Below are 72,089 nucleotides of genomic sequence, written 5' to 3'. Positions count from 1 at the left end.
ATACTCGTATGACATTTGATACAACGTTTGCCGGGTCAGCTTGTCTAGAATATATATTCTAACTAATAATATGGCATATATTATATTCTTACTGCTAATGTGGTATATATTTTATATTTCTACTTTTAATTTGGTACATATTTATTACTCCTGAAAAGATCAATGTGATTTGATTAGATCATTTATAGGTCTAGATAGACTTTGACAGCTGAGTCGATAACGTGTCGTGTCGTGACGTCGATAAAATTAGACTTTAGAACTAACCTCCATTTTGAGCAAACCACGCACACTAACACAAAGTGTCATACAAATCGCGAGTGTCAACGTAGCTTAACACGCACACTGAACTAATATTCCTGGCTTGTTTTTATCGGTTGTCTAACAGCAACAGACTCTATCTAGACGTATAAATTATCTATACCTCTCTGTTGACTAAATCTCAAAAATTATGAATAAGTAAATTATGGCATCTCCTACTCAGACAGCAATGAAAAATATTAATTGTTGAAAGAGTAACGATGTATTATTATATGAATGAATAAGCCTTTATTGCAAACAATGTAAGATTCGTACAATATATATATTCAATAATATTCTAATCTAAGTAATATTCTAATCTAAGTAATAATAATCAAAATAATATTCTAATCTAAGTAAAAATCTAATATAAGTGATATTCTTAATCTTCTACATCGTTCGCTTGTCTTCCGACGTAGGTTTCCTCCAGAAATTTCCATTGTGATCTGTCCAGAGCAGATCGTCTCCACGTTGCTCGAGCCACTTTTTTAAAATCATCTTCCCATCTAATGGATTGTCTTCCTTGATTCCTTTTCCCTTGTCTTATTATATGTATTACTATTATATCTAAGTACGTATAAAGCCGGGATTTATAGGTGAACTGTTGCCGTATTACACGATTAGTAATTAATGCTCTCTAATTGAATTATTTACAAATGGATTGCTGAAGTGTTGCTTGTTATCTGTAGGAGTATCATACGATGTATGCGTAGAACTTAAAAGGTTTAAAAAAATGTATTGTATGGATGGGTCTCTTCTGCTCTCCAAGTAGATACCATACTATTTAAGAACAATAGCTTTTTTATTACGGCAACTATAAGGTTCTTGTGTGCGTGGCATCTTGACACTCAATGGCATCTTTCAAATTTTGTAACAGACGCTTCGTGTTACTTACTGATGATAATATTATGTGACTTCCTTATTTCTTGTTGTATTAATTATTATAAAGCTTACTAAAGCGCTTATCGCGTACTAACGCGATCGGGCATTTTAGTTTTGATTACTAGCAAAGTTTAATCTAACATGTGGTACGTGCGTCACACATTGTTCGCGACTGGTTCGAGTACGACCAGTTGGGCGTAGTATTAGTTGCCGCAATCCTTAATCTAAGATTGTATTGTTATTTAGTTCATAATCCATGTTGAGTTAGCCCTTAAGTGAGGTATACAACTTGTATAATTATATTTAAGAGTGTGCTTTATAATAAGGATTATTATTGTATGCAACGTTGCCTTCCTATTTAATAAATAAACTTAGTTACTCAGTTTGTTCGAACATATCTACTTGTGTAAAACCCTCCTTTACCTACACGAGATCGATTTGAAGATTTGTACAAATTTGGTATTCATATCTATCTATTTATCCAACGAATTGAAATTTTTCAAATATTTCAGATGTAATCAGGTTTCAGAAACTTTATTTATCTCAATAAGTACTACAATTTCACTTACTGAGTCCATACTATTCTAGTAACAAAAACAAAAAAGGAGGATGCGTAGATGAAGTAAAGCGCCATATGGCGATAGCAAGAACTGCGATGGACAAATTGAAAAAAATATGGAAGAACAGAAACATAACAAAAGCCAAGAAAATCCGGCTCGTCCAAGCACTTGTTTTTCCCATATTTTGGTATGCTGTAGAGACGTGGACGTTGCGACAAGCCGAGAAAAAGAAAATTGATGCTCTGGAGATGTGGTGCTCGAGGAGAATGCTAGGAGTTTCATGGCCCGAGTTTCGCACCAACGTCTCCATTCTCCAAGAACTTGACATAAAACAACGCCTTTCGGTGTTAATACAGAATCGCATTCTTAATTTCTTCGGACACGTCTCCCGGCGCGAGAGTGAGTGCATTGAGCGCCTTGTCGTTCAGGGAAAAGTGGAGGGTAGCAGAGGGCGGGGACGGCCACCCATGCGTTGGACCAAATATAATCCGCTGTGCGTCCATTGAATGAATGCACAAGACTGTCGGCCAGCAGGGAAAAGTCTCGTGGGGCGCATCACATCTGCCCCAAAAGATTCCACTTCGTTATGACCACGACCGCTCTGTCAAGAGTGTAACGACGAAGAAGAACGAAAACAATTATGCAACCATATCTCTAAATCTGACATATTATCATAATATCGTTATGATGTTTTTCTCTACTTTCAATAGATGGCGCTCTTTCGACGCCATACAAATCGTTGTTAACTTTTACGCGATCGAATAGGTAAAAAATCTCACACTCGACACCCTGCTATATTATTATATTTTTTACTGATAATCTAGCTCATATAACTAATATATAATAGTCATTAAAGGTGAAATGAAATGCAACATTAATAATTCTCCTCTCGCGACACGAACCACTAAGATAATTTATCCTTTAACGGTGTTGGCAATGAACAGTCACAAAAAACCGCAAGGTGTGTAGGTATATTCTTACTTCTATTTGCCAGATCAACTTTCAAGATACGAATACCAGTGGAAGGCTCCTTTGTACAGGATGCCGGCTCGTATGGGTAGTAAAACGGCGCCTATTTCTGCCGTGAAGCAGTAATGTGTAAGCATTACTGTGTTTCGGTCTGAAACTCCGTAGCTAGTGAAATTACTGGGCAAATGAAACTAAACATCTTATGTCTCAAGGTGACGAGCGCAGTTATAGTGCTACTCAGAATTTTTTGGTTTTTCATGAATCCTGATTGGCACTGCATTGTTATGGGCGTATCAGTTACCATCAGCTGAACGTGTTGCTCGTCTCGTCCCTTATTTTCATAAAAAAAAGAATACTTTGATTGCTACTAGTATGTAAAGTCACTAGAAACAATAAAAATATTTATATAAGTACTTTGTTTGCTTGCTGAGAGGTATTCTTCACGCAATATTATTTATATATATATATATTACATTGCTTTATGCGACGACCCATATAGCTCAGGAGTTAGAAACACGGCCTACTGAACTTGAGGCCCCGGTAGGGGCAAACATAAATATATATTGAATATGGTTTATGTATATTTAAACCAGCATAATATTGTATTAAATATATCGTTGTCTTGCAACCCATAACACAGGCTATGCCTAGTTTTGGGCAAGTTAATTTGTGTAAGAGTTTGTCAATCTAATATATTAAATTCTAGTATCATCGTGTTAAACATTGAACTCCTCCGAAACGATTCTCACGAAATTTTGAGTGCATATTGGGTAGGTCTGAGAATCGGACAACATCTATTTTTCATCCCCCTAAATGTTAAGGGTGGTCCACACGAAATTCTTTTTTTTAATTTATTTGACATTTTTTTTTAAATTTGTATGATTATGAGTCAGCATTAAAAAATATATACAACTTCAAACTTTCACCCACCTACGATCAACAGTTACTTTTGTGTGTGTGCTTAAGACTTCTTTTGTACACACAACAAGTGATTCTTTTTGGCGTAATAAAACAAAAGTCCTTAAAAAAATATTCTTCGAGCTATTTTACGTTTGCAGAAAAAACAATATTGTGATAAAGAAGGTATGACAATATTATTATAGCGCATAATTTAGTTAAATAGTTTGTAATTAAATATCATAAATGAATTTTGTACAGTTAGAGAGATAATATTTTTTTTATTTTAAAACTTGTATGAAAATGAAAATTACAAATTGAATTTATTTAATTCTCGTTCATTGGTTGTGGTTCAGTAGACATATGAGTTACAAGAGGCTTGGTAGCCGAAGTATGATACAAATAGTTAAGCTGACCAGCTAATGTCAGGGTATCAAATTTGCGTGACGGTGATGACCGTAAGAATTCATTCTGATAATTCTTCCCCAACGCGCAAAAAGAAGTATTAATTCAAAAAATCCCTAAGTTATCTCTGATAAGCCATAAAAGTTGCAAAATACAATACAAAAGGTAAAGTGTTTTTTCTTTATCAAGTATGTACATAAATCAATATTCATAATTGGAGCCCCCTTTTAAAGCCTTGTGTTAGAATAATCCGCTCTTCCATAGCTTATTAATTCAATTCAAATTCAAATATTTTTATTCAAAATAGGATGTGACATCACTTATTGAAAATCAAAAACTACCGCGGCGCTACCTGGGCGCAACAAGTTCAGCGTGCTTTTTTTCATCAAAAAATATGTTTACAAAGGATTTTTGTACAATAAAACTTATTATTTAATAGCCTAAGGGCGGTCGCTCGATTCCCAACCTGCAGTATCATTAAGAAAGTCATTTAAGTAATAGTAACCTTTACCACACAAACGTGTGAACATTTTCTGGGATCTTGCTATAAAAGCATATACATCGCTCCACAAAAGACTTACTAGCTCGACTTAACCGACATAATATAACATTATATACAGACAATCAAACATGTTCTAATTCTATTAGTTGCGTAAGTAGGATATGATCTCATTGATGGCTCGTAAAACGTAACAAGGCGGGTAGTGAGAGCGAAGTGAGGAAAGTGCTGCGTCGCCCGCTGTTTGGTAACTGGAGCGCTGTCCTGCATGCTGATGTCCTGCTGTCCGAGCACAGGGTTGGACTCTGGTATTACTAAACACATTGTCACTCGACATATTCTCTATATCGTCCAACGTGCCGCATTCCAAACCTTTATAAAACATCATTTCCAGGATTAGATATTTTCTATCTAACCAAAAATAAATTCATCCAAAATGTTAAATATATAATATCAAACAATTACGACAGTCAAAATAACTAATGTTGTGATTACATTTCCGTCTATAAAATTCTCATCATAATACACAAATGCCCTATATAAGATATACACATACCACACATACCCCACATAACCACACATACCGCACATACCCACACATACCCCACATACCCACACATACCCCACATACCCACACATACCCCACACACACACACGTAAGTAAACTGAATGTTAAACGTACTCACTTTGTTTTTCTTGTTTCAGTTTATCTTTAGGAAGCTATTTAAGAACTTTGTCTTGCCTAAATAATGTAAAATCTCTGTTGGCCCAAGTTTTGTTGTACAATACTTTAGCAAATAAGTGATGTTATGTGCTGTAGATTTTAAGAAATAAATAAATAAATATTACTATACACTAAACAAGAAGAAGCCTGTAAACTATGCAACCAAGGAAGCAGCCAATACCTTATTGAAACACAGAGTTTCGTTGCCAAGGTTTCGCAACAATATAAAATAAATATATTATAACAAATATATAATATGTATTCTTGGTTTATTTAGTGCTCTATATCTTGACTTGGTTGCTTGATTAAATTTTATTCATCTTATTACAATAAAAAAAAATAAGTTGCCATGAACCATGTAGGATAAATTTTGCATCGAATGGTGGTAGTTTCATGTCGATACGATCAGTGGCTTAGGCGTGATTCAGCCTCAAACAAAGACCATTTTTATTATATATATACAGATTTCACATATATTTTAGCATGCGGTATTCACCAAGGTAATGTATTTAGTCGATAATAAAACCTTAGTGACTTAGCATATTTATAAATGTAATATTTTAATTACCACAGGTGAATCTAAATAAATAAACACAGAAGAATCATTCCCACAATTTGGCCACGTAAACAATCAATGGCAATCAGGCAATCGGAATTTGCTAACGGATTGGCGTGTGCTGTGCTACTACAATATTATAACAGCACTTTAACTTCATACTAAAGCGCCGAAACGACGCACGCACACATACACACTATTTACACGGCCGCCATTTTGCGAAGACAAAAGCACTGAGTGCCACGCCGTACGCTGCTGAGATTGTTCACTGTCTGAGTTAAATTAGCTTCGCCAAGCCGTCCGCATCGTAAATCTTTATGTATGAATAGTCAAGGAATTTGATTCGCGTACCGCCGCCTTAATTGCTGATGACAATGGAAAACACAAAGTACTATCATTCTTTGGAACCCTAGCATGACGTTTGTGCGGAAGTGCTAAACGAATATAACTTTTAAGATATTTCAAGCAATAAGTCAGCGAAAGGGTACGTGAAGCAAAATCCTTGACAGTACCAACCCTAGCGGTCCGCCCAGGCGTTGGTGGAAATTTCAAGTAGACCGCTGAGTTACACTACTGTTCTATTGTGGTGCTAGTCCGCCTCTGTGGTGTATCGGTATCACAACAGTTTCCCCGATTACGTTTCCTGATCGATTGATATGCGCTCGCGCACACCTGTTACACGGATGACGACAACATATTGGACGTGATTCCCATACCTCATGTGATACTCACGAAAGTCGACTATCGTCCATTCATTTAGAGTGTAAATTACATTAACAACGATTTACGATACGTTAAGGAGCGGTGAAAAGACGCAACTATCGGTTTGGGTGGCTTAAGTGAAAATAGCACGTGGAGTCAATACTAATAGGTGGAGGAGGAGGTTATAAGTAGAGGAGGCAGTACGGCCCGGTGAGCCGTTGTCGGAGTGAAGTACACCGAGCATCATGAGGATCCTGCGAGTGAGTAGCCAGTGTGGATGTGCAGTGATAGTGTAGTGATGAGTGCGGCCGTGGTTTAGGCCCGGTATCCATCGGTATTTTAATAACCAATCAGATTTCGTTATTTCCACATCTCCACTCCACTTAGCTTCGGTGGAAATGGACCAAGCGGGGAGGAGAGGAGATGTCTCATTTGTCTATAGAATGTTGTGCCACGTTGAGCTATCAAGCGGCGCAGCGGAACGGAGATGCGTATTGGCGGGCGGATCCCTGCTGCCTTCTCCACGCGTCTCGCACACCCGACAGCACAGCTCACATGTCCCTTCATTCTGGTGCCAATAACCTGAGAGCTTCGCGGTTTATCTCCTCTCGTCTCCTCTCCTCTCCGCTTTGGTGGATGGTATACTATGATATAGGGGTTCCTGCTTCCGCAATTAAACCACTAGTTTGGGTACATTTTGCGTGCAGTATTGGCCAGTGACTCCAACCAGCCCAGTCCTTCCAGGAGTTAAGAACATTCCTGGAGGTGCCTCGTATTAATTAAGGTTTTTGCCCGTTGGTTGGCCACCGTCACATTCAAGGATTACGTGAGTGACCGTTTCGTCCTCGGCTAGATAGCCTCTGCACTTAGGACTGTCTGTTACGCCAACTGTGAAAAGGTGCTTGTTCAGTGATTTGTGACCTGTAAGGGTGCCCCCCATTATACGGATGTCATATCTGTTAAGGCTGATAAGTGTGTGTGTGTGAGTTTGGGTGATAGTGCAGGTATCGCTTATTTCGAATGTCTACAGTTTGAGATATTCATCCGTCGGGTGATGTGTAGGTTGTTGGTGAGAGAGCGAATCATTTGGTGGATACTGGTGTCAGACCGGCTTCTTGCCTGTCTGATTTATGTCTCTCATAATTTCACTCCAGGTCTTATGCTTCTTCAATCATATTCCACCGATTTGTCTGCCTTGCTCTATGTGTGCGGTTTATCCAGCTCTAGCGCTTGCGTTCAATTGGTTAATGGGGACTTCATTGCAACTACCCAAAAGAAGTCGTTGGAAATTTTGTAAATACCGAGCATTTTGTGGAGCTTATCGATGGTCTGGACTTGATCCCTCCATCTCTGGCCTAAAAACCCTCACCTGCATATCATAATTAATCTATATTGTGGTGGAAAGAGTGTGCTGGAGACACTAGCTTAGCTTCAATTGAGCATAACGGTAGAAGCTGAAGGTGAAATTGAAATGGGTGACACATTATTATGTCGTTATTTGTGGCGGGGTCGTAGAGCGGGTGGTTCCCTTCCCTAAAATGTATTTACTATGAAAACTTCTTAAGCCAAGTGCGATTTTTTGTAGGGAAAAAATATGGAACCGCGTCACCAGTATATTACGTATACCCATATACAGGATGTAATCGTTTAGTGTGACCAGGTTATTATTCGGTAACTATTACAGATATCAAAAATCATTAAAATGATATCAAAGCTCCGTTGACTAATCATTTAAATAAATAACTTTTTTAAATCAAACGATAAGTATCAACAATTTTAATATTTCGCGTCACTATTAATAAGTCTTATTTACGGTTAGCAAATATTTATTTCGATATACAAGGACAATTTAAATATTAAAAAAAAAATATATAAAATATCATTAAATAATTACTTCGATACTAATAAGTATTGAAAAATTTTATAATTTAACAAAACAAAACTGCGGTATCTTAGTTGGAGCGCAGCGGAGACCACTCCTTGATCCAATGGCATAAACGCCATTGTTTTGAACATTAACTTCTGTCGGCAGTACTTATGCATTTGTTTATTTTTCCACTTAGGTAAAAGGCATAATAGGCATTTATTTTCTCAAAATTTATTCCTTTAGAATTCTTGTTGATGTCATTTCTAATAACTACTAGATACTACTACCGCTTCGGAAACAAACTCATGACGTTTAAGTATTTTCGTTGCATCACTTTATTTTATAATTTTATTTTACTTTTCAATCAAAATCACTTTATTTCATTTCATTTCATTAATATTGGCAATGAGTGTCATGCGACGTCTTCTCGTCAAAGTTCAACCATTTCCGAAGTAAATGGAAAAATGTATAACTTTTATTATACGTGTAATTTATTTGACCCAAATGAATAGTGTAATTTTTGGGTCGATTTTATTTTGGTGTACAAAATGTGTGATGTAATGTTATTTATATTGTATAATAATATTGACACACTTTTACACAGTATACTTTGCCAAAAAACTAAGCATCGCCTGTACTATGGATACAAACAAACGATATATTTAATACAATATACTTACTTTAACATACATATAAATACTTATAAACATCCATGACTTGGAAAGAAACATCCATGCGTTATATTTATGTTTGGCCCTACCGGCATCTCTAACTCAGCAAGCAGGGTTACTAACCACTGGGCTATATGGGTCGACAAAATATGATTAACGAAAAAAACCTGTCGCTTCTAAGCTTAACGTTGGGACGTTTAGAAATTTCTATGCATAATTTTAAATGAATCTTTATTGTTTTATAACTATCAAATAAATATTTGTGTATGAACTACACATGATTTTACTTTTAATCACAAACATATTTCATTAAAAAAAATTGTTTCAGATTATTGTGCTGGCATGCGTAGTATTCGCTGCGACCGCAGATGTGGCACATATAAAGGCTGCTAAGGCGAAGTTCGTCAGGCACCTGAGCGGTGCGAACGCACACCACCAGCATGGGATCCTGTCACACGTGCCGCCCTACAAGCTTGGCCACGACATTCCACTGGTGACGCACTCCGTCGTCAAGCCAGTGGTGGTATCTTACCCCCCCACCGCGGCCGTAGCGGCAGTCAAGGTGCCGCTCTCCCACCCCCTGGTGCCCCATTACCCCGCGCCCCTCGGCCACCGCGTGCACGGTTTGCCTCATCCGCACTATGCACTCAGGTTTCCTCACTCAAAGTACTATGTGAAACAAGATGATCATTTTCATCATCACCACCACCACCACGTAGCTGCTAAGCCACTGATCCCAGTAGTTCCTGCCCCGCCCCCTCCAGTGGTTCACCACGCAGCACCAGTCGCTCCAGTGCTGCCCGTCGCCCAACCAACAGCCTCTTTTGCTCATCCTATCCCAGCTCCACCTCCTGCAGTTCCTGTGATTCACGGTCCTGCAATACATCCTCAGCCTGTTCACATTACATCACCGCCGATCTCTCTATTCCATCAGAGTCATTTCTTAAAACCTTGGTTATCAGCGGCCCCTGCACCTGCTCCAGTATACCCTGCCCCTCAGCAGTACGTGATCCGCCCCGGAGCTGCAGTCCAGACATCTTACTTCGCACAATATCCAAGATATCCTTTTCTGAACAGCTATCAATCCCCCATATATCCTCTTTCTCTTCCACACTCTGTGCCGGTGGAAACACCCGTCCCAGCTGTTCATCAAGTTCAGTTCCATCAACCACATTTCCACGTTCCACAAGTAGTACCACAACTGCCACAAGAGGACTCACTAGAACATCACACGCCTAACGTTTTCTTGCAACAAACGCCAAGTGCTGTGCATCCTGTTCATTCGACTCATGAAGTTCCTCAACCCACACTTCACGTGCACCCGACCGAGGAGTCCTTCCATATCCATCCAACGCATTCGCAACCCTCGGTGCATCTCCACCCGACACAAGCGACGCTTCCACTTGAACACGATGGCTGGTCGCCGGTCCCCGCGCAACCACAAGAATCGCACCATGACTCCCACTATCCCGAACAATCTCACCACTTTGTTCAGGAACAAGGGAACCAAGTGTACGAGCACCACACGGATGAGCAGTATCATGACTATCAACATCAGATTCATCAGCACATCCAGCATCAAATAGAACAAGCGCAGTACGAACAGAGCCTAAATAACCAGCACCAGTTGCAGCAGGACTATGGAGCCCCGCAGCCAACGCAAGAATACGGTCTTCCTTCAAGTTACCAGCAGCAGGATCAGGAGTACCATGCACAGCAGCAGGCACAGGAAGATTATAACCTGGCACAGAATCAGTACAATGCCGGCCAGCCTGGTCAGGAGTACGGGCAGCCGGTGGCGGAGGGGCGCGGCGCTGAGGAAGACCAGCGGTTCCACAACCACATTCCGCTGGCTCTCCAGCCACCGATAGACCGTCCACTAGACCACTTTCACTGACAGTTGCAATGTCGCGTACCGGCACCATCTAGTAATGTAATAAGCATTTATGGAAGGGTCTACCTCGTCATGTGTGTGATATTGGACATGGTTGATTGATATGTGGACGAGAATGAGGTCATGAAGTGACAGTGTGCACTGTAGTTAACAACGATATTATTGTACCTTTTAAGCTAACCTTGCTTTAACATATGTTTTATAGGTTTTTATACAAAATTACAATGAATGTAAATATTGCCCTACTTTAAGCAAATAATTGTTAGTTAAACACGAATATTTATTTAAAAAAATAAACTTGTGTTATTTAATTCTCTGTTTCAGTGGTTAAATGTGTGAGAGAAGTTATATCTGAAAATTATCCAAGTTTTAATACTGCCTAATGTCGTATCTCAGAAACCGATATCAAATAAAAAACGATGGAGTCGAGAATTTGCCTCAACTCATCATGCGGCGTTCCTCGAGATTCAACCATGGTTAACTAGTTGATATTACGATATAAACAATTTATATCAAATAGTTCTAAAAGGAGATAAGCATGCTGTATGCCGACGATGCAAGTCAATTTTACTTTTGGTAATCCTACAACTGTGATAATATAACATGCACAACTTGATTTGGATCTACATACTTGATTACATCCACTCATCATAAATATATCTAAGACAAGCTAAACTATTCACATCTAAAAATAAAAAAAAAATTGCAATCCTTACGAAATCCAATTTCATTGAATTTGCTTTTTGATAAAGTTTAATTTTTAAAATGTTGATTACTTCAACTATTTAGTTATTCAATAACATATTGGTTAGGAACTTTATCTTATTAAAGACTAGAAGAATATTGTGTGATTTGAATAATAAATAGTTTACTACCAAGAAACGAAACTCATAAATACCTACGTGTATTTTTTAGAGGAAAACTTTATCTAAAGTCATACATTCATACATACATTTCAGTGAAGTGATATTTAACATAATACAAATACAAAAAAGGAATAATAAAACAAGCAATGAAATTTACGTAGCACAAATTTTGAAAAGGAACATAATTTTTGGAGAGGCGAAATTCTAACAGCCTAACAACATCAAAGAAGTAAAAAAATAAAATTCTTTAACTTTATTGAAATAAATAATCAAAGGAACATTTTTAAAAATAGTACATATTAAATAGTACAGTATTAATACAGAGTGTACTCATACATATTGCGTGCTATTCACTAATGAAATACATGAAAATTTCTAATCAAAAAGACTGATTTGCTTTCACGCACACCTATAAACATTTGGAGGAAATATGTTTGTGAAACACCTCTGCATACCGCTTCGGGGATTTATACAATACGCCGTGCGTGAAATTTTAGTAAAATATAAAATCCTGCACAACACAATATTCTCTAATTACAGAATAAAAACACGCAGTGTACAAGTAACTTTGTATTATACAGAATGTACATATGAGTAAATATTTTATACAATTCTGGATGTGGGACACACCTGCGTCTATTTATACGAAATTTAATGATACTAAGCCCTGTATTCCAGTAACTGTCGCAATGCTAGATTAATGATGTGGTGTCAATCTCATCCTGACCCCAAGTAAAAGATATAATTAGCATACAAGCTAAACTTCTACATATTGACCATACTACTAAATAAATTTGTAGGCACTGTCTGTAATCACATTTTTTATCGATTTTTGTGATAAATATATTTTAGCTGAATTGTTTGTGTGGCTGTTTATCTGATGTTAGCATTCCATTGCCAAGCTCACGGCGTCGGTAGATTCGGAAAAGATTTAAGCTGGAGAGGTGAGGTTGGCAGATCTTTTTATTTTAGTCGATCCCGTTAGCGGCTTAATAGGCCCAATAACAGATTTCTCCTTTGTCACAGCTTCACCATTGGGAGGCTCCTTTGCACAGGATGCCAGCTAGATTATTGAGTTTCGGTCTGAATTGCGCGGTAGCTAGTGAAATTACTCGAGGTGACGAGCACTACGGCACTGCATTGTGTGGCTGCAATGGGCATGGCGTATCAAATACCATCACCTGAACTCCTGCTCGTCTTGTCCCTTAACCTTTCCGGATCGGCGCGCTCCGGATCTCGCTGTACACTATTGATCGGCAAGCTTCCGGCAATTTCGCGGCATTTTCCCCGTGTGTATTATTTTACGTGTAGTTATAAAATGCTTATAACTAGGGTGATATGAGTGACTGTCACTGAAAGCTATTGAAACATGCTATAAGACCATGTATAAATTATTCATATTGTCTTTCTTTTTTTTTTCACACAGACTTTTCATTCGAAAAAAAGTGTAAAAATAGGTATATTTTAAAATAAATATTGTTATTATTGTTAATTACTTGTTTTATTTATTTCCTTTTATGTTTTTGTAATGAATAGTATATGTTAATTATAAAATAAAGCTTAAATCTCCACAAAGAACGATCTTCGTGTAAAGTCTTGATAACGACCGCTCGCTGCGCCGGCCGGGAACAAGTGGACACATAAGTGCTTTGTCCGTAAAGCTATGACGTCGAATATTGGTGGCCTTGAATCGTAACGGATCGAAATGTGTTTGGGAATTCACTCGTTCATAACTGCGTAGGCAAATAAACCATCTTGTACACCTAATAAGGGTGAAAACTGGATGAGGTAAAAAAGTGCCCCGCGGCACAGCCGCTCTCATTGTTTTTTGAATTACCAGTGCCCGCGGGCACGGCCGATGCGGAAAGGTTAATATAAAAAAAAAGCTTCTCGTCCTTTTTTATTCCGTTCCTCTGTTTTATTTGAAGTGAGAAGATTATGATTTCTCTCCTGAAACGGAGCAATTTGGGATTCATCAAAAGAGACGGTTACAGTTTGGTTCTATTCTATGACACTCTTGCTTACTACCCCACTTCAAGAATCAATTTTTCACAAATTACGAATTAAAAAGCTAAGTTTTACGCTCATAGGGTGGCCATTACAAGTTGTTCTAGAAACTTTGCTCGCGGTAACACCTGGTGGTCGTGTACCGAGATTTTGGAAAGTATTTCTCATGATTAAAGGACATATAGACGATAAAGAAGTATGGGAAATAGTTGCACCTGGTCCACCTAATAATTATTTATATTAATATTGTATAATCGAATGTAACATTAATATAATATATTCTTTTGGTTTATATAGTGTCCACTGTAATTGCATTATATAGAATCATTTGTGGGCTTGCCTTGTAAGCATTAATTTTGTAATTTTTAGCGTAGATTTGCTATAACATGGTTCGTCATGTCCACTGAATGGCATTGCTTGCCGTGGCTTCGTGTGTCGGGTCGTCTCCTTCCCTCAAATATGTGCGAGGGGAACGACGGCCGGTCCATGCGTCAACTTTTGAACGCTGTTTGTGGAGCTAGGTCGACGCGTTATAGTTAATAAATCATTGTATTTATTGGATGCAATTACTAATAGTGACAGTAATCACAACCATCATGTTCACGAAGCATCCTTACATAAACAATGAATTCAAGCTCTTGATTGTTGATGCACCCAAAATACTATAATAGATAATTTATATTTATATAGTTAATTCTTATATTTCTTAATTACTTTTTACTAAATAATTAATATTATTTCAACACGACTCATATATTGGATGAAGGATCTTATAAACTAATTTATTATGTATATTACACCCATTGTAATATACTCTATTTGATTGAAAAGAGTGGCCGTTGAGTTTCTTATATGTTCTTTTCACGAGAACTTTTTTCGAACATGTGGTAAATTCAATAATTTAAAAGAAATATTTGTAGTGGCGAATCAAATGCGCTTAGCTTAAGCCTAATTGAGTAAAGTTTGTTTGACTTTGACTTTGACCTGTGATACCGTTAAAGTGTTATCACCTCATGTAATGTTTGTGAAGTGAGTGAACAACCATTCCTTTGCCAGTTTATCTGCAAAGCCAATCGAGCTCTCATCATTCAACTTCTCATTCACTACGAGCTCAGCAATTATGATACTTATGTCCAACACCCGTTTTTTTATACCAACGGAACATGATCAAGCGATTTGCGCAAAGTTTAAGGTATTCTTTTCACCTTATGGTCTCTTTGGTTAGTTATCAGCTTGGCCTCTTAGTTTCTTATCCCTGACACCCCTGAACCAATACTTTTCCATCTACCTCTGCTTATGGGAGTTTGCTAAGAGCCTTTACATCTGCTTGTCTAGTATCAACCAGTTGTTCTGAACACTCATGAAATAGAAGCGATATGAGTAGATTCATGTACCATGTAACTCTATCACTAGAATCTATTTAGTGATTCTCGGCCTGTCTTATCATAGATAACTTAAGTATGAAACGTTGCTTATATATTACAATGAACTAAGTACACATAATGTCGTAAGTATGTCAACTAATGTTAATAATACTGGTCTTGCCAAAATGCGAATGTTAGTAACGCCTAACTGCCATGCCCGCTCTAGTACTGCCAACTGTCGCCGATAAACATTGCGTTCTCCACGTTTTAAAGACCAAGCGAATGGTGAAATGTTACCTCATAGTGACCGAAATGTTACAAACAGTGACAAATACAGGGGTGTTATCAGCGAGTGAATTTAACAAGCATACTACTGGCCTCAATATTAAATTACGTGATCTTTTGATAGTGTAGCTATATCTACGTATAATAGCTTAAGCTGTGTCGTTCGTTTGTCAATAAGTTCTATACGTATTTATTTATATATTAATAAGAGATTTCCATGTAAATAGTCACTCATCGTGATGATATCGTGATATCTCTGGAACCATTAGGCGTAGACTTGAAATTTGGTAGGAATATTTCTTTCGCCGAGTAGAGGTCAGCTAAGAACGGATTTTACGAAATTCCACCCGCAAGATTATTTTTAATATGAACAGAACAACGTCTGTCGGGTCAGCTAGTAATATATGTATAAGGGATTACTTGTAACTAATTCTTGTAGGCTTCATAAGACACATAACAGCTTTAAGGGTAAATGTATAACATTTGTATAATAAAGTCCCAGCCTCTGTTCAGGCATTAATAAAATTGAAATAAAATAGAAAAGCCTTTATTTCTACTACTTTCCAATTTTTACAAAATAAATTACTTAATATTAACTTGGATGTTAGCTATAAATTAAATATTAATTAGTTCTAAATTAACTATACTAAATTAATTAAGTAGTAGTTGCTCTACGGCTAAGGCCTCCCCTAAACCTTTCCAATACTCTCTATCTCTGGCTCTTCTCATCCAGTCCAACTCTTTGAATAAAAATATCACTCCATTTTCTCTTTTGTCTCTCTCTCTTTGTCTAGAGCCTTCCCATTGTATCCATTCCGTAACTCTTTTTGTGCATCTTGAATCATCTAATCTGCATATATCTGCATATATGCATCAGGCATTATCTATAAATCAATTTAAATGTTTAATTAAAAAATGTCTTAGTCGTAAATCCTACTACTCCACAGCTGAATATCTAAGTGATCTGACAGCCTGGGGCTAGGTTTTAATAACAATGTCAATACAGAATTGTATATTTTATTAAAGAGAGCGCAAAAAAGAATGCTGGGAGAGTTTCTTGAGCCGCTTCTTATCTGTCAGAGCGCCATTTGTTTCCGAAGCGGTAGTAGTATCTAGTATATTAGAAATGACATCAAAAAGAATTCTAATTGAATCAATTTTGAGAAAATAAATGCCTTTTATGCCTCTATTCTTGGAATAAGACAATGGGGAATTTCTGATTGTAATGAACGCTAACCTGTTCTATAGATAAATGGTAGAGGTATATATATTACATAATACAACCAGTGAAATGCTCTGGCTTACGGCGGCTAATCCTATCCATCAAACCCGCTAGCTAGACTGCAAATAAGTATAAATCAATACTGTTAGCTTTTATACGTAACACAAGTCTTTGCCGCCGCATCGCTGGGCGAATAAGAGAAAGAATAAAGAATTAATGAATTATATTATTTCACATTTATTTTATTTTCTATTCATTTAGAAAGAAAGAAAGAAAAACAATATATTTCACAAAACACTCACAGGATACATTTAATAGAATAAGATAAAAGTGAAAGTTTAAGCGCAGTGTTGATAGGATAGAAGTTGGTCGAAGATCTGGTCAAGATTGCCGGAACACGTTGGATGAGGGCAATGCAGGACCGATCGTCCTGGAGGTCTTTGGGGGAGGCCTTTGTCCAGCAGTGGATATTTTCCGTCTGATAATGTGGATGAGGATAAAAGTACAAAACAATCCGAAAAAGAACGTATTTAAATAGTGATCGAATAATATTGGAGAGTTCCTGTGCTGTGCAGGAAATTGGTCACCGACTCAGGATTAGCTGTGAATACGTGGCTATGACACAGCACCGATTTTCACATATTTAGATTAAATATTAGCTGGGTATAACAAACTACTATTAACACTGCTATTCTCATGGGCTCGCTTGAAGCAACCCTTACCGATAAGAATATTTTAGACCTTCTAAAGTCATAACATTTAAAGATCGCAAATTACACAATAAATGTACAAGCTATAAGAATAACCCATCTGAGTTTCGTACTAAACAAATGCGTCATACCGAGAAACAGCGTGCGTAACTGTAAATAAAAATGGTAGTTAAAAATAACTCTAGAGTGTTAACTATAACCAACAGCAAGCATTGGTAGCTTAAGAATAAGACTTAAGGGTTTTCTCCTTACTCTTCGCCTTAAACAATCTTGATAAAGTTAAAAGTCTTATTAAATACGAAATTAAAAATAAAAAAACGGACAAAAACAATTTTTTTTTTAAATCACTAATAAGAATATTCAAAAGTAGCCAAATTTGAGGATTTTCGAACCTTTAAAAATTCATATCTCTAAAAGTATTAACTTCATCGATAAACGTTGTAGGAGCTTTTTATTTGTATTTTAATAAAGAATATAAAAAAATTGTCCAGTTGAAAAATAGTAACTCCTTGCAATTGCTTGAGCAATTTCAGTTCAAACAATATGGCACCGAGTTGCCCCATGGCAAGATCAATAGTAGGGCAATTTAAAGAAGAAGCGCTAAAAAAATCAGCTGTAATAGTTTTCGGTACTCATGCGCTGCTTCCTCCCAGGCTATATTGTGACTATTTTGATAGCTTTGTATAAGAATATATTTGTTAAAGGGTTTGGGTTATGTTAAAAGGATGATCAGTGATGGAAAAATTGTTACAGCCTGTTTGAATCTGAGCGCAATGTTGCAATTAAAGAGTCGCATTAGTTATATTCATAAAGACATGTTATAAGGGTGCACATTTTAATAATCAGTTCAGATAATTATTCAGTATTTTTATTTTATACATATTTATAAATATAAACTAATTATATTATACCTGCAGTTAGTTGGAAGTCAAAGTTAAATAAGCTTTATTCAATTAGTCAGTTACTATAAATATTTCTTATAAATTACTGAATTTATCATATGTTCGAGAAAAGTTGAGCTCGTGAGAGGAACGTACAAGGAAATCAACGGACACTCTTTTCAATCAAATAGAGTATTTTACAATGACAGTAATATACTTAGTCTGGCCATAAATACTGTTAAAATTAAAAATAAACAAAATATTACATTTGAATTTGCAATCTGTCATTTTTATATGATTGTTCATTGAGTATTCTCATTTGGCATCAATACATTGTACAATATTTTATGATATTAAAATGGAGTGGGGTGATAAAGAGAACCGAATCACTGTGATTGCATTACACAAAGTAGGTATCGAGCCAAATGCAATTTTTAAAACTCTCCATACGCTTGGTATTCGACTTCAGTGATGGTTTGGTGGGATATTAGCTATGAAGGAGTGACTGAGCCATACTTTTGTGAAAAAGGTATCAATACATCGGCACAAGTGTATCAAGATACCATGCTTGAGAAGGTAGTGAAGCCCCTTAATAACTCCATGTTCAATAACCAAGAATGGTCCTTCCAGCAAGACTCCGCGCCGGGTCATAAAGCTCGGTCTAGGCAGTCATGGTTGGAATCGAACGTTTCGGACTTCATCAGAGCTGAAGACTGGCCGTAGTCTGGTTCCTAGTAGAATAAGAATATAAAAGTAAAATAATTAAATATATTGTTTTAATTAAACAACGATCCCGCGTCTGAGGGAGGCCTCACGCGTCATAATATAAACCTCAGTATATGTTTGATGATGGCGCTGGCTATTGTCAATATCGCATCGCGCGTTTATGTCGTCTGTTACGTGGGCGTGCTCCGGCTTGCATCAATATTATTGACAATATTGTTGTATTATTGACACTGCACAAACAGCAGGGGCTTTTTCTAATGAAAATAAGGGACTAAACAAGCAGGACGTCCAGCTGATGGTAATTGATACGCCTTACCCATTACAATGCAGTGCCGCTCAGGATTCTTGAAAAACCTAAAAATTCTGAGCGGCACTACAATTGCGTTCGTCAACCTGAGACATAAGATGTTTAGTCTCATTTGCCCAGTAATTTCACTATCTACGGCGGCCTTCAGACCGAAACATAGTAGTGTTTACACATTACTGCTTCACGGCAGAAATAGGCGCCGTTGTGGAACCCATAATCTAGCCGGCATCCGATGCAAAGAAGCCTACGACTGGTAAGCTTATGAGTTTATCGCGAACAGACAGACAGACGCGGTGGATGACTTTGTTTCATAATACTATGTAGTTATGTTGTAATATTGTACCTGAGCTATCGACCAGCGGGTCGCAGCCACTGCAGAAACAACAGGGGCTGCAATGACCAGCACTATACTTACAATTTAAACTACATTCTCCAAGGCAAACTAGCTAGTAGCTACACAATAATTAATGTCATTTACTAAACTAACAACTAGGTGCTTTAGGTTTTTCTCAATATTCTCGCATGTCGCTACAGGACATTCACCTCTTGAGTCACACAGGACATAGTACTTACCTAGGTCCGCAGGGCGGGGTCGATCTGCGATACACATATAAGCCCTAGAACTCAAGTCTAGAACACATAATCTCTCAGAATTACGTTGCTGTAAAACAATAACATGAAGGCTATTGTGAGTTCATTATTTATTTAATTTATTTATAAAATTTGGCTTCAATAATCAAAGTAAAAAAAACAATATTTTTAACATTAAAATAAAATAAAAGGAAACGATTTGCTGTGTGTAACATTTCAAAACAAATATTCTATTTATCGTGTATTTTTATATATTTATATTTATTTGGAAAACTTACAGTGTAGCTGTAAGAGTTTAGGTTGTAAACTGCATTAGGATAATAATAATGGATTACCTTAGGACTTAGGTCTGCTTTTTTTGTTCAAGAAATTAGACTAAAGACTGTAATTTTTTTAACTGTGTATTATCAGTTCAGTTCAAATTATATTTGTTTTGCAACGATTACTTCCATACGATACGATACTCTCCATTTAGTGTTAGAACTTTTTAACTTTTTAAAGTATATGAGAAAAGTGTAATGAATTTTTTTTTAAAGAAAATAAGGGACGAGCAAGACATTTAGCTGATGGTAATTGATACGACCTGCCCATTACATGACATGCCGCTCAGAATTCTTGAAAGACCCATCATTCTGAGCGGTATTAAGCTCGTAACATAAGATGTTAAGTTTCATTTGGACGTACAATATTTTTCGTGCAAATATAAACCTAACTAATTTTAAAAGAATTATCATCAAAATAGGTCAAGAATCCTTAGATCATTTATACGTCTTGATAGACTATGATAGTTGAGACTTTAGGACTTCTATTTTGAGCAATTCCCGCACACTAACACAAAGCGTGATACATATCGCGAGTGTAAGACGTTTACGTGTAACTGAGTGTCACACACACTAAGGTATTAAACCTGGCCTGTTTTTATTTGTTGTCAAACAGCAAGAGACTCTATCTAGACATGTAAATTATCTTATTATATTTTTTATGAACTGTTACACACAACAAATCATTCAATTTTATTTTATTTTAATGTTAAAATGCAGCAAGCATTTTAATGGGCAGGTCATGTCACCAATTGTATTTCTTGCCCGACGTCTCATCAAATTCTCTGGAAAGAAAAATTTTAACTCAGTGACATTGTAAATACATATAATTTTACTACCACATTAATTGAGTATTTTAAATACCGCTGAAGAAATGCCGTCTGATAGAGCAAGTATTTCATAAGCGTGAAAAATATTAAATTGATACTAAATTGAAATATAGTAACCCTTATTTTAGGTCGTAAGGTTTGTTATGACATTAATACGAGTAACATTGATAATAATATATGTAACTGAATTGCCGGAATTCTCTGTTTTATTCGTACATTCACAGCTCTGAGATTGATTTTTAGGAGATTTCTGACTCTTGAAAAGTTCGTTTAACATTTTTTTTACAAAACCAAATGAAAAAGTTGTTTTTAGTAACTCTCTAATGACTGAACCTCATGGGTAACCCTCTCTCTAACTGTGCAAAGTGGTAACAATCAACGTATGGTTGCAGCTGTGCATCGTGCTGATCGCTGCTGCTGCAGTCTGCGGCGCTGAGGAGAAGAAACAAGAGAAGCGAGGTCTGCTCGGGCTGGGGTACGGGTACGGAGGCTATGAGGGTTACGGGGGCCTGAGCCATGGAGTAGGCCTGTACGGGGGTCATGGTTTGGGACTGTACGGCGGCCATGGGCTGGGTCTCTACAGTGGACATGGGCTGGGCTATTCAGCGCCGCTGGTGAGCCATAGCGTAGCGCTGCCCGCACCTATCGTCAGCCATAGCGTCGCCACCCCCCTTATTGGTCACGGCCTATACGGACATGGTCTAGGCGCCCCCCTGCTTGGTCTGGGCCACGGCTGGCATTAGGCCCTCGCCCCCACATTATCTTATCAAGTCTGAAGTATCGTGGTCGCCACTCACAGCTAACTGCAGGGAGCCATTCAAATCAAAGTGTGCCAAATTAGTATTTTTATATGTGATCTAAAATAAATAAGTGAAATAAAAAATATTTGTCTAATAAATAAGTGAAATAAAAAATATTTGTCTATCTACTTGTTTTTTTAACGTTATTTGCATTATCTATTCTACTAAGATTTTGTTTTAGGTGCATTTACATATTGGAAAATTAGTTATACTATTATTTGCTTACTAAAAATCTTGTATAAAACTATGAATTTTATTGTGGGTAATTCTTTTCATATAATTTGCCCCGAAGTAGAGGTGCCCGTTAGTATTTTGGAGAAAATATAAATCCCTACTAATATTATAAATGTAAATGTAAGTTTGTTTGTAAATTTGGTACAGCGATAGCCTGGAGCTTGGGAAAGGACATAGGCTACATTTTATCCCGGAAAAAATTTGAGGTTCCCGCGGGATTTGTGAAAAGCCGATATTCATGTCGATGAGCTATAACTATACCAATAGTAGGTTTAATTTGCCATAGCAATCTTCCATATAATATTTTGGGAACGGGAGCGAAAACTGGAACCAAAACTGGAATAGGACATGAGATTATCTTCAATAACAAACTTGCTTATTACTTTTAAAAACCGTTTATCTACGCCGACGAAGTCGTGGGCTTCAGCTAGTATTGAAATTCGGAATCATCAAAAGGGCAATAAGGGAATTGCTGCTGATGGTACTTGCAAAAGCATCAGGATTACAAAGAAAAAATGGGGGATTAAAAGAAAATATTCTAATAAAGATAATAAATCATTGTCTAAATTGATGCCTTACATAATACGGCCCTAAATTATTGTACTAGCAAAGCAATAATTTTTTCTTTTATGACAATAAGAGACGAGACGATCAGGACGTTCAACTGATGGTAATTGAGACACCCTGCTAATTCCAGGATTCTTGAAAAACCCAAAAATTCTAAGCGGCACTACAATTGCGCTCGTCTCCTTGAGACATGAGATGAAAATAGGCGCCGTTGTGGTACCCATAATCTAGCCGGCATCCTTTGCAAAGGAGCCTCCAACTGATAAAATATTGGATTTCTTTCAATACTGCCAGATATACAATTAAATCTGCCAAGCTTAGATCATTCATACATCTCGATAGACTGTGACAGCAATGAAAACAAAATATCACAATAAAAAAAATTGAGGTTGATAGTTTTATTTTATTTATTTATTTATTTATTTATAAATATACCGTTTCTTCTTAAAATAATACAAAGTCCTGTAAAACTGTTTACACTGTATGTCTACAGGATCGAGCGAGTCTCATAAAATAAATCTCAAAGCCTATTTTACAAATGTTACTTTATTACATTTATCTCTATTTTGAGCAATGCACGCACACTAATAGAGTGATATACAAATTGCGAGTAAACGTAGCTTGTCACGCACACTAGAGTAATAATCCTGGCCTGTATTCATCGGTTATCTAGCAGCAAGAACCTCAATAGTCTATAAATTATCTAAGCTACCAAGTAACTTTATGTATTGGCAGGATATTTCCTCTGCACACTAACACAGATTAAATTATTAAGGTTAGTGATTGCCATTCAGTAAGTATTTCACAAACGGAAACTTATAATTACACCGTGCACCGGCCAATTCAAAGGAAATTGCAACATTAACCGTGTCACTTAAGCCTAAAAAAAACGCTACATATGTCTCTTGTGCTATAGCCGTATGGATACAACACACTGACCTCTACTAATAACTATTGCACTGGCGGCTGTCAAAGTGCTTTTGTACCTGTTTGATATTCGCCATTTTGCCGCTGTTGGCCATAGCGAGAGTCTGCGGTACTAAAACTAGTGACGACGACCTCAGCTAAACAAACATCGATAGATGGTGGGAAACCAGTGAGAGGCTCCTTTGCACAGGAAGCTGGCTAGTTTATGGGTACCACAATGGCGCCTATATCTGTCGTGAAGCAGTTATGTGTAAACAGTGCGGTGTTTGGGTCTGAAGGGCGCCGTAGCTAGTGAAATTACTGGGCAAATGAGACTTAACATCTTATGTCTCAAGGTGACGAGCGCAGTTGTAGTGCCACTCAGAGTTTTTGGGTTTTTTCAAGAATCCTGAGCGGCATATCATTGAAATGGGCAGGACCCATCAATTACCATCAGCTGAACTATTGAAACTAGTGGGCTAGACAGACTAAAGAGCTCAATTAGAATACCGCTCCGAACTTTGGGTTCAACTACGAATCCTGAGTAACTCTGTATTGTAATGGACAGGGCGTATCATTACTATCAGTCTAGCTCGTCTCGCACCATTTTCTCGTTTAAAATAAGTATAGTGCTTGAATTTGAATCCAGTTTCATGTTCAACTATATGCTACCTTTAACAGTATTTTTTGCAACAGTTGTATAAAGAGCGTTTTTTGATCTAGTTATAAAACGTGTCGCATACGCATTTGACGAATCCTACAGCCCAGTGGTTAGCGACCCTGCCTACTGAACTAGAGGTTCCGGGTTCGAATCCCGGTGGGTGCAATTATTTATATGATGAATATGAATGTATGTTTCCGAGTCATAGATGTTTATTTGTATTTATGTATGCTTAAGAAAGCATATTGTTTTAAATATATCGTTCTCTTGTACCCATAGTACAGGCTATGCCTAGTTTGGGGCAAGATAATTTGTTAAAGAGTGTGGCAATATTATTATTATTACTATACAATATTTTTTCTATGGCATGGTAATTTAATTTAAGCAAATACCACAAGTTTTTGAGTTGCCGCTAAAATGGGCGCGAAATGTATTGTTAAAACATACTAATCTCTGTTGAGTCGTTTAATTCTTCTTCAAGGAATGGCAAAGGTACAGCCATACAGCCAACGTGGGATAATTTAAAATAACAAAATATACCTAGCAGCATCTTGGCAAATTATATTAACACATTTTTTCCTAAGTTGACATTAAAATGTTTGGTCTATTGATTTAAATATAAAAATATCATTTATGTAGTATAGTATGTACTACGTATTGCCTAATATTTCTATGAACCTACCATACCTTACCTAGATTTAGTTATCTGTGGCACCAAAACAACTTTTTTGGTGACATTAAAGTACTGTACATGTCAATGCTTTTTTTGGCCATAGACTATAGACTTTTCCAAAGACTCAATAAAGTATTTAGATAAAAGTAGAGTAGTAGAAAAAGTAAAATAAGCTTTTAGTACTATTCTCAAATATTATAAAATGATATTTTATTTATATAAACATAAATATTAATTTAAATTATAGAGGTTTAATTAGTTTTTTTGAACCGGATTTTCTTTCATCAATGGCTCACTCTTTATATTTCCACGCCTCGAGACATAGGTAGAGCCTCTTGCTGCTAGACAACCGGCCTAGGCCTAAAAACAGGCCAGGTTTATTACTTTAGTGTGGATGGCATGTTACGTCTTACACTCGCGATTGATATGTCACTTTGTGTTGGTGTGCGTGCATTGCTACAATAGAGGTTAGCTGTCAACCTTAAACCTTAACCTTAACCTTTAACCCTTTTTTTCGACGTTTTTGCAGCTGTCATAGTCTATCTAGACGTGTGAAATATGATCTGAGTTACCTCCCTTTTCTACTACTACCATCCATTGGATACCAACCTGTTATATATATATGGGGGATATTATCTTAGTCCATTTATTTTTTGTTTTTCTATAAACATGATCGCCATTTTAGAGATCTATATATTTATTTTGTGTGTTTGAATTTAGTCATACTTTTATCTCTTGCCTTTCTTCCTGTATCTCTTTTCTATTCTATTCTGTTATGACCTACTTTTATTTTATTTGTTTTTCCGTACGTGCCTATGTCTGGCCAGTCATAGGTAAATTAAGGTAACACAACTTTCTTTTTTTTTTATGGAATAGGAGGACAAGCGTACGGGTCACCTGTTGTTAAGTGATCACCGCCGCCCACACTCTCTTGCAACACCAGAGGAATCACAGGAGCGTGGCCGGCCTTTAACTTGAATTCCTTCATTTTTTTGAAGTAACATACTACATAATTTTTCTTAAAATCAACATATGATATGTTGCACAAAAACCTTCTTTAAAACTTGTTGCAATTTATGGTACAAGTATTATTCCGATCGTTTCAGTAGTTTTCGCAGTATAATAAAAATTGTTAACTTAGACTCCCATGTCACAGAAACCCTGCGCAAAATGGCGTTTTTATTGAACGAAAATAATATTTATTTTTAAATTCAATAAGAATATTCTTATCAATTATTTGATGAGTTTAATAACTTTAAGGATGTATAAAATCATATTTAGTATTTTTGAAATTCATGCATATAATATTCATTTGCAAATCTCAGTGGCTAAAAGTCAAAACCTATGTTGATCTTAAAGGTGAGAAAATGAGAGTTCGTTAATTAATGCGGTCATCAACTTATCTAACCTCATTTCACTCACACTGTTTTTATTTAATTTAATCAATGTATTTACAATTATTACAGTTCATAGATGAATTTATTTACTAGTCTGCATGGCAATTATTTTATTTAAGGACAAACACTTACAGTTACCCTAAAAGTAATCTTCCTACTAATATCTTCACTTTCTTGGCAAGTGTCCGTGCAGAATGGGATATCGCTATGAAAGCTTTATGGCTGACGGGCTTGCCCTGCACGTTACAGTATGACAACTCTCTCTGTTATTCCTACTTAAACATTTTATTCTGTTAAAACCTTTAGTTGCGAATTCAACGAGCAACTACTAGTAATATTACTAAATGTCTAAACAAAAACTGTAAGTGCACTGAATATAGGTGCCACAACATGCAAATGAAGAAACAAAATAATATATCAAGTTGATTATAGCTTAAGAGTTAAAACTAATTTAAATACTATTTAACATTATTCAGAAATTTCCGAACAGCAGTCTTAAATGTGATGTGCTAAATATGTCTATAGATACATCGTGAGAATGATATGTTTGACATAGTCTAGATACAGGTGAACATATTTTCAGATTAATACGAGCTAACGGCAAACGCAATAGACTCAGTGGCCTATATGGTAATCGGCGAGGAACTCTTAAATATTAATTCAATATGGGCAATCGAAATTATAGTAGTCATAGGTTCCACATAAAGTTAACGCCGACAGTGTGATAATTACAGGTAGATAGGTACATACATGTGGCATAATTTGTCTCAGTTTGTCAAAAATATTTAATCAAATGAAAACCAGTCTAACCGCTTACAGATGTTGCTCACTTGATAAACGAATTTCGAATAAAACGGTCAATAAACTTTACCTTATTGATATTATCAATATTATTTTATCATAATTAAGAGTCGATACATCTTAACATCCTCTCTACAAACAGGAATCGATGAAAACCTACGTACTTACCGACTGGCACATGTTTACGGATAAAGGTCACATGTTTTCAAACGTTTCCAAATAATATGTAATTATGACTTTACCAACATTATGAGAGTATTTGTACGCAGTTTAAAGATGGAACCCAATTAAAGGTCTAATCTCAAGCCCACATGTACACATTCACTCACTCACTCACTCACACACACACATACCCACACACACACACATACCCACACACACTCAGTTTTCAGATGTGTTTGAATAGTTAGATAATTGTAAAATTTGGTTTTTAATCATTTTTGTTTATTTCTATATTGTTTATCAAATATTATGTATCCGCTAAAAAAGTTGCGATATATTCCCAATAAAAGTGTCCTAAGACAACTGACTGAGAAGTCTCAACCATTAAATGTATATGCAATCTTTGAAATAAACGAAATTTATTTTATTGATTTTTTATTTAAAACGTCTGTCTTAAAGCTAGTGAAATTACTGGGCAAATGAGACTTAACATCTTATGTCTCAAGGTGACGAGCGCAATATTGTAGTGCCTCTCATAATTTTTGGGCTTTTCAAGAATTCTGAGCGGCACCGCATTGTTGCACCGCAGGGCGAATCAATTACCATCATCTGAACGTCCTGCTCGTCTCGTCCAGTATTTTCATAAAAAAATATATATATTAGTGATTGATAATGATGAAACATAATATCAATATTCATAGAGTTATAAACACATGACATTGGGTAATCCCGACCGACTGGTCTTATGTTATTTCGCACGTCCGAGCTCTCACCGCACGATCACTTGATCATTTTAAATAAACGACATTCTTCATATAAATTAAACACAGCTAGCTACTTCCACAACAACAATTTATTGTGTATGAGTTCCGTAGGTATCAATTATAAATATTTCATGGAACAAAATATTTAATAAACATGTTTCGGCCTGGTTTATCCAGGTGATATTCATCCAGTGCTGCTTTCAATGATGTACAACTAAAATATGGAATGAGAGTGATGGGTCCCGGAACGGTGTTTTCAGGTAAAAAAAATCATTAATTACTAGTTATTAAATATCTATGTAAAAGCTTACTACCTATTTAATAGAAGAAATAAACATGTTACAGTTTTTACGTTGTTCTAATTTTATTATTCGTAAAGATATGTACGTACAAATGTCGACAGTAGTATTGAAAATAAATTTAAAAATAATGTATAATCTCCATTTAAATTTTTCAACATTGATTTTACCACAATGCGATATATTTTTTTCTAAGCCTTAGTTATAGATTAAGTATGTTTCGTACCAATTTTCTTTGTAATATATCCTGACTAACTGAAGTCAGTACGGATTACATTATAAAATCTTACAAAAATAGGCAATTCAAGAGTGATTGATTATCATCTTGTAAGTTATCTTAATCTAACGAACGATATTCTATAAATTTTATAAAAAGTATTCATATCAGTTCGAAAACGATATATTTCTACTTAATTGGAACCCTAAAATAAGTACCCACTTTTCTTAAATTTAGTTCTAGCTAAGCCATACGCGCCAGATCCTGTTCGGCGGCGCGGTAAATAATTATTATTTATATCCTGACCTATCTATATATAAATGACCGGTCTCATTTCGTCACCGCATTACCTCCAAGCATATCTCGGTGTTAGTTGATAGTGGCCTGCCCATCAGGAGTAGCAAAATGAAGGTTTTGGTAAGTTGCTCGTTGATTTGCTGCAGGCGTTATATTTCATTTTCTCACAGGCGAAAACTAGATCAATAAAGCGTTGTAATGTATTGTAAATCAAAATAATCAGATAAGTATAAGTGGTTTTATATATTAATCTGTTGAATGTACGTTTATTTTCTATTATTAGCATAGTAACAGCATAAAACTATGTGCTTTGAGTGGCCTTTACATTTGGGCTATGGAAAACTTTCACAAAACCACAGAATAAATTAAAGAGATACCTATTCTGTGGACAAAACTGTGTTTAAGTTACACTTTAAATAGACTTAATTAAAATTTATTTAGGCACTAGTTTGCAATCAATACTTTAATATTATGTTACACTCTCAATGGCAAATTATTATACTAACTAAAATAATTACTGTTTCAATTTTCTATACATGATACTGGAACCAGTACAACGATCTATATTGGTTCAAAGTTATAGTAGTTGTAGAATATTACCGATTATTAGTTTGGCCATTCATTATATATGTTTATCTTCACCCATGCTTTAAAGCCTATATTAAAGATTCTGAAACAGTTAGCTTATTGCCAACATTAAAACACTTAGGCCCTCTTTCACCACATTCAAGTAAACTATCAAGTAAGCTAATCACTGAGTAAAGTCAATAGTAATATAACAATGTTCTAATAACCATTACATCATCCAAACGAGTGTTGTAATGTTGTACTGAATTTCATAACAACACTCCTATGTTTTTTTTTCGATCCCTTCATGCGCAAGAGTTTTAACAGACAGCTACATTCTTATTGCTCGATGCGTGGTATCTGTATGAATTTCAAAAAAAGAACATTTTCGTTTACGCGCGTTCCTCACTACCAGGGCGTCGCGCGCCGTAAAAAAAGTAGGTTATTCGAATCCCCGCCATTTTTCTTCAATATTTTTATTGTATTGTTTACAAAAAAAAATGAGCGATTCATTTTAAACGCTGAATCAATATTCGAGTAAATAATTAATATTCGAGTGAATTTTAATTATTGCACTATTCAAAATACTATTACTACTAAAATAAATAATTGTTTCATTAATACTTAGTTTATTTGTATATAATCAGCAATTAATAATATTAGGTTACTATTAGGACTGGTGTATTAATGGTAGCAGTAAGCTAACTGTTCCAGAATCTTTTAGAGGATTCATATTCTGGGTGAAGATAAAGTCTTGTATGCAATTACTGTTGGTAATTAGGTATTAAAACACTCATGTGATATTATTATAAATCCACATTCGTGTTTTAATATTTTATTACACAACGGTTGCATAAATAACTAAAATAATATGTAATAAAAAAATAAGCAATGGTAACAGCCTCTTTTGGGCGCACTTTTTTCTACAACTCATTGGGGTGCTGGTGACAACGTGTACAATTATTAATAATATATCAATTACACGAACTTATTAATGCCAACTTTTTGCGGATAAAGGTACTAGGCGGTCAATATACGAATATACCTATATTATACCTACATGGATTTGCGCAGACCACCAAAAATTATATAGTTTTACTAGATGACCCAGCAAACGTTGTATTGCCGATATTAAAATCACGATACAAAACTAACTGTTGATCGTAAATGGGTGAAAATTTGAAGTTGTATGTATTTTTTAATGCTGACTCATAAAAATATAAAAAATAATCAAACAAATTTAAAAAAAAATGTCAAAAAAATGTCAAAAAAAATTCGTGTTACCTTAACACCCTTAACATTAAGGGGGATGAAAAATAGATGTTGTCCGATTTTCAGACCTACCCAATATGCACTCAAAATTTCATGAGAATCGGTCAAGCCGTTTCGGAGGAGTTCAAAGTTTAACACCATGACACGAGAATTTTATATATTAGAAGATATTACGTAATCTTAGCAATTATGTTACTGTATGATTTAAGAAATGGGCTGGGAGTTTCTCCCCATGTCAAAGCCCATTACAAACTGATGTAGCTTCATGACGTTTGCCATGTGTTGTTGCAATATATGATGTTATTGTCACTCCCTATGGTAAATAAATATATTTCAACTCTATACTATTCTATAATTTTATGTAAATGGTTGTGTTGATTTGTTATCCATCGTTTGGTTCAACCTTAGATCATTTATGCGTCTAGATAGACTGTGAACGCTGTGAACACGTCGAAAAAAATAGAGGTTAACTGTTAACCTCTATTTTGATAAATGCACGCACACTAACACAAAGTGACGTACAAATCGCAAGTGTAAGACATAGCTTGTCACGCACACTAACGTAATAAACCTTGCCTGTTTTCATCGGTTTTGTAGCAGCAAGAGGCACTATATAGATGTACTAAATTATCAAAGGCGAAGAAGATGTAAATACTACGTAATAAGAGGCGGGGCTGCCTACGTAAAAATTGAAATTTAGTTTAGTATGAAACGTGAAGTGATATGACATAAGTTTAAAATTGAAATAATGACAGTAAGGCGATTGGCGACGAAGTATAATCCAGCTAAGTTTGAAGGCGAAATTTTGCTTAAAACTTAGTGGATTTCGGCTATCTCCGTTTTTTACAAGATTATAGCCGTCATCTGTCAATCTATCAATGACTGCACGTTTCATGCAATCGAGCGAATCGTTTTTTTAACCGAGGATAGACTTTTTATGTTTGTTACCTCAGAACTTTCAACTGGGTGAACCGATTTTGATCATTCTTTTTTTATTTGAAAGCTGGTGCTTCCCATGTGGTCCCGTGTGGCGTACTCTCAGACAATCTAATTAATTAATCAAATTCTAGTTACGATTATTGTTATTTTTGGACTACATACATAGTTGTAGGTGAGATGTGCTTGAGTCGCACGCACGACGTGAGGAGGGCGAGAGCGGGGACATGGCGGGAGGACACCGATTCCAAAAATAACAATTATCATAACTAGAATTAGATTAATTAATTAGATTGTCTAACGGCCGTTCTCAATAGCCTATCAAATCCTTAGTTTAACTTACTAGAGATAGACAATTCTATCCCTTTACGCTTACTTACATTGCAATAACCTATCAACATAAAGCATTGGACTATAAGTATATTGGACATAACTATGGATAGATAAGATCTTGTCATTAAACGGTGACAGCAATGTATCCGTAACAAGAGTTAGGTGCGTTACTGAAAACGGTCGTAAGAATACACAATTATTTACATACTTTTTATTGCATATTATATATACTGTTTTGGAATAGTGTTTTTGAATTTGCTTGTTTTTAAGCTATTGCATAGCTTCTATCGCGGGCCTTGAGCGTGGAGACCGAATCCAGAAATTCCGTAACGAAAATAGCCTAACACTTATTTATTAAATCTATATAGATATTTGTCTTTTTGTGGAGAAGGTCTCAGGTTCGAGCCTGGGGTACGTGTTGATTTTTTTTTAATTTCTTTATTTTTTTAATTTATATTATTATGTCAAGCATTTTTTTTTTAATTTCACCTGTCCCGTTGTCTGTCTGTTATCAAATCTTACAAGTTAAATTTTATTCACTTCCCGTTTGCTTTATTTTAAATTTTTTTTTATCAAAAAAAAAAATACTGCATAAATAAAATAAATAAATAATTATAATTGCATAAGTTGATAAAAAATGCTATGCAATAGCTTTACCGCGGCAGTCCCCGAGTGCCACACGTCTTTTTTGTTAAAAATTTTTTTCATAGAGAGTTTCGTTGGCTGATCAAAGGGTTCAACATAGTTTTGATGAGCTCAGTGTTAAATGAGAAGTATAATCGAGTGTGAATGACGGCAGGTGATCCTGGCTTTAGTTGCGGTGGTAGCGGCGGGACCTGTAACGGAGCGCCCCAAGCGTAGCTTCGGCAGCTACGACTCTGGCCTGCTGCAGTCCAACGTGCTGCAGTCCAACAGCCTTCACCAGACGGACTACCGTTCCACAGACGTGCACTCCACCTCGCAGGTCTCCAACCTCTATCAGCCGCAGCAGATCGCGGTGCAACCCCTCGCCACCACGGTCAGTACCTGTACATCATTACCATCAAATTAAGTGCAACGTGTAAAATTATATAAATTATTATATTATTATATAATCAACGTTATGTAAAGTTACTTTAAGTTATTTTTTTTATGGAAATAAGGGACGAGACGAGTAGCACGTTCAGCTGATGGTAATTGATGCGCCCTGCCCATTACATTGCAGTGCAGCTCAGGATTCTTGAAAAAACCCAAAAATTCTGAGCGACACTACAATTGCGTTCGTCACCTTGAGACATAAGATGTTAAGTCTCATTTGCCCAGTAACGTCACTAGCTACGGCGCCCTTATGACAGTAATCACGACCATCATGTTTACGAGGCACCCTTACACAAACAATGAGTTCAAGCTCTAAAGGTTGATGTATCCAAAACGATAATTTACATCTATACAGTTTAACACGATCGAATATGGATACTATCTGAAACTCCCAGTCCCAGACGGCTCATTTTTTCCGACACCTCAAACAAATATCGTTAATTTTTACAAACATGTATAAAAAAACATGACCTTCCTCGAGAACCACGCTATCTTTGGTGAAAACAGCATGAAAATCGGTGCAGTAGTTTTTGTCGCGAACAGATAGACAGACAGACTTTGTTTTATAGTATGCAGTGTTAATACTTTTTTTTTTTTTTTTTTTCAGCAATGGCAATCTCCACAAGTGGTGCACCAGCCAGCCGTGTACAACCTTCCACAAACGTACAACTACGAACGGGAACCCGTGTACACGCAACACGTAGAGCCCGTGTACACTCAGAATATCCAACCCGTGTACAATCACAACGTGCAGCCCTTGTACACACAGAACGTGCAGCCTTTGTACACACAGAACGTGCAGCCCTTGTACACACAGCAGGCGCAGTCCTTGTACACACAACAGGCTCAACCCTTCTATACACAACAGGCCCAGCCCTTTTACACACAACAGGTTCAACCTTTGTACAGCCAACAGATCCGTCCCGTGTACACTCAGCGCGTGGAACAAGCGATTCCGCTCAACAACTGGCAATACAACACCAACGCGTACCAAACAAGTGACCCGTGGTGCTAGATTAACTTCAATTTAGATATTGTTTGTATGAATGAGTCATTCATTAAGGGCTACATTTCACGGGGACACCACTGTAGCGCAACCAGTCCCGGCTACCATCATAATGTACACAGCTCTATATAAAATTACGCACCTGGTGAAACTCCATTGGTTGCGCAACCAATTTGGTGGTGCAACCAGCTCGGACGCGTCATGACTCTAGTGTCTAGTTTGGTAGCTAAAGGACACCACTGTGGTGTCTCGGCGCAACCAATTTGTCGCGACCAGCTTGGACGCGTCATGACACTGGTGTCTAGTTTGGTAGCTTACGGACACCACGGTGGCGCAACCAGTCACCGCAACCATCATTATGTATACAGCTCTATAGAGAGTTACTCACCTAGTGTAATTCCATTGGTTGCGCAACCAATTTGGTGGTGCAACCAGCTCGGACGCGTCATGACTCTTGTGTCTAGTTTGGTAGCTAACGGACACCACTGTGGTGTCTCGGTGTAATATAGCCCTAAGAATTTGTAACGTAATATTGTGTTAATAACATAAAGCTCAATTCAAATGTAATTTGTCTTTCATTTGCCACTAGCTACCTAACCTTTGAAATTTGTACAACATCAGAAGTGCCTAATAAATAATTCACGTTTATATTATGCATAGTGTATACTTGATGTCTATATGTAAATTAACATTTACACATAGATCGTCATAATTTTTCCCAAATAAGGTAAAACTGTTGATTGAAAGAATTTATGTTAATCCGTTCTAAAATAAGTTAACGTTATAAATAAAAGATCACAGATCGATAACTAGTTAAGCAGGTGTAATACTTAAATTAGTATTGATAGGCACGAGCACTGCTTGACCCTTAACCCTTAACTATACTTGGGTACTTACGCTATTTACTTACTTATTATATTTGTGAAATTACGGCAAAATACTTATCTGCCAAAAAACTGCCGGTATAAGGTCATTAATACACAAAATGTTAGTTATTCATTAAAGCGAAGAGTAAGCAGAAAACACGCAAACATAGTGTTTTTAGACAAGTTTTGTGGTGAAAGTATAGCATTTCGAGCAATGAACACTACGTTATCCTGTTACACATATCCTTAAGTCTTATTTGTAGGTTGCTAATGCTTGCTGTTGGTTATAGTTAGCACTGCCGATCCTTTTTGAACTACCACTTTTCTTTGAAGTTAAACAAGTTCTTTGACATGGCGTGACGCATTTTTTGGTACTTGTCTCATAAAAGTTATTCTTATAGCTTGTACTTTTTTGTGTAGGTTCATTTATTCAGATTAGTAGTGAATAACGAGGATTGTAAGCATATAAACTGTTTTCCACGTAAGAATTTTGAAAATATTGGCTTTGTTACATAGATGGCGGGCCGGCAGCGGTGAACTCATATCGCTCAAGGTCGCTGGCATTTAGTGTCGCCTTAAGTTTGCTATGCTTCTTCATAAACAATACATTTACTCCAACGAATAATAAACACTTTTTCCATATTTTAGATTGGCCAAAGCCGCGAATTCTCTTTTATGTCGTCTACCGAATGAAAACGGGTGCCACAAGTGGTAATTTGAGTTTAGGAAAAAGAATGAAGTCGGCTGGAGTCATATCTGGTGAATAAGGTGGTAGTTGCTCTATGGTATTTATGACCTTTTTCGACGAATTTATGTCTCATAAACTCCGCATCACGCTCAAATAATAATATACTTTACTCACCGTTTTACCTTCAGGTAAGAATTCCCAGCGCAAAACATGACTTTGACTTTTAATCAGTTTTGACATGGTCCTTTCTGTTTCTATTCAGTTGAAGGGCGCTACTTCGAAGCTTGTTAATTAGTTTCCTCGTGTTAAATTCGTAACTGTTCGTAAGCCGTAAAAATGTGTTTCATGATTTTTGGGTCGGAATTGACTCGTTCTAGCATTTCCTCAGCGACTTTTATGTACAAAACCTTAACACTTTAAACTATATGATGCCGAAACATGGACAGTCAAAGAACGAGAGAGACAAAGGATTGACGCACTAGAAATGTTGTGATGGAGACGAATGCTACGAGTATCTTGGACACAACGCTGCACAAACGTCTCGATACTTGAAGAGCTCAAGGTGAAAGAAAGGCTTTCATCTATAGTCAGAGCCCGTGTCCTCAGATACTTCGGACATATCACGCGACGTGGAGAGCATGCCATAGAGAGACTTGTTGTTCAGGGAAGGGTCAACGGCAGTCAAGAGGACGCTCCCCCATGCGCTGGACAGACCAGATCAAAGCCCTAACCAATACTCCCCTTAACACATGTGCCAGAGAAGCAACAGCCAGGGATAACTGGCGTAGAATCGTTCGTCGTTCGACGTGATCACGACTGCTTTGTCAAGAGTAATCCGACGAAGAAGAAGAAACACTTAAGCCTTCCTCATTGAGTTTATCGCAAACAGACGAAAAGACCCAAGTACAAATGTAGATATATTTTAGTACAACATTTATTAAGAAAAAGATTTTGAAGTAGATAATAGCTACGAAGTACTCTATAAAAAAATTCAAATGTTATATCTATAATAATTATAACATGTTATTATTATAAATTATAATCTAATCCCAAGGTTTGCTAATAGCTAGGTTGCTATCATAAACTATAGAATTTAGCGGTTTGGCATTACATCGAAGCGACCAAATCAACAATAAATCAAGTTCAGATTCTACCAATAGATAACATTACTCTTTCAAATTACTACACAACAGAGAACAGAGGCGGGCAAACTAAATTTATATGTTAATTAACATTTAACATAAAAGAGAATATGTAAATAAATATACTCCTACACAATATCAAAGTTTCTTGAATTATTAAGAATTGTATGAAACTACTGAAGTGTTTGTGGTGAAACTTATTTGATAGATAGATAGTGGAGATGCAGATTAACACATTTTCTCTCGCCTTAAGTACAGCAAAGATATCATTCAAAATTTAAAATATATGGCTGCTAGAGGGGCGGCAATGAATAGTTACTTAGTCTGTCTTATTTAAAAACGCAACGGAAAGTTACTCCAATTTGTTATTTTTTAAAGTTTACAAAAAAAAATACGTTTAAAAAAATTAGTGACACTCATAATGTCAATACTAGAATAGGCTTGCTGTTCATGTAAGTCAACTCCAAAAAGTCACAAATTCATTCAGAGGTCTGTGTATACGTTTTTATAATAAGGTCCCTTATTGACATTCAGAACTTACCTTTAAATGAATATAAATCAGCGCTAAAGAAAAAGTTGTATACAAAAGGGTACTATAAAATATCTGAATATCTGGATCTAAAGAACCCTTGGGACTGAGCTGCTGGGCTGTTACATGTCTGTCTTAGTTTGATAAATGTCATTATAGTTATATAATTTAAATATTAATATTTTTTCATGTTTTTTAATCAATTTTAATAATCATTATCATGAGTTATGTAATTTGAAACAAAATTGTAAGTAGAGGCATTTAGTAAGTATTTGCATAATATGTAGATGAACTTGAATTGTTTTGTTATTCGGTAGATTTCTCGTGACAGGTATCGTCATGCTCGCTTAAATGCCTCTGCTTGTGGCGGTGACGTGGGGCGGGTCGTTCCCTTCCCTAAAATATGGTCGAGGGAGGCGATGGCTGGTCCATGCGTCATGCTCGTGAACGGGTGCTACTCGTGGGGGCTGGATGATCTTGTTACCGTAAAGTTATTATATATTTTATTTTATGAAATGCGCACATAATGCCTCTATTTATTTACGGTGTGTGTGGATTGATGCATCTACTATACTCAATAACTCTTGTGTTTATAAGTATTAATTTACTTTTTTTTCTTTTTTTGACTTACTCATGTAAGCCTTTAAGTTTTTGACATTTGAGTATTTTTGTTGCGTCACTTTGCATATATTGTAATTGAAATGATTTGTAAGACAACTAAAATGTAAATCTTGACTTAAAAGAGTGGCAATGAGTTTCTTGCTACTTCTTCTCATTAGCTCAACCCTTTACGAAGTAGCGGTAAATTCAATAAGAAACAATATTTTTATATATTTTTTTTGACATTCATAAGTGTCATTTCTGTGACCTACATGAATAAAGTGTTTTTGAATTTGAATTTGAAAGTGATAACCCTCACTTCTAGGATTTAATACACAAATAAAACTTGAAAACATTTTCTTTTATGAACGATGCGGGACTCGAACCGAAAGTAACACAGAATATCCTGTGGTACTTTTAATGTCTCCATTCACCCTTCATATAAGAGGCTGTGTAGATATATCCACCTACGGTAAATAGCTGGGCGTAATGGACAATGGCTGGTTATACTATCTAGAACTTAATATGATATGGTTCAGGGCAACCCTTTTTCAGGTCCCCGAGAAATGTAGCAAAACTGTATCGAGTTATCTACATTTGTAGGAAAAGTATGCAGCTAAGGGAACATATATAAATCATCTATTTATAGCCTCTTCCTGCACGACAACCGATGAAAACAGGCCAGGTTTATTATTTAAGTGTGCGAGACAACCTACGTCTTACACTCGCAATTTGTATGTCACTTAATGTTTGTAATGAGTTTGTTGCGCCCGTTCTTCTCTAGTCTGAGGCATTCATTTTGGAATGGGTGGTAGTGTTTGACTTTCAATAAGTGATGTCACATCCTATTTTGAATAAAAATATTTGAATTTGAATTTGTTAGTGTGCGTACATTTATAACCTAGGTTCTAAAAAATCATTGAGAGCAAATTTTGAGATAGACATCTAAACTGTTGCCTCTTAATATATTCTTGATAATGTTATGTATGTATATAGGCACATAAGTGAATTAGCTAGAAACTGTCATAACCATTGGGTTAACAGCAGGAGCAGACATAAACATATAGTGCCTACTACTCGGCTAAGTCGAGTTAGTAAGTCTTTTGTGGGGCGTTATTTATGCCTTTACAAAAAGATCCCAGAAAATGTTCAAAATAAACGTATTACGAAATTCAAACGAATTGTTCAAAAACGTTTGTGTGGTAAAGGTTACTCTAACATAAATTACTCTCTTAATGATACCACAGATTGGGAGTAGAGCGACCGCCCGCAGGCTATTAAATAATAAATTTTATTGTACGATTTTACATTGTAACCTTATTTTTATAAAAAAAAGGAAGCCCGCTGAGTTTGTTGCGCCCGTTCTTCTCAGGAGAGGCATACTTTTGGAATGGGTGGTAGTTTTTGATGATTTTATATCCTATTTTGAGTAAATATATTTGAATTTGAATTGCTCAAAATAGAGGTTTATTGTCAACCTCAATTTGTTCCGATATATTTACAGCTGTCGCAGTCTGTCTAGACATATAAATGATCTAAGGAAAGATAAGACTAAAAAATTAAAATATGAAAACGCCAAAAGATGGAAGAATTTGATGTACAGTATCTGTTATAATATAAAGAGTGGTTTGGATATTTTATAACAGATCGGTAATGTTTCCACTAGGGGAAGGTAGAGTACTAAGAAAAAGAGATCCTGTATGAAAGAATTAGCTTGGAAGAAAGAGAAAGTGATAGAAGCCCGACAAGTACGAATAGACAGGCATGATTAAATTGTGATGATGAAATAGATAATAGGTTCATATTGAACCATATTCTGTGCTATGAATAAACTCGAAGTAAAGTTATTCCCAATTTAAAACGAATTTGGTGTAATTAAAAAAAATATTTAAACATGGCTTAGACACGTGTTTTGTTTGACAGTGACCTAACTATAATAACGCCAGTGACCTGACAATAACGATGTCTAAAATTGCGTTTATCTTTTTTATATTACAAAACGGTGTTTAACTAAAACGTCGTTAAACACAACATAAACTAAAGTGTACAGAAACAATTAAAGGAACGAAACGCTATATTGTCAGTTGTCATCTATCTGTCATCATAAAATCAAAATCTGTTAGACACACTTCGAATCGTGTTTAAATATGTATAAGCAATGTCTAAAGAATAACGCTAAACAACAGAAAGACACTGATTTGTAATACAACTTTTTTAAAACAAGTGTTCGACACATCTATAAATTTTGGAACGAAGTTCCTTATGGGAACGATGCGGAGGGGTACCCTAACCGGGAAAAAACGTCCGGAACGTAAGATTATTATTATTTATATATAAATAACTGACAAGTAACAATTATTGACATTTGACACATTTCTGACAAATTAATTTGATTGTTTATTTTATTTATTTAGAGCATTGGCAACAAGGCCAAACCAAACCAAAATACAATAAACGAATATTTAAATAGGTTTATAACTGCAAAATAACATTGACATAAAAGCAAAACATGTAAATGATGTGTACCTTTTAGATGTTATTGAAGATAAATTTCTTTGACTATTACGTTGCATGCGCATAACGACATCTAACTATAAAAGTTTTCAGAAATTTTCTGACGTTTGCGACATTAATTATTTCTTTTGGTTTCTTCGTCCATCATTAGGACAGGCAAAGGGTTCAAGCCAATACAGCCGTATTCGTTAATATTCAACAATTTATCGCACAATTCTTACAATATTGTTCTTTCCTCAAACGTAGAATAGCACGACGAATAAATAATTTTCAGGATTTATTTTTTAAGCCAAAGAAGTATAACTTCTTGCGTGCATATATAAGTATACACACACTTTTATTTTTATTTTAGATAGTGGAATTCATAGGAAACTGTCCATTTTTTTAGTGTTTTTTTCCTGTGTCCCACGACACCGCACGGTTTCTTTTGTAATAACACAGTGTTTAAGTCAGTAAAGGTAAGATACGTTTTTCACTACAGAATTACATGACAGGGAGTAAGTAATTTTAAACTTGGAGTAACTTTTCGTTGCGTTAATTAATAAGAAAGATTGGGTATAAAAGTGACTTTATCTATCTTGTATTGGTAGTTCGAGGAGAGAGCTGCCTATGGCCTCCGCTATTATACAAGAAGGTTATATTATAACAAATATAAAAATATTTTATTAGCGATATAAGATGATATAAACATAATGTGGAGAATCTCCGTATTAGCGTCATTTTATTGTTATGTTCAGATCATTTGATTAATTCACCTTGGTATAGTTTCTATTATAATATTTAATTCATTCATAGAATTTTAATAGCATGCTTTTGTATATTTTATGTTGTTTGTTTTGGATGTAATTCTTAAGAAATTAATATTTATATTACATTATATGAATTTATTAATTCTGACTTACATTGAGGTGATATTAAGTGATGTATTGATTTTTTATTATAAATGAGGACATACGGAAAAGCTGGTGATAAGTGATCACTTTAGCCAATGCGTTCTGTAATTAAGAATCGCGGGAAATTGACGGTTGTGTCATCGATACACGAGCATTTTTTGAAGGCTTCGAAGGCTAAGGAATGTTGAATAGTCCTGGATACAAAGCGGGTGTCAAGTAATTCCGCAATTTGAATTTCGCTCGACACGCCACAAATTAGGATATCATCCCCACCATCTGGATGTGTGGCGGTCCTCCACAGTGCGGATTTTAACGAGCTTTCTTCCACGTACTACAAAGCTATAGAATGAGCTTCTTTGTTTTCCGAGACGATACGACATGGGTACCTTTAAAAAAAGTGCGTATACCTTCCTTAAAGGCCGGCAGCGCTCCTGTGTTTCTTATGGTGTTGCAAGAGAATGTGGGCGGCGATGATCACTCAACACTAGATTTTTCATAAAAAAAAAGTATAAATGTTTCATTTACGAAATCAACATCAGCATCTACACCATCATCAGAAAATGTTAGTACCTAGATATATTCTGATCCACAAATATACGAAATACGCCACTTTATATCTCGTGCGGTTCATATTTCGATAAGTGAATAAGATCTTAATATAAAAATTAATCAACTACACCAAATCGAAATGTCCTCTTTCACCCCTAACACCTAACTGATGAAATTTACGATTATATCAGCTACGGTCTCACCATTTTGCGAGAAAATATTTGGTACAACTGCGGGGATGTGAATGGCCCCTGATTCTGTGTGATGCCTTGTAAGCCTCCATAACAAAGGATATCTATGGTATCGCCACTGTCATTTTGAGAGAAAATGTTTGCTAGAAGTGCGGGGATGTGAGTGTCCCCTGATTCTATGTGATGCCGTGTAAGCATCCGTAACAAAGTTTATGTATGGTATCGCCTATGTCATTTCGAGAAAAAATATTTGCTAGAAGTGCGGGGATGTGAGTGTCCCCTGATTCTATGTGATGCCGTGTAAGCATCCGTAACAAAGTTTATGTATGGTATCGCCTATGTCATTTCGAGAAAAAATATTTGCTAGAAGTGCGGGGATGTGAGTGTCCCCTGATTCTATGTGATGCCGTGTAAGCATCCGTAACAAAGTTTATGTATGGTATCGCCTATGTCATTTCGAGAAAAAATATTTGCTAGAAGTGCGGGGATGTGAGTGTCCCCTGATTCTATGTGATGCCTTGTAAGCCTCCGTAAGAAAGGATATCTATGGTATCGCCATTGTCATTTTGTGAGAAAATGATTCCTAGAAGTGCGGGGATGTGAGTGTCCCCTGATTCTATGTGATGCCGTGTAAGCATCCGTAACAAAGTTTATGTATGGTATCGCCATTGTCATTTCGAGAGAAAATATTTGCTAGAAGTGCGGGGATGTGAGTGTCCCCTGATTCTATGTGATGCCTTGTAAGCCTCCGTAAGAAAGGATATCTATAGTATCGCCATTGTCATTTTGTGAGAAAATGATTCCTAGAAGTGCGGGGATGTGAGTGTCCCCTGATTCTATGTGATGCCTTGTAAGCCTCCGTAACAAAGTTTATCTATGGTATCGCCATTGTCATTTCGAGAGAAAATATTTGCTAGAAGTGCGGGGATGTGAGTGTCCCCTGATTCTATGTGATGCCTTGTAAGCCTCCGTAAGAAAGGATATCTATAGTATCGCCATTGTCATTTTGTGAGAAAATGATTCCTAGAAGTGCGGGGATGTGAGTGTCCCCTGATTCTATGTGATGCCTTGTAAGCCTCCGTAACAAAGTTTATCTATGGTATCGCCATTGTCATTTTCAGAGAAAATGTTTGCTAGAAGTGGGGGGTTGTGAGTCGCTTCTGATTCTGTGTGATCCCTCGTCATCCTCTAAGGAGATTCTCACAAAAGATTTGTCAGGATGTTTAGTACAATTATCTACATTTAAATAAGAAATTAATTGTAAAAAATAAAGTGGAGATTATAAAAAATAACTATATTCTTTGGTTTCAGGTGCGTTGGAAATATATTCGTGTAAATGATTTAATACTTAGCGACTACAATGACGATGATATTTTATAAGTCATCCATCACGCGGACTGAAGATACGACACATTGTGAACCAAGGACACTTCATAATTAACTTGTAGTACATTATGTGATTAATCGTAGTTATAACAAGATTAATCATTCAAGAACATCCCTGATCCCATCACCTGTCTGCCACAGCGGCTAATGAGCAGAATGCGGAACAATTTGATATTTTTTTCAATGAAAATAAGGGACGAGACGAGCGGGACCTTCAGTTGATGGTAATTGGAACGCCCTGCCCATTACAATATAGTGCCGCTCAGGATTTAAAAAAAAAACGAAAAATTCTGAGCGCCACTACAATTGCGCTCGACACCTTGAGACATAAGATGTTAAGTCTCATTTGCCCAGTGATTTCACTAGCTACGGCGCCCTTCATTCCGAAACACAGTAATGTTTTCACATTACTGTTTCACGGCAGATATATCACGGTGCCATTGTGGTACCCATAAACCAGCCGTGCGTCATCCTGTGAAAAGGAGCCTCCCACTGGTATTAATATTTGAAAAACACTTTTAACAGGATTAAAATGCGTCTACCTAATTGTAACTGTGTTTTACATTACATTTTGCGTAAAAGTTAAATTTTTATTATTATTTTAGTTAACCCGACGTTTCGTGTCCCTTTCAGCTGGACTGACGTATTTAAAACGTATTTTATTTAAATGTGTAACACTCGCGTTAATAAAAGAAAATACTAAAAAAAGGGGTTTCTCAAGGGGTAGAAGATTCTGCCTTTTATTTCATGAATGTTTTCTTTAAATTATTATGATTACCCTACTTATTCACTTACATAGTCCTAAGTAACATCAACACCATATCTCTAAATATGTTAATAATAAATACATCGACTGATTAAAATTTCACTTTTGGCAATTGAAGTTAGCCATTCGTTCGAACAGTATTATTATCTAATATATAAAATTCTCATGTCCGCGACATGTTTGTAGTTAAACTCCTTCGAAACGGCTTGACCGATTCTCATGAAATTTTGAGTGCATATTGGGTGGGTCTGAGAATCGGACAACATTTCTTTTTCATCCCCCTAAATGTTAAGGGTGGTCCACGCCAAATTTTTATTTTTTATTATTTTTTCACTTTTTTTAAATTTATTTGATTATGAGTCAGCATTAAAAAATACATACAACTTCAAATTTTGACTCATCTACGATCAACAGTTTTTTTTTTTTTTTTTTTTTTTTTATGGAATAGGAGGACAAACGAGCATACGGGTCACCTGGTGTTAAGTGATCACCGCCGCCCACATTCTCTTGCAACACCAGAGGAATCACAAGAGCGTTGCCGGCCTTTAAGGTTACACAAACAGTTACTTTTGTATTGCGATTTTAATATCGGCAATACAACTTTGCTGGGTCAGCTAGTAATTACGTAAAATTAACGGCTCTTTTCAAATAGCGGTTCGTTGACCCTTTAGAATATATTGCATTTTATAACTCGAATAAAGCTGGAAAAATATTAATATATAACATTAATGGCAACTAAAGAAAACCACATTGCATGTTTATATAAACTTGTCAATTGGCTCCTTAATTTATGCAACCAAATCAAAATATCATTGACTTTCTTATTTATCGACTTAAATTTAAAAAATAACATCCTAGAATCCTTTATTTATCATTAAATATTATTTTACAACTCGGATTAAGAGATCCAACTTGCCTTTTGTTGCCATACTGTAGAACAGCACTTCATCAAAATAACGCAAATGTTATGTGTATTAAGGTCTTTAAACACCTTCTAAAAAGTGTTAGAGAGATGCCTAAAACAATAATGCATAAAAAATTATGGCTAATAGATAAATGTTTATATAGTTTAAAAGAATTCTTTAGCCAAAAATATTAATTTTAAAAAGTAATTATTTAAAAGTGGTACCTACAAACTAATATTTATTTTATATTTTATTCTTTAATAATAGGTTTGTCATGTGATTAATGACGTTCATTGTAAATCTGATAATCAAATATTTGTATGCCAATTTATTGACGAATTGCACTGTGCATCTACCAATTGTTAAGAACTATGTTACTCATACGAATAAATAAATTTCATCTCATTTCTTAAGTATAAATAATAATTAATGAAAATCTTACATTTCTTAAGACTTCAAGCACACATTACGAAAAGTACACTCAGCTTATAATGATGAGTTTAATTCTTTTTAAACCTAATTACGATGATAGTAAACAATTGCGTTTGTTGTTTACTGTATCAACAAAAGTTTGTACAACAATGTCCGCGTCCGATTCTACGGCGTCGACTGACTTGTTTAGACTTAGATTCCTTTTTGGAGAGGCATGTCCTCGACATCGGAGAGCAGACTCTAGAACATCGTAAACATATTGAATAATTGATCAATATTCTAGTGTTATTGGACTTGGAAGACCACGTGATGTCTACACCAATCCTGCAGTATATAAACATGAAGATGCACCTGATAAAGCACACAGTATCAGCGTGGTCTTCAGACAGGACAACTGCAACATGAAATACTTTGTAAGTTTTATTTATAATAAACTTTTTTATTATATTATTATTATAAATTTTGTATCAGTGGAAGGCTCCTTTGCACAGGATGCCGGCTAGATTATGGGTACCACAACGGAGCCATTTTGTGCCGTGAAGCAGTAATGTGTAGGCATTACTGTGTTTCGGTCTGAAGGGCGCCGTAGCTAGTTAAATTACTGGGCAAATGAGACTTAACATCTTAGGTCTCAAGGTGACGAGCGCAGTTGTAGTGCCGCTCAGAATTTTTAAGGTTTTTCAAGAATCCTGGGCGGCACTGCAATGTAATGGGCAGGGCGTATCAATTATTTTCATAAAAAAACCTTCAAATATTCACTGATATTGCACTAATTGTGCACCGGATTGCATAAAAAAGATAGAAATGTTGCAAAATAATTGCGACAAGTTATTGGGAGCATTTTCTGCGAGAGTCGTCTGAGACAGTATTAACTTTCCATTGGATTACGAATGTTTTATTTTAATATTAATAATTATTGTCACACTGACAAGGTGAGCCCGCCGTGTTGCATTATTTACGAAACAGTGAGTGGCTGCACTTTGCGTCGAAGCCGATCAGTAAATTTAGCTTTCGATAAGTTTCAACTTTCTGTGCCGTTCTAAATTTGTCTTGAAATAGTTAATGTCCAGATTGATTAATACGATATTGATAAGTTACGGTCTTAGATTAAGGATTGGTTTCCGCTGCACTCCAAATAGATACCGCACTACCTAAGAACAAAAGCTTCTTTATTACGGCAGCTTTGTGTACCTAAATGGCATTTATCAAATTTTGTAACATACGCTTCGTGTTATTTTACATAGAAATTAATAAAATACAAAATACTTACTGATGATATGTGATCCCAGTGTCTTTCTTATTTCTTGTAGTATTATTTTAACAAAGTTTTACTACGCAACCCGTCATTCTAGTTTCAATTATAAGCAAAGTTTAACAGAAGATATTGTGGCACGTCAACGTCACACATTGTTCGAGACTGGCTCGAGTACGCCCACCTTGGCGTAGTAGTATACACCGAAACTGCAGCATGCCGTTGCTATAACGTTTCCAAAATAACGAATACTTGAGCTAGAGAATCCAAGTAGTTTCAATAAAACTTTAGTACCTTAGATAATTGATACGCCTAGATAGAGCCTCTTGCTGCTAGACAACTGATGAAAACAGGCCAGGATTATTACTTTAGTGTGCGTGACAAGCTACGTCTTACACTCGCGATTTGTATGTCACTTTGTGTTAGTGTTCGTGAATTTCTCAAAATAGAAGTCAACTGTCAACCTCAATAATTTTGTAAAACGTAATCACTATGTCATCATCAGAAAGAAAGCGTCCACTGCCGAATACCCCCAAAAACACATTCACAACGACCGGTCTAGACGTATTTTATAAGTATATTTTTTTTTAATGCGGCGCTTTCAAATTTGGTTTAATTTGTTTGAACTAACTACTGCAACCGAACATAGAACTCTATAATTCTGTATTTTATTTCTATGAATAGATATATTTTTCAATTAATAAATCTTCAAGAGTTGAAGATCCCTCTGCCCTTAATAAGACATGGAGGTTATTATTGGTTTATTCTTAATGATACACTCATATTACAGAGTACACTCATATTACAATCCCTACTAATATTATTAATGTGAACGTAAGGTTGTTTGTTACGCTTTCACGCCTAAACAACTGAAACAATTTTGTTCAAATTTAGTACGGAGATAGACTACCTTTTATCGTGAAGAAGAGTTTTTGAGGGGTTGGAATTGGGGGTGGAAGTTATTCATTATCAAAGATGACACCATTAAACTATGCATAGTTAGTACACTAAGACACTTGATAAGAAATAAATAAATATTTTGTCTGGCGTTTTTGAAATTTCGGCCTGTATGCGGATGAAAATGGGGGACGAAAGTTCGTATGAATTCAATTTTCATTATATTTGGTACAAAAATAAAAGAATGCTCCCCAAATAACTATTCCACGCGGGCGAAATCGCGGGTAAAAGCTAGTTACATAATAAATCTAAGAAATTAAATCACTGATGCGAGTAGCAATAACAGATGAACACAACATTCGTAGTTGCTGTTATAACAAATATTAACATTACCTAGATATTATTACTAACTATTAACTAATATTATTAAAATTTAATAACAATTTAAAGTTGATTACAGACTTTAAGCTATATACGATTTCAATTATCAGATTAAAAATTTGATTAATTGGGATATTTCCGTAGTTTACGTTTAAATTATACACAGATACACAAACAATGAATTCAAGCTCTATAGGTAGTTGCATCCAATATACGATAATTTATATATATACATATAATTCTTTATTACTTTTCATGAAATAATTTATATTATTTAAACACGACTCATATATTGGATGCAGGACCTTACAAACTAATTTGTTATATATAAGTAATTGTAAAATACTCTATTATATGATCTGCTCAACTTTTACGAAGATATAGTAAATTCAGTAATTTCAAAGAAAATTATAGTGACGATTCAGAAGCGCTTAGTTTAAGCCTATTTGAATAAAGTATTTGACTTTGACTTTGACTTCTATTCATATCATTGTACTGCCCGAGCAGTCGGGGAAGTTGAGGAAAAGGCCCTAAGTTTGACCGATCGCGTATTATATCAAAAATACATGAATTAGCATTACGTAGGTTTTCCATAAAATGCGTATCTTACTATGTATTATTTCGTTGATAATAGGTCGGCAGCACTATGTAATTCTTGTAATGATGCGGTATCATATATCAACGAGAACACCAGTAACCAATAACGAGAAGATAAAGGCATTTATTTTCTAAAAATTGATTCCTTTAGATTTCTTTTTGATGTCATTTCTAATATACTAGATACTACTACCGCTTCGGTAACAAATAGCACTCTGAGAGAGGAGAAGCGGCGCAAGAAACTCTCCCAGCATTATATTTTTGGTATTACTATAAAATAATAATAATCTAGTGTTGTCCGATCACTTAGATATTTAGCAGGATTTACGACAGAGCCATTTTTTTATAAAACATTTAAATTTATTTTTAGATAATGCCTGAACAGTGGCTGGGACTTTATTATAAAAGTGTATACATTTACCCTTAAAGCTATGATGCATCTTATGAAGCCTACTAGAATAAGTTACAAGCAATCCCTTATTTCTAGTGTTATAATAATTAAAATCACTATTAAGAGCAAAAAGGTGACGAATTTTGTGAACTAATATTAAATTTTCATAAATGTACTGACAAGCAATCCCTTAGTTTTAGTGTTATCTGTATATATATAAGAGATTTCCACGTATATATTCACTCATCACGATATCTCTGGAACCATAAGGCGTTGAGACTTGAAATTTGGTAGAAATATTCCTTTCGCCGAGTAGAGATTTAAAGAAATTCAATCCGCAACAGTTTTTTTTATAACAGACATCTGTCGGGTTCGCTAGTAATATATAGATGTAAAGTGTGTCAGTAACAACGATATACGGATTTCCAGATCGCGGTATTTTTGGTGGCGGCGTGCGTAGCCATGGCGTCTGCTTCAGTCGGCTGGAACAACGGATGGAACAGCGGGTGGGGCTCGCCTGTGGTCTACTCATCTCCGGTCTACTCTCGTCGCATCTACCCCTCCTACTCATCGTACTCCTCCGGGTGGCCGTCGGGTGGTTGGGGCGCTGGCTCAGGCTGGGGTTCTAGCTCAGGCTGGGGTGCCCGCTCAGGCTGGAACAGTGGCTGGTCCGCCAAACCCTGGTGGTGACTCACCAATGCTACTTCTCTTTCCCAACCACCGTGTATACATATTCTGTCTATATACTTTATTCTACTCCCTAATGAGATTTATACAGTATTAATAAATGTTTTCAAAAATTAGTTCGCTTTTGATTTCATCGAAAAATCTCAATGCATTTTACGGAACCTAGGGAGGGTTATAGTTTGGACAGAAGTATCTATTAATTTACAAGTGGGCGGCTCCTTTGCACAGGATGCCGGATAATGGATAGCAGTAATATGTAAGCATTATTGTGTTTCGGTCTGAAGGGCGCCGAATCTAGTGAAATTACTGGGCAAATGAGACTTAACATCTTATGTCTCAAGGTGACGAGCGCAATTGTAGTGCCACTCAGAATTTTTGAATTTTTCAAGAATCCTGAGCGGCACTACATTGTAATGCGCAGGGCGTATTAATTACCATCAGCTCAACGTCGCGCTCGTCTCGTCTCTTATTGTCATAAAAAAGTTATTATTTATTACTAGCTGGTGACCGGTTCGCTTCACTTCACCTAAATAAATCTACTAATGTGTTCCAATGATGCGACTTACATATAATACAAAATTTCTTATGAATAATTCAACCTATGATTCAAAGTGTAAAAATCACAGCCACCAGCGCATCCTACACTTAATTTAATTCAAATTCAAACTTATTTATTGACATCAATAGTATTACCTTATATAATTGGTTGGAACCTTCTTTTACATGACAAAACGAGTGTCAAAAGATCCTGATCTTCTATATCTATAATCATTAAGTAGGTACCTAGATAACAATAATACGGTGTGGGTATGTGTGTGTGTGTGTGTGTGTGTGTGTGTGTGTGTGTGTGTGTGTGTGTTTGTGTGTTTGTGTGAGTGTGTATATGAATGTGTATTGTGTTCGTTAATATATTGTATAATAAGCTTTAGAAATACATAAAGAATAAAGTTCTTTAGATTTTATTATGTGTGTTTTTGGTATAAACATAATAAGTTAATAATCCTCCCGTAACAAAGTTCGTCGGAGTGGTCATTTCATGTTTTTTTATGACAATAAGGGACGAGACCAACAGGACGTTCAGCTGATGGTAATTGATACGCCCTGTCCATTATAAAGCAGTGCCACTCAGGATTCTTGAAAAGCCCAAAAATTCTGAGCGGCGCTACAATTGCGCTCGTCTCCTTGAGGCATATGGTATTAAGTCTCATTGGCCTACACTGGCTGCGGCGCTCTTCAGGCCGAAATACAGTAATGCTTACACATTACTGTTTCACGGCAGAATTGGGCACCGTTGTCGTACCAATAATCTAGCTGGAATCTTGTGCAAAGGGGCCTCCCACTGGTGTTTCATTTCAATTGGAAGAACGGCTCTCGAGTTTTAGATGAACATTAATAATATTCATAACCAACATACACACATACATTCACTTTTATATTTATAATAACTGTTATGAAGACAATAATCTTATAATACTTTACTTGCATAATGGTTTAACTGTATCCAATGTTTCATAACGCCGGCGATTGTTGCAGTGAGATTCCATTTCATAATAAATTAACTCAATTTATTTTAGCCGTGCGCTCTATAAAATTAGTACGTATTAAAAATATTACAGTCTGTCTGCAATTGCAGTGATACAATATATCACTCAACAAATTCAGAGCTTTTATAAAACAAAAGAATATAGATATACCGCATTGCGACATATACCGATAAGCGCATTGCAATTTGATTACAGACAGAAATTCTGCCATAGATCGCACCCCTTACTGTACTCCGTTAAGAAGTTCCATTGATCTTCATATTTGACTACAAAAATTACTTGACCCTAACGACGATACGTTAGGTGACTCAAATATCCGGATAGCATAAAAAATATTTCGCCTAGTATCATTAATTTGCTCCTAAGAATTGAAGAGTTCCGTTACTTTGTCATGGATCCTATAATCCGAACCTAAATAAACTCTGAAAAAACTTCCTTTGAAGTATATCCTTTTCAATAAAAAAAGAATGATCAAAATCGGTTGGTGCGATATTGAGTTATACGTAAATTTGTCGCGCACATATTTATAGCAAATTTAATACTTTTATGGTTTTCTTATAGTTGCCACTGTCAGATCTGGACCAAATTGGAATGGGACCACACGTGAAACACCAGCTTTCAAATAAAAAAAGAATTATCAAAATCAGTTCACCCAGTCGAAAGTTCTGAGGTAACAAACATAAAAAAAAAATAACGACGAATTGAGAATCTCCTTTTCTGAAGTCGAGTTAAAAATTACGGATAGTCGTTGTCATGTACCGACCATGAATAATACTTTGTATTCTTTTTTGCGTCTTAATACAAAATTTTCATATCTAAATATCGCTGACAAGCCGGCACCTGTATTGCGTCCACATAATTCAAATTCAAATATTTTTATTCAAAATAGGATGTGATATCATTTATTGAAAGTCAAAAACTACCACCCATTCCAAAACGAATGCCTCAGACCTGAACGGGCGCAACATGCTCAGCGGGCTATTTTATTTCATCAAAAAATTTGTATGCAAAGTAATATTGTACAATTAAACTTATTATTTAATAGCCTGAGGGCGGTCGCTCCATTCCCAATCTCTGGTATCATTAAGAAAGTCATTTATGTTATAGTAACCTTTAGCACAACGTTTTTTAACAGTTCTTTTGAATAACGTAAAAAACATTCGAAAATTTACTGAAAAACGCAATTACGAATACGATATTATCGCCGGATAGTAACGCAAGTGTGGGGAAGAGCCTTTACGTTCCGGGCATCTCTGTACGTAATCATAATTTTGTATATACGATCTAGATATCTTGATTTGGATATTTGCATAGTGACCGTGAAAGTAATTTTTTCTGTAACACTTTTATTAGTTCCATTAAACAATATCACACTTTTATTTTATTTAGATCACAATGGGAGTTTTGAAATATAAACGATCTTCGTAGATTAAAGTTTGAGATAAGTCAAAGGATAAAATACCTCAAGATGGGGGATTCCACCTCCAAGCATCAACATTAAAATTTCCATAGTCTTTGGCTGTTGAGTGCTATATTGAACTTTTGTTGTGAACGATAGATATGTTGTTACAACACTATACTCTGGGCCCATATTTTGTTATAATCACTTTTCTAAATTGCATTCCACTATTGAAGAAAAATTAAAAATAACATAAATTGTTTGATGATCAACAATAATATATTACTTTATGTAGACATTAAGTTCACGAATATCTTCAAACATGTTTGATTTTTTCAACCAACTTTAACTTTTATTTGTAACCCAAATATTTCGACATCATTGAGCTGTTTGACATTTCTTCAGCCTTGTGTAGTTGAGACTGCAGTGATATTTATGAACAATTTCGAGTTCTACTATAAATGATTCAAAAATTCAATTACACTTTAGGAAAATTATCCCATAAGTATTCTGTGGCACACGTAAATTGCATTTTGCACCATTTGATTACAGCGTTTGGCTACTTATGACCATATTGAGTTCCTATTTATCTTGCTTTCTTGAGTCAAATATCACTCTTAATATATATTTTTAATTTTAAGTTCTTGTTAAGCTTGGAATCTCTTGTATGCTGAAGACCTAGTACTTATGTCTAACAATGCGCGTGAGCTACTAAGAAAGATGGAAAGAGTCGTTGGAAAAAAATAGCATGCGCATATGCAGGAAAAAAACCGAATATTTGTTTTTTTTATTTCAATCCCAAAGCTTCACTTGACCCGGGCATCACGCTAACTGGCCCTCCCTACAGCTAAAACATTTAAATATCTAGAATCTGTTCTCTCCGAGGATGGCTCTATAAAAGCCGATGCAACACAGAGAACGACATCTGGATGGATGAAGTGGCGTACTCTCACAGGGGTGCTATGTGATGCTTCAATGCCAGTAAAAACTAAAGACAAGGTCTATTAAGTACGACCAGCCTAACTGTAGGGTAGCAAAGTTTGAGCAAGCAAAAATACCCATAAACAGAAGAGCTGAGATGGGTGGAGTAACACTCAAGGACAAAGTACGAAACGAATATGTAAGAGGAAGCTTAAAAGTTGCACCCATAACCGATAAAATACCAGAATCGAGTCACAGACGATGCGAACACGTAATGCGTAAGCCCGACGATTATGTGGCGAAAGAGTGCCTTTCCATGGTTGCAAGAAAGAGGGTAAGGGAAGACCTCAAACTACCTGGATGATGAATGTTCAATGAGACATGAAACACCTTGGCGTCAGTGACGAAGAAATGAAAACGCCACCTACATGGCGCCGCATGATAAGAAAAGCCGACCCCACGTAACGGAATAAGGCGAGGACAAAATGAGTAGAAGAATTTCTTGTTAAGTTTAATACCTTGTTTTAGTGTATATACATATATTTGAAGTCTAGTCAGTATATTTTCTTTTTTGTAAAAAGCTTTTTTGCCTTGCATACGGCTAATTTTGATTCGTTCGGGCTTTTCTAATTATTATCATAGTTAGTTAGTTAGTTAGTGTATTTGAAAACATAATTCCTGCTCAGCCTTGAATTGGTCATATCCAATTAAATAATAATACATAGCATGCAGATTGCATAAATTGTAAAAATGTAAGAATATTTATATATAATGAAACTTTCCTTTCTATTTCGACGACCCTCATAGCCCAGTGGGTGTTTATTTGGAGTTACTGATGTTTACATATATAAAGGCATGTTTAAGTATGAGTATCGTATTTAAAAGAAGTTCTATTGATCAGTTTTATTTTTAAGATATTTTATTATAATGTCCATAAAAATATGTTTAAAAAAGGTAAATAAGACAGTCTTTAAACAAGTGTTGCACAAGTGGAGCGTGGTACAAGGTCAATGTGCTTCCCATGTGACCCCTATTATATCTCTCGTCATGGAAAACTTGTTGCGATATTTACCAGAGCTATTTATAACGAACTTATTTGCATTACAAATATACAAAATTATGGAGGTCGATGCATTATTGAATGCAAACAAAGCACTTCCAACGCCGCCATTTAATGAATTAATGTTACTATTTTATAATATCAACAAAATAATATTGAACATTTCATAAAAACGTTAAACGTAAGGTAGCCATGACGCATTTTGCACCAGTGGGAGGCTCCTTTGCAGAGGAAGCCGGCTAGATTATGAGTACCTCAACGACGCCTATTTCTGCCGTGAAGCAGTGATGTGTAAACATTTCTGTGTTTCGGTCTGAAAAGCGCCGAAGCGAGTGAATTTACTGGGCAAATGAGACTAAACATCTTATGTCTCAAGGTGACGAGCGCATTTGTATTGTAATGGGTAGGGCGTATCAATTACCATCAGCTGAACGTTCTGCTCGGCTCATCTCTTATTTTTGTAAAAAAAAACGTAACGTCCCGGAAACACCGCACAAGGAAGTTCATCCCACAGCTTTGTAGTACGTGGAAGAAAGCTCCGCATTGTAGGTCCTCCGCCACACATCCAGGTGGTGGGGATGGTATGATGGTGGTCGCCAAAGCCGTACTGTCGGTCGTTGATCAACTGGTGACCTTCTAGGTATACCAAGACCTGGCGGTTAATTATGCGCTCCATGATTTTGGAGAGCAGGATGTTAATAGCTATAGGTCTATAATTTCCGGATACGAACTGTCTCCTTTTTTTTGGATCGGATGGACAAGGATCCTTCCATGAGTCAGGGGCTACGCCTTTTGAATATTAGTGCCGGAATGAACGCGTTAGTACCGGCGTCAACTCAGGGGCACACGTTGTAAGTTCGATTGGAGAAATGCATCCCGGCCCGCTCGACTTCCTGACGTGCCACGAAAACTGTACTTCAGGTCTTGGACATCGCGGGATGGTCGGCGGTGTTTTTCCGTTGTCGTCAAGAGTCAAATTGGAGGCAAAAAGAGCGCACAGAAGTTCGGCTTTCTCTATTGCCGTCAGCCATTTTGAGAAAATAAATGCCTTTTATGCCTTTTAGTTGCAAGGCTCCCATCGTGCACTATGGTGGTTACAAGTTGATACCTATAAAGGTGTAGAAGATACGGGGGTTGAAACATGAGATTTCTAAAAATGTGTTATTATCATTAATCTATAATGATTTGTATAGTTCTAGAAAATTCTAGAATGATCTAGAGATTTCCAGAATTATTTGGAAAGTTTGCAAATATAAGCCTTTATTCTAATCAAATGAAATGTTTTAGCAAATTTTAGAATAAGTAAAAGTAAGTTGTGATTGATTATTAACTTTATCCAATAACTATACCTTCAATTTACCCAGTGAAGCGGGTATTCACAGCTATACAGTAACAGTGGCTGTGCTTCCCAAGAAATTTCTTGCAAAACGCGCGGTTGTGGAATACAAGTACAAGACGTCAACGTGAAGCGGGAAATTTTATGAACGAACGTGGTATTAAGAGTAGGTGCTCTAGAACGAGAGTTCGTCGTGTCAATATCTCCTGTGGATGCCTCTTGTAGAAGCGAAACACGAATCGAATCTGTTGAAGTATCAACCATTTGTTGAAGAATTTGACGTTCGGTCGGGGCTCACCGTGGGCCGATTCTTAAGTGACGGTCACGTATATATTCTAACTCTAAGCCGTGTGGTTGCACCAACTCAGCGGCATTCTGCATGTCTTTAGATTACTCATACCATTTAAAAGGTATAAAAGGCATTTATTTTCTTAAAATTTATTCCTTTAGATTTTTTTTATGGAATAGGAGGACAAACGAGTGTACGGGTCACCTGGTGTTAAGTGATCACCGCCGCCCACATTCTCTTGCAACACCAGAGGAATCACAGGAGCGTTGTCGGCCTTTAAGGAAGGTGTACGCGCTTTTTTGAAGGTACCCATGTCGTATCGTCCCGGACACACCGCACAAGGAAGCTTATTCCACAGCTTTGTAGTACGTGGAAGAAAGCTCCTTGAAAACAGCACTGTGGAGGACCGCCACACATCCAGATGGTGGGGATAATATCCTAACTTGTGGCGTGTCGTGCGAAGGTGGAATTCGGCGGCAGGAATTAGGTTAAACAGCTCTTCGGAACACTCCCCGTGATAAATGCGGTAGAAGACACACAATGAAGCGACGTCTCTACGCAACGCCAAGTGATCCAGCCGTTCACAGAGCACTGGGTCCCCGACAATTCGAGCTGCTCTGCGTTGCACGCGGTCAAATGGATTGAGCTGATACTGGGGTGCGCCAGACCAGAGATGACAGCAATACTCCATGTGTGGCCGGACCTGCGCTTTGTAGAGCTCTAATATGTGGGCCGGCTTGAAGTATTTCCGTGCTCTATTAATGACGCCCAGTTTCTTTGATGCCAATTTGGCTTTGCTTTCCATATGACCACAAAATTGGCAATCGCTCGAGATTTCGAGACCCAGTATTCCGATACTAGGCGAGGCTTTGAGGGAAGTGTTGTCGAAGAGCGGTGATACGACAAATGGGGTTTTTTTAGTGGTAAACGCGCAAACTTGAGTCTTCTGGGGGTTAAATTGGACAAGGTTCAATTTTCCCCATTCCGCGACCTTCTCAAGAGAGGACTCAATAGAAGTTTCTCCCGGCACTGGTCGACGATTTCCCGAGAGAGACCTGCATGGCCCGTGTATATGGCATCACCAGTGCTGTCGTCTGCATAGCAATGAATGTTGGAGGTGTCCAACATATCATTGATATGCAGAAGAAACAGCGTGGGAGACAGCACACAGCCTTGGGGCACTCCAGAATTCACGGGCTTTGTGTGTGTGTGTGTATGTGTGTGAGTGTTGTTAACGGCCTTGACGTATGACATATCTCTAGTAACGGATACATTGCTGTCACCGTTTAATGACAAGATCTTATCTATCCAATGCTTTATGTCGATGTTTAAGTAAAATTCTATTTGAGGGATTAAAATGTTATGTTTGCCCTTTCTCACTCTCTCTACATCGGTCTCAATCGGTCTCTCCCTCTTCTTGGACAAAAACGTCCCATATTTATGTATCACTAATATTGCATTTCTTCCGCAAAAATATTTCCCTCATGCGCGCAAAAAAGATCGATTCACTTAAATAATAACCTTATATTTTATGATTTTTCAGTCGTTAAGATCTAAATGATCTTCTTTTAACGTTCAATTTTTTTTATTTATTTTTTTTAAGAGTTAAATACACAAATTAGATCTATACTGCCTTTATTTATTTATATATACAATTATAATTTTAAAATTACTAGTCGCTGCTACTCCCAGACTCAATAATGTTGGGGCTACTGAAAACCAGTGCTACATTGGCACCACGCCATTGCAGCTTTTTACTGAGTTAGCTCCATTTGGTGACATTCACTGCCGCACAGTACGTTTTTCGTTTTAAGCTATAAATTGTATTATTTAATTTGTTTTATTTGTTAGTTCTAAGAATTTATTACTTATTCTGGTTTGTATCATTTTAATAACTGTGTGGTGGTGGTTTGTTATCAATAAATTTTCATTCTATTCTATTCTAAATATGTTACTTTTACGCAAGTACCTTTTGTAAGAATACAGTTACAATTACACGCGTTTCAATCCTTTAAAAAGTATTTTATTTCAATGTGTAACACTCGTGTTAATCAAAGTTTATACAATATGTATATGTTTTTAGTTGATCCGGCTTAATATATTCAAGCATTTAATATTAACATTAAGTATAGGCAATTAAATAATTCAAAGTATAGCGTCAGGGAAATATTGGGCAACAAAACATATTTTAAATTAGGAATCTATTTGTCATTTCGAGGACGCTGTGTCGAAACCTCACTTACTTATAACTATATAATATGGTGACGGAAGCTCAAACGACACATCACTAAACTGCCTACCTCGTCACGACATCTCAAACACAGTCCGCAACATGAGATCCTTTGTAAGTACCGCGAAAATCTCATCAAATGAGTAATTGCATTAATTTATCTATTTATTTGATAACAACTTTGTTTTGGAAAGTTTATTATATTTCAGTAGATGAGTCATTGATATACAGATTGGTTCATTGTAAGTTGCAACTACTGTAACATAATTATGAAATAGTACAATAGACTAACCCCCTTATTCATAATAGTCTGCTAACTTAAAGCATTGCTAATTCTCACTCTGTCTTGTTCTATTGACCTAAGTCAGAATAAGAAAAATCACTCCTTAGCGGCTGTTTAAAGTTAGCGGACCATTATGAATAAGGGGGTAAAAATATACTAACGTATAGATGACCTGAGAGATTTTGATTTGTCAGTGAGTATGTTTAATTTAGTTTAATATTCAAATCAAAAACATTTTTTTTTTCTTTTTGAATCTACCGCTACTTCGTAAAGGGTTGAGCTAATGAAAAGAAGTAACAAGAAACTAATTTCCACTCTTTTAAATCAAGATTTACATTTTCATCGTTTTACAGATCATTTCAATTACAATATAAAATGTAACGTTAGGCAAGAAAATAATAAGGACCTTATGCCAAGCGTAGCTGACTGTGTACGACTAGCAAATCAAAATCCTTTTTCAATTACATTTTCTTACCTTGCTGTATGTTAGAGATGTTTTTCTCTTTCGGGCTGTTTGTTTGTCTATAGTTCTAAACCGTAGTATTTTTTGTATGAAAATAAATGCTAAGGGATCGGAGAAGAAGAGTTAGTTTGATTGTGGTACTATCATTATCGAATAATAAATGAGTAAAATTCAGACTCTCAATAATCTAACATCATACAAACTAAAACTTTCTTTTTGTGTCAATAAGGGACGAGACGAGCAGGACGTTCATCTGATGGTAATTGATACGCCCTGCCCATTACAATGCAATGCCGCTCAGGATTCTTGAAAAATCCAAAAATTATGAGTGACACTACAATTGCTCTCATCTCCTTGAGACATATGATATTAAGTCCCATTTGCCCAGTAATTTCACTAACTACGGCGCCCTTCAGACTGAAACACAATAATGTTTACACATTACTGCTTCACGGCAGAAATAGGCGCCGTTGTGGTACCCATAATCTAGCCAGCGTCCCGTGCAAAGGAGCCTCCAACTGCTAAAATCTATGTAGTATGTCTATGGTTAGTATCATGATAATGCAGCACAAGCATTTGTAATTAGATTTTGCTCATTCACTTGCAGATTGTTTTGTTCATGTTGGTCGCTGCCACGGCGGCCGGCAATGTGCGTCAGAAGAGAGGATACCTCCATGGGCTCCACGCGGCCCCAGGACAGTCTGCTGGCTACAACTATGCCGCCCCGAATCTCGGCTACTCTGCACCATCCCTCAACTACGCGGCCGCCGCGAGTTACGCCCCAGCAATAAGCTACTCTGCCCCTCTTGCGAGCTATGCCGCTCCAGCGATAAGCTATTCCGCCCCAGCAGTTAGCTATTCCGCTCCAGCCGTTAGCTACTCCGCTCCAGCCGTTAGTTACTCCGCTCCAGCCGTTAGTTACTCCGCTCCAGCAATTAGCTACAACGCCCCAGCCGTTAGCTACTCTGCCCCCGCCTTGAGCTATTCCGCACCGGCACTAGGTTACTCCAGCCCCGCTGCCTCCGTGAGTTACTCTGCCCCTGCAGCTGCAGTAAGCTACTCTGCCCCCGCCGTGAGCTATGCTGCGCCAGCCCCCGCAGCTCACCTCGTCACCGTCAACAAAGTGATAAACCACAAGAAAGTAGTGAACGTGCCACAGGTGGTCAACGTGCAAAAGCTGGTGAATGTCCCCCAGGTAGTCTCCGTCCAGAAAGTTGTCCCAGCGGCCTCTCTTGGCTACGCCACCGGCTCCAGCGCTGGCTACGCCGCCGCGCCCACTTACGCCGCCCAATACTCCAACGGATGGTGGTGAAGCAATCTAGATACACCCCACAGACTAGTCAAGCGTATGATGTGATTTTAATTTAATTGTTTTGTTACAATACCCTACTATGTTTTATAAATAAACGACTTATATTTTTGTACAAATTATACGTCTGTTTTATTTTAAACTTTATTTGACAAATTTAAATCTATACACATAGTAATATCGTAAAAATTAATGCCCCAGGTACACATAGTGCCAAGGTACAACAGGTTCCCCTATAGGAAGTAACACTTATGAATGTCAAATTTTTTTCTTTTAACATTTACCACCACTTCAGAAAAGGTTGAACTTAAATGAGATGAAATGTCAAGAAACTCATTGTCACTCTTTTAAGTCAACATTTACAGGTTCAATGTTATACATTTTTTTAATTACAATATCACTTGTAAAGTGATGCAAGAAAAATACTCAAGCGTCGAAATACTCAGTGACGTAAGTCCAAAAATAAATCCCTACTTCCTTACTAATATTATAAAATGTGAGTAAATTTCAACCCTAAATCACCGAACTGATTTTGATAAAACTTAGTACAGAGATTGAAAAGGGACATATGTTACCTTTTATTGCAAGAAAATAAATGGAGGCGTTGAAATAGAGAATGGCATTTTGTGATGGAAATACGTCATTATCGAAGATATAACCATGAAACTTTGTATTTAGGCACTTCGTAAGAAATAATTTAAAAACATTTGTTCAAGCATTTTTGAAACTTTAACCTATATGGGGATGAAATAAGAGATTAAAGTTCACAGGGAAGTACTATTAAAGAGACTGTCCACAATAACAAGGGATATGCGCTGTATCATACAAGACCGCTGTCAGCAGCAGAAAGAGCAATTTGTGCTTATGTTATTTGAAAAGTATAAAAAAAAATGAAAAAACATTGCTCAAAGTAACTATTCAACGTGGATGAAGTCGCAGGATAGTTAGTTGATAAATATATTTTTTTTTATATATTTCTAAAAATAACTGAAATTCTCAATAACATCACAATTTAGAAATTTCTAGTTATGAGAAAAGTGAAGAAGCTCCGATGTATTTGGTACACAGACCTGCCTTCCATAAACAAGGATACCCACGAGAACCTCATCTTTGAAATATATCCGAGGAGCTATTCGACCTGATACTTAATTCAGTTATGATAGTAGATCAATATGTAGAACACTTAAATGAAAAAAAGAGAAAAGCAAGAAAAATTTAATAAGATAAAAAAATGACAGTTATAGAGACTGCCAATAAAAGTGAAAACTTAGAACTTTTAGTATTAATAACATTTGACATTTCATAATGCTTGAAAACAATTAAATTATAAATTTCACTTTATTTTTAAATACTTATTTTCAATAATATATTAATCAAACAAAAACACTATTTTAACAATGCACAGTCTATACACATTGAACTTTTTCTAAATCCATTCAATTTTACTTATAATATAACTAGCTGACCCGGCAAACGTTGTTTTGCCATATAAAGTATAATTCACGCGATAGTTTTATAAGTAATAAAATATTGCCTATATATATATTGTACATCATTTTCTTCTATTGTCAATAGTTTTTGCAGCGCACGCAAAAATAGGTTTTCGATTTTACACCTTGTGTTACGAAATAGCAATTTTATTACGGATCCCTAATTTTGATAAAAAATAGCCTATAGCCTTCCTCGATAAATGGACTACCCAACACTGAAAGAATCATTCAAATCGGACCAGTAGTACCAGATATTAACGCGTTCAAACAAACAAACACTGCAGCTTTATAATATTAGTATAGATTATACACAGCACTAATGTTGCACAATACGTCAGCTGTATAGCTGCAGATATACTGCTATAAGCATTTCGGTGACCCGAACTCACGAGATTTCACCCGTCCAAAAATTTATATTATATATATTTTATTTTTAAATTATTTATTTATCGCATGCGCCAGTCACGAGCATGTCGGTGACGCGAACCCATAAGATTTTCCCTTCCAAAAATTGCCCTTCGTGGCTTAAGAAATTTTCACTTCGATAACAGTTTGCTATCCAGGGTATGGTAGTCGAAGAAAAGGGCGACAAATGTAACGTTGGAAAGATGATATTAAAAACAGACGTTGGGCCGATATGGATACAAACATCTAAAGACAGAGAGACGTAGGTACCTTTGTCGAAAGACAAAGTACAAAAAAAATCCCCTTTTGGGGATTGTCTTTCGACATTCTGAAGGCAATAAATATTGATAATTTTCCAAACGTTAAGCAGCCTTGCAAATAAACGCGTCAAATTTAAAAATTTATATTTTTGAACATTTTGCATATTCTTGGTAGTATTTTCTTTGATTAAGGCATGTATTACACATTTAAATTAAACTTTTAAAGGATTAAAACGCGTGTTATTATAACTGTGTTTTTACATTAGATTTTTGCGTAAAAGTTATATTTTTATTATAATTTTGAGTTAACCCGACGTTTCAAGACCTTTCCAGATCTCGTTTTCAGGGGGACTGCAGATGAATTTGGTCAAGTTAAAAACATAGGTTCAATTACACGCATTTTAATCCTTTAAAACTGTTTTATTTAAATTCTTGGTTTATTCTCAGGTATAACTTTATACCTAACTTTTAACAAGTTTATTAGTAAGATCAAAGCTGTTTAACTAAATTGGGAAAACATTTTATTTAATTTAATATTTAGTAACATATCATTTAATTCTATTTGGAACAGCAATGAAGGCTTATTTTATATATATTAGTAGATCAAATCAAAATGAAATTTTAAAATCAATGCCAATTAAGATATTATAAATAATAAAATATATCATTGATATTGAGTGACATTGAAATTAATGGCATTAATTTCAATGTGACCAATATTATAATATGTACACATCACATCAAGGTTTAACGTTCACATACACTCTTCAAAGGTTTCCACAACTTGTTATTTAACATACAGGAATTTAAATATAAGGCCCAGTTTAACAATGAAACTCACACGTGCCCTTTAATAAGGTTTGCTTTATTGAGAGCATTGTAAGAATATTAAGTTTACTCACTTTACTAAATGCTGTTAATTTTGAATTTAATAATTGTCTATTTTAGGTCGACTCCTACGCAAAACTAGTTTAACTTGTGTGCAAACAAGCGTTAATAGGATATTATAATAAATAAACAATAATTTATTTTTTCAGTATGTATGTAAAGGTGTTGTGTTGTCATGCTGATTATTATAACTATAATGATGAAAAATCAATGAAAGAATCTGGGTTAAGTAAGAAAGTTTATATTTTTCTGGCAGTACTATTATAGCGACACAGAACAACAGAAACTACAGAACTATTACAACTAAAGTCAAAACGTATGAATGAAAACTTTAAAAACAAAGCAGTGATAGCACAACATACCTAATGGCAGTGAAACTACAAACTGTACCGACGCAGCAGGACGTGCGCTTCACGTTCCAGCGAAGTCCAAAGATAATGTGAACTTGTATTAGAGTCATTAGGTGAATACTGTCAACTGCTATGGGATAATTAAATGTGTAGAGTGTTGAGTGTGTAGAAATTTATGTTGCGTTACCTAGGGCTTGACAGGCCCCATGCTCTGCGCGGAGAGAGCGTTCTCTGCGTCACTCGACAGATCCAGTTGGTCGCCCGCCGGAGCCATGTGCCGTCCTCCGCCGTGTCAAGGTCAACGGCGATCAGCACTGCTATACCTGTTTCCGACGTATTACTCAAGTAAACAACATTCGCTCGGCCACTATTTTGGCACATGAGTAAATAAAACGGTACAGATACTAAGCTTCTTAAGAGCAGACAGAAGTGCTACCTATTTTGGTACGATTGTCACTCGGTTGTTGATTAATTTAAGCTTGATAATTGTATTTTCAATCACAAAAATATTTTCTAGTTGCAACTCCAGATTCAGATAAAAAGAATTTCTAAGAATGTTAGGTTAGGTTACTTTGTTAAGAAGTAAGCAGTCTATTGCACGAACTTGACTGCCTATGGGTGGGTGTTATATGGTGGTTAACTAACTACGGAGTTATTCTGAAATCTAAACTAATAACCAATCGTGATTTAAAGAATGGGGAAAAAGCCACGTATAGCCTTAATTAGGTAACTAATCGCATAATAAAGGAAGTAGGTACATGACTTCGCACTCAAATTCAAATATTTTTATTCAAAATAGGATGTGACATCACTTATTGAAACTCAAAAACTACTACTATTACGTTCTTTATTCATTATAAAAAACAATCACTGTTGTAGTTTTAGCATATACGAAGGAAATATAATTAGTATCTCAACTCGACGTAAAAATTAACAAAAAAACGACCGACTTCAAAAAATACTTATCCAAAACAATAGATATAATATACACTAAAGAGTAAAAAAAAATTGCGTAAGTTTATGCACTATAATTAATCTAATTCTAGTTACAATTATATTTTGTTTATATTTGAACGTAAACAAATACCTTCATATATCTATCAACCCACGATCAAGTGTTAAGTAAAACCTTGCAATAATAATAAAATGGTGAAAACGAACCGTGACGAACTCCCTTCCCATAACCAAAAAGATCATATAAATATTATTAGATATATACTTACATATTGTATTCCTTGGGATACATAAAATATGTTTTTTTTATTTTTTCTCGTATTGTTCATGCAAACAATACAGTGAACAACCGTACATATATTAATAATATATTATTAGTTTTTTTTTTTATGGAATAGGAGGGCAAACGAACGTACGGGTCACCTGTTGTTAAGTGATCACCGCCGCCCATACTCTCTTGCAACACCAGAGGAATCACAGGAGCGTTGCCGGCCTTTAAGGAAGTTGTACGCGCTTTTTTGAAGGTACCCATGTCGTATCGTCCCGGAAACACCGCACAAGGAAGCTCATTCCACAGCTTTGTAGTACGTGGAAGAAAGCTCCTTGTAAACCGCACTGTGGAGGACCGCCACACATCCAGATGGTGAGGATGATATCCTAACTTGTGGCGTGTCGTGCGAAGGTGGAATTCGGCGGCAGGAATTAGGTAAAACAGCTGTTCGGAACACTCCCCGTGATAAATGCGGTAGAAGACACACAATGAAGCGACGTCTCTACGCAACGCCAAGTGATCCAGCCGTTCACAGAGTACTGGGTTCCCGACAATTCGAGCTGCTCTGCGTTGCACGCGGTCAAATGGATTGAGCTGATACTGGGGTGCGTCAGACCAGAGATGACAGCAATACTCCATGTGTGGCCGGACCTGCGCTTTGTACAGCGCTAGAATGTGGGCCGGCTTGAAGTATTGCCGTGCTCTATTAATGACGCCCAGTTTCTTTGAAGCCAATTTGGCTTTGCCCTCCAGATGGCCACGGAATTGGCCATCGCTCGAGATTTCGAGACCCAGTATTCCGATACTAGGTGAGGCTTTTAGGGAAGTGTTGTCGAAGAGCGGTGATGCGACAAATAGGGTTTTTTTTAGTGGTAAACGCGCAAACTTGAATCTTCTGGGGGTTAAATTGGACAAGGTTCAATTTACCCCATTCCGCGACCTTCTCAAGAGAGGACTCGATAGAAGACACAAGTTTCTCCCGGCACTGGTCGACGATTTCCCGAGAGAGACGTGCATGGCCCGTGTATACGGCATCACCAGTGCTATCATCTGCATAGCAATGAATGTTGGAGGTGTCCAACCTATCATTGATATGCAGAAGAAACAGCGTAGGAGATAGCACACAGCCTTGGGGCTCTCCAGCATTCACGGGCTTCGGGTTCGAGCAATGTCCGTCGACAACGACCTGCATGCTGCGCCCAGTGAGGAAGCTGGAGGTCCACTTGCACAAGCTCTCGGGAAGCCCAAATGATGGAAGTTTAGAGAGGAGCGCCTTGTGCCATACACGATCAAAGGCCTTCGCTATATCCAGGCTAACTGCCAGGCCTTCCCCCTTGCTTTCAATAGCCGCAGCCCATCTATGTGTTAGGTATACCAGAAGATCACCTGCCGACCGACCATGGCGAAACCCCTATTGTCGGTCGTTGATCAACTGGTGACCCTCTAGGTATACCAAGAGCTGACGGCTAATTATGCTCTCCATGATTTTGGAGAGCAGGAAGGTAATAGCAATAGGCCTGTAGTTTGTCGGATCCGAACTGTCTCCTTTTTTTTGGATCGGATGGACAAGGGCTGACTTCCATGAGTCAGGGACTACGCCTTTGGAATAAGAGTGCCGGAATAAACGCGTTAGCACCGGCGTCAACTCAGGGGCACACGTTCTAAGCACGATTGGAGAAATGCCATCCGACCCGCTCGACTTCCTGACGTCCAACGAAAACAGAGCTCGCCTAACAGTTTTCTGCCTGAACTGTACTTCAGGCATAGAGCTCTGACACCGCGGGATGGTCGGCGGTGTTTTTCCGTTGTCGTCAAGAGTCGAGTTGGAGGCGAAAAGAGCGCACACGAGATCGGCTTTCTCTTTTGCCGTATGGGCCAGGGTGTCATTCCTCATGTGCAACGGCGGCATGGACGGCTGGCTGAAGTTACCAAGAGCAGCTTTCGACAACGACCAGAACTTGCGTGTTCCGGTCGGGTAACTGGAAAGCTGCTCGCCGATTTTGACGACGTGTTTTGACTTTGCACGGGCGATTTGCCGCTTAAAAAAATCTGGAAGCACGGTTGTATTTCCTCTTAAGAACTATGCAGTTCGGATCCTTTGTGCCCAGCGCCGCAACCCAAGTTCGATACGCCTGTTTTTTGCAGTCAGATGCTGCTTTAACTGACGCATCGAACCAGGGCTGTGATCTGCCACCGATCGGTACTACAGAGCTTGGTATAAAAATATCCATGCCCTGTAGAATAACATCGGCTACTGCAACGGCGCAGGCACTAGGATCATCCGAAGGGAAACAAATCCTGCTCCAAGGGTAGGATGCAAAAAAGGAACGCATCCTATCCCAATCTGCTGACTTGTAGTGCCAAACGCGGCGGGTCGCTGGTGGTCTGCGACGTGGGCGTCGTATAGGCACTACACCCCTGATCAGGCAATGGTCGGACGTTCCGAGAGGGGCGTCGACAATGACCTGGTAACCATCGGGATGTGTAGTCAGCAGAAGATCTAATAAGGACGGCATGTGGCTATCCACATCCGGGAGCCGCGTTGGTGACTCAACCAATTGGGACAGATCGTACGCCAATGCAAAATTATGCACAGATCGCCCTGCGTAGTCTGTGGTACGTGATCCAAGCCATTCGGCATTGTGCCCGTTGAAATCACCCAAGACTACGATTTCAGCGGAGGGGATCTGTGCAAGCACGTCGTCAATTGCCGCTTGAACGCAGCCCATGAGATGATCGGTTTCTGCGTTACCACTATGGGACCTGTAGACACACGCATAGATGCGGACGCGGTCCTCTAAATCTACGCGGAGCCAGAGTGTGAACAGGTCCCTACTCTCAAAATTGCCGAGACGGCGACAGCAGATATCCTTCCTAACGTACACACATGAAAGAAATGGCCTCCGGTCCTCGACACTAACCTATGCGAAACATAGCGGCACTAGGCCGCTACTTCATGCCGGTATTCTGTGCGAGTGTGGTAATTAACCCGGACGAGTCTGGCCCGATTGTGCTGACGTCAAAAGACGGCTGCGTGACTCTCCCACTTCTAAATGTTAAAACTTCTAAATTCTCTTTTTATGTTTAATTATTCAAATTCGGAATCAATAAAGCAATACGTGTGTCACTCTTACCCTGGGATTGCCAACTGTCTCTGCGGTCCGGCTACATCTAGTTTCGCCGCGTTCGCAACAAGCGGTCAGTGGATGCTCACACATGCTTCGTATCATTGTAGTAGTGCAACCATTTCGCGTAGAGTATGAAGCTTAGTCTCTGTACCGTTTTATTAACTCATGTGATATTGGTATGTGTTTTAATTGACATGCTACGTAGTCATTATTTTTTGACAAAACCCATCCATTTCCTATAGCACATTACGTTTTTTGTTATAAGTATCCAGGTAAGGAATAGTAGATTTTACAACGAGTGCACAAAACAAACCATTTTTTATAAGGATAAAATGGTTTTGTGGACGAATTATAAACTCTGCTTTTCATTTCGATTGCGAGGAAATAAAACAGTAGTATAACATGGACATTTTTAACAATTTTTAGCAAATTTGAAGAAATTAATAAACACACGAAAAAACAAGACCTGTTTCCCGCCGCTTTTTTTAAAATCTTACGACATTGATATTAAGCTTGGGCTCCAGACCTATACAGCCTACTATTAAATTAATTTTGTAATATATATCTTTCTTAATTTATTAAATAACCTACTATATTTAAATTAAAATTTAAATATCTTTTATGTCTTAAAAAACACATGAGGCAAATAAATTAAAGTAAATATTATAAAATAACAAATTCTTATTGATTCTGAACTTTTTATTGTGTTTGGCTGTATGGCTCATTTTCTTTGCCTTAATATAGATACATTTATAAGTAGATTCGTGCACAAGTGCACTAAAATCGATTTTGTGCAGCCTATATCGTGCATAAATAAGCAATTTCAGAGCATGAGAAGTGAAAATAATATTTGCCAACTTAAAAACACTGAGCATTTAAGTCAAGCTCGCTCATTTATGTTATGAATTTAATTTTCGACTGACTACAGACGAGTCTACATTACCACAGATTCCAATCTTATAGAAAACTAAGCCAAAAATGTAATGTAATAATACTAGTGGTGTGGTAAAATCATATAAGTTAAATTTTATATTATGTTTCTTTAGTGCATATTATATATTACATATAAGCTATTAATAAAAGATGACAAATTCAAATGTACAAAGTACTTGTATATTTTATAAACAATGAAACTTAACACTAACACAAACTTTAACAGATTGCTTATGCTCTTATTTATTCTAACTTATGACTAATATTTTTTCTGTCTCTTCATTTTGTTTTCCTCTATATTAGCAAATTATAATTAATAAGTATGTTTATGATATTCTGTTCTATGTTACATTGAACATTTGCGAAACGTTACATAGTGATATTATGTTTCTAGGCGAAAAGTTGGTCAACCTTAAAACACCGCAATATGAATACGTTCATGGTTATAATGCGTGAAGGTGATGAAATATGAAATAGTATGACACTAAAGGAGTAGGTAACATCTGATAAACTGCACCAGCTCTTGGACCTTCCGTAGTTGACCACAGCCAGCCGAGAAACTCCACTCGCCCCGAGTCAGTTCGTCTCCCAAGTTCCTGCATGATGTCAGCGCAGAGAGCTGCCTTTTGCTCGTAGCCTGATAATAAAACCAATATGCTTAATTAAAAGTGTGTTACATGGAAAATTTTAAATCTCGATTAAAATGTAGCCAAGATCATGAAAATTTCCTTAGATAATTTATAGATGTCCTAGACAACCGACGAAAACAGGTCGGGTTTATTACTTTAGTATGCTTGACAAGCTATTCTTCTACGTCTACGTCATAAACTCGCAATTTGTATGTCACTTTTTATTAGTGTGAGTCAAAATAGAGGTAAAGTTTCAACCTCAATATTTTTCGTCGTTTTTAAAGCCCATTTAGACGTACAAATGATCGAAGAAAATTAGATTCAGGTGCTTATTCAGGCCTTCCATCACGCGCAAATTAAATTTCCCTCATTTTGGAAACACATTTTTAGATTACAATGTAGGCCTGGTTTTCTGGTAAGCGTTGTAAACGAAACTGTTGTAAACTTATTTGGGAGCACCTTGTTGTAAAATCGACTATTTAGATGTCACGCTTCGTGAGCTCTGTGAATGTGAAAAGGGAGAATATGTTAATAATAATAATAAGAAATTCTTTACTTTGACCAACAAAGGATCATAATGTGTTAGTAACAAAGTAACTTAAAACCTAGTGTTAGTATAAGCTATCTTAAAATCTAAGCATTTGTAACCTACGATAGGACCGACTTGTCAGCACATGTATCATACAGCAGTGGTTCAGGTACTGACAAACGAACTTGTGCGAAAATACCCTCAGAATACCCTTGGGGCTAGCAGGAAATCTACGCAACAGGGATGTATACCGCTTACGCATAGTCGCGTAGAAATAATCAAAACCGGCCTTACCAAACATCCCGACGTGCTTCAGTATTGTGGCAGCCCCAATAACATTCTGAACGCTTTATTATACTGAATACTGCTTTTACGCATAGTCCAACCAGACAGCTCATGTAATGAGGTGCAGTAAGCTTTAAAGAGTGTAATGTTTGCTGCATTGGTTCTGCGAGCAAATCTGCGGATGATCAAATTCGCCCTAACAGAGCCTAACGCCTAACGGAGCGAATGGAGTTGCCATTCGCTCCCTCTCAATAGCTGCATCATCCTTCAGGTCAAAGGTAAGCACACGGTAAGAATGGTTAATGATTAAATAGATTGCTAATTAAATCAAATCAATACCAAGGGGTGAGTCTCCTGGCATTGGCGGACTAAGTATTGAGCATCTTAAATTTGCTAATTCTAACGAATTTAATTATGACTCCAATGTTTGGCTGTTTTCTGAACCTGTCGAAAGCTTTCGTCCTTATTTCCACGATTTGCTTTGGAAAGTCTTTATAGCAATGTTTTACAATTGAACTTCTAAATATTTTAAAGTTAATTTATAAAAATCAGGTTTACAATACAAACTAGATGCAGCTTTATCGACATTCTATGGATTGAAATGCGGTATAAAACAATTATTATTTTTATAACAATAATAATTAATTTATTAGCAAAATTAAGATACATACAAAATACATAATTAGTTACTTCTATTTGACTCGCGGAACATAGCATGGAGATAATAGAAAAATAATAGTAAATTAATAAATCATAATAAATGAAATAAAATAAAAGCTTCTTAACAAACAATAGTGTGTGATTGTGTATGTAAATGTGTGTGAGAGCTGGTGCTGCTTAGTGCATCTGCCTGTGGTATGAGAACTCTAGCTTGCTCAGTTCTTCGCCGAGGCATAAAAAGGATAGGGAAGTCCCAAGCCCAAGGGTGTCGTAAGAGGTGACTAAGGGCATTTAACAGTTGGAGGCTTCTTTGCACAAGATGCCAGCTAGACTATGGGCACCACAACGGTGCCTTTTTCTGCCGTAAAGCAGTTATGTGTAAGCGTTATTGTGTTTCAGTCTGAAACGCGCCGTAGCTACTGGGAATTACTGGGCAAATGGGACTTAACATCTCTCAATTTGCCGAGTGCAATTGTGGTGCCGCTCAGAATTCTTGGGTTTTTCAAGAATCCTGAGCGCCACTGCGTAGTAATTGGCAGGGCTTAGCAATAACCATCAGCTGAAAGTTCTGTTCGTTCCTTATTGTCATAAACAAAAGGTACAATTTCTAAAGCATACGTATTTCTTATTGATAGTACGGTTTTATTGATAACATCAACAGGAGCCAAGTGATGGTTTTTGAGGCACGAGGTAAGAATTTTAAAAGTGTCTCACCAATGAACTTAAAAGGCGATACACTTAAAAGACCCGTAATAATTAAATATCTCGGTCACATATTGACTCTTGACCTTAGAGACGAGAGCGAA

The 72,089-nt window shown here is 36.6% G+C and overlaps 2 protein-coding genes and 2 long non-coding RNA genes across 4 annotated transcripts; all 4 read left to right on the top strand.

The window, feature by feature from the left end:
• The first annotated feature begins 6,712 nt into the window (after positions 1 to 6,712).
• On the top strand, positions 6,713 to 11,234 carry LOC126964514 (protein split ends-like). Its single transcript, XM_050807684.1, has 2 exons — positions 6,713 to 6,751; positions 9,358 to 11,234. The coding sequence occupies exons 1-2, from the start codon at positions 6,737 to 6,739 to the stop codon at positions 10,924 to 10,926; spliced, it is 1,584 nt and encodes a 527-aa protein (XP_050663641.1). The 5' UTR covers positions 6,713 to 6,736; the 3' UTR covers positions 10,927 to 11,234.
• Positions 11,235 to 28,804: 17,570 nt separating this feature from the next.
• Positions 28,805 to 34,568, top strand: LOC126964600 (uncharacterized). The gene is made up of 3 exons (XR_007729392.1): positions 28,805 to 28,930; positions 32,718 to 32,936; positions 33,603 to 34,568. It is a non-coding gene; the product is annotated as an uncharacterized LOC126964600 (long non-coding RNA).
• An 8,834-nt stretch (positions 34,569 to 43,402) lies between these two features.
• LOC126964602 (uncharacterized) lies at positions 43,403 to 49,783 on the top strand. The gene is made up of 3 exons (XR_007729394.1): positions 43,403 to 43,417; positions 45,746 to 45,875; positions 49,410 to 49,783. It is a non-coding gene; the product is annotated as an uncharacterized LOC126964602 (long non-coding RNA).
• Positions 49,784 to 58,444: 8,661 nt separating this feature from the next.
• Positions 58,445 to 60,623, top strand: LOC126964568 (cuticle protein 16.5-like). The gene is made up of 2 exons (XM_050807764.1): positions 58,445 to 58,560; positions 59,800 to 60,623. Exons 1-2 carry the CDS (start codon positions 58,549 to 58,551, stop codon positions 60,502 to 60,504), a joined length of 717 nt encoding a protein of 238 aa, XP_050663721.1. The 5' UTR covers positions 58,445 to 58,548; the 3' UTR covers positions 60,505 to 60,623.
• Positions 60,624 to 72,089: the final 11,466 nt, after the last annotated feature.

The sequence above is a fragment of the Leptidea sinapis genome, chromosome 5 (assembly GCF_905404315.1).
Source record: "Leptidea sinapis chromosome 5, ilLepSina1.1, whole genome shotgun sequence".
NCBI classification, from domain to species: Eukaryota; Metazoa; Arthropoda; class Insecta; order Lepidoptera; family Pieridae; genus Leptidea; species Leptidea sinapis.
This window is presented reverse-complemented; position numbering and strand designations above follow the sequence as displayed.